The 72089-nt window shown below is 41.7% G+C and overlaps 2 protein-coding genes across 2 annotated transcripts; both read right to left on the minus strand.

The window, feature by feature from the left end:
• Window positions 1–12236: 12236 nt before the first annotated feature.
• Window positions 12237–56441, minus strand: adgrg7.1 (adhesion G protein-coupled receptor G7, tandem duplicate 1). Its single transcript, XM_051693579.1, has 16 exons — window positions 56343–56441; window positions 54947–55048; window positions 54740–54843; window positions 54470–54619; window positions 40668–40759; window positions 40234–40364; window positions 35494–35607; window positions 33243–33397; window positions 24783–24944; window positions 23925–24037; window positions 22981–23312; window positions 13713–13794; window positions 13375–13533; window positions 13110–13269; window positions 12763–12958; window positions 12237–12460 (listed from the first exon to the last, which is right to left on the minus strand). The coding sequence occupies exons 3-16, from the start codon at window positions 54809–54811 to the stop codon at window positions 12450–12452; spliced, it is 1929 nt and encodes a 642-aa protein (XP_051549539.1). The 5' UTR covers window positions 54812–54843; window positions 54947–55048; window positions 56343–56441; the 3' UTR covers window positions 12237–12449.
• A 9495-nt stretch (window positions 56442–65936) lies between these two features.
• Window positions 65937–67585, minus strand: LOC127438208 (adhesion G-protein coupled receptor G7-like). The gene is made up of 4 exons (XM_051693618.1): window positions 67459–67585; window positions 67076–67234; window positions 66792–66951; window positions 65937–66071 (listed from the first exon to the last, which is right to left on the minus strand). The coding sequence occupies exons 1-4, from the start codon at window positions 67536–67538 to the stop codon at window positions 65973–65975; spliced, it is 498 nt and encodes a 165-aa protein (XP_051549578.1). The 5' UTR covers window positions 67539–67585; the 3' UTR covers window positions 65937–65972.
• Window positions 67586–72089: the final 4504 nt, after the last annotated feature.

The raw sequence follows: 72089 nt of genomic DNA on the forward strand, positions 1-72089 counted from the left end.
GTCTTTTTGGTAACACTAGTTGACCAAGGGAGTCTTACTGGTTAATCTAGTTAAGAAGCCTGATGGGAACACCAGCATACCAGGATCTACATTATATCCAAAACACAACATATGCTGGAGATCATCAGTGTTAGTCTTTTCGTCGGACGCATCTGGACGGGCTCACACTCAAAAGTGTATAGCTAAATCCCAAATGACGCACTTTAAACTGTGCACTTGCACTCGGCCATCTAGTGTATGAGCCTGAAAGTGTAACATTGTCTCAAATGGAACACTAAAAGTTTTTTACTACACGGAAGCATGCTCCATTTTTCAGCTGACAGAAGTGACGTTTTAAACTAGTTTTAGCACATTAGCCAACCTCAGTCCAAAATGTATATCTTAAATAATGTACATATTCAAACAGTGTGGGGTGATGGTAAAGCATTCAACTTAAATTTGCAAGGTTCCATCTTAACATGCATTTCGGTAGTTGCCACATTCACCATTAATTAGGCTACAATTGTTTTGACAAGCTAGCATTGCGGCCAGGTAACCCCACCCTTTCCGATACGTATGGAAAACCACAGAAGCTGAATCGAAGAAGAAACATTTTATACTCGAGTACACATCATCCGGGTACTCATAGTACTCTTCGTTTAATCTTTCAGTGTGAACTCACTACTCACACTACCAAATGCCGTAGAATAGAGCAGAAGCATGCAACTGTAAATGCAGCAAATATTTTGAAAGGCTAGAGCACTCAACCATAATAGCACATGCGCTAGAATTTAGTCTCAGAGTTTCGAAGATGAGGAACATTCAGTATGAGTGTTCTGCTTCATCTAATTATCTGCTTAAAGGACTAACAATGTCAATACTAATGTCAAACAGTGTTTGGCCTTTGTGTTAAGAATTTTGGCTTGGGAAAAAGTACACTGCATTACGGATTGTCAAACTAAAGGTTTACATGAATTGCATATTCTATAATTTACAGATGGGATGACAGAGGTAAGATGGGAAGAATGGAGAGATTCAGCAAGGAAAGAGAGAAACAAAAAAGCAGAGAACCTGTATAAATTCCAGCATGGAGCACAGCAGGAGACTGCCTTCCCATACCTTTCCATAGATTCACAAGCTCAGTGACCTACAAATCTCAGCATTTAGGTTTTTAACAGAACTGGAACACTATGTTGATCTACAGCCAAATACACACACGCATATTCACAGTCAGGTACATACACACAAACATATGGATCAGGAATTCCTATAAACCCTAAGTGTTAGGATATGATCTTGTTCTGAGCCAAGACATTGGACCCCCTGCTGAGCAAAGCAACCAAAACAAACTCAGGGATCTTTGGCTAAGATGACTGAATGACTCAGATCTGCTGTGGCTTTGCATTCTCCAACCTTGTTTATGCTTTTCACATTCACACATGCATGACCGCAGACAAACTTTGCTTTACTCTATACCCAGGAAAAGGTAGTTGGATCATACACAATGTGGATAAAACAAGACAAACACCACACAACCAGTATCTAGACTTTCTGTGTGTCTCTGGCTCTAAACTGCACTCTATCATTTGATTACAGTTGATAACAGTTAATCAGATTTAATAACTTTATTAAATTAAATTGCATTTAAGAGGTAAGAGGTGAAGAGTGTTTTGGTTGTGCAGCGAGACTGACACAGGGAGATAGAAAGAGAGAGATGCTAAAGAATGTCACAGCATCGCTGGACTAGGGTTAGCATGAAAATGTTGCTGGAAATTCAACGAAACAAATATTAAAGCTGCACTACGTAAGATTTTTTTGGTTACAATTTAAAAAATCCATTATTGTATAAGTACATAAAAAATCAGTGTTCAAAACCTTGTCCTTGTCTTACCCCAATTCACTATGTTAAGCCTACAATAATGATTTTTATTTTGAGCTGTTGGGATTGGTGCAAAATCACAGGCTTACTTCATTCATCCTTGTGTGTTTACGTCAAGTTTGTAAAAACAGAAAAGAAGGACCAGCTACTATGTCGTGTGTGTAACAGCTGGGGAATCTATGGCTGTTCTGTCAGTCGCAGTTCAGGACAGCAGTGGCAGGACATCAGTCTCCGGCTTGATATTTTCTGTTACCTGTTTGGCGAAGCTATTTACTTGCTATAATGCTTGGATTTGTTTTCTGGTAATGTTGTTTAAGCTTATATTGGTTGTCATGCTTTAAGGAATCAAACATTACGAGGGGGATATTACACCGATCGCGATGTGTTTAGTTGGATATGTTTTCTCTGTAAAGTTACTCTTACATGTTTACAAATGTTCATGATTTATGAGTATTTTATAACACTGCAATTTCAAGATTCCCTAAGTGTGTGTGTGTCTCCAAGTGTGTGTGTGTGCCGCTGTCTTATTTCTTTTACCCCAGTCGCAGAAATGCACAAGTTGTTGTCACTTTCCAGTTGACAATCTAAAAGCCACTATTAGTACAAAGTAGTTACCTATGAATGTATGCTCATCTCAAGATGTTTATAATGTACCGATTTCATAGCCCAGTAATGCATGTATAAATTTTTTTCAGCATTTAACCATCTCTCTATTATAACTTTAAAATAAATTAAGGAAGGTTTTTATTATTGCATTCGTTGTATTGCATATTTCTGCATATTATTTTCATGTTTAATAAAGTATATTTCATCACCATTATTATTGAATCCTCGTTCATTGTTTTTAAATTGCGGTCATTGTAACGATGCGCTGGCAATGAAGAAGACAATGGAGTGAAGAACCCAAGTGCAATTTTATTTACAAAAGTGAAATCCAAAAAAACCTAACTATAAACATGAACAAAATACAAAACATGAAATTGACTATAACATGACTTGACATAAACTTGACTTGACTTGGCATGACTTGGCATGACTTGGCATGACTTGGCATGACAACGTTACACCAAACATAACCAAAGTTACATTCAACAATACCTGACAATGGACAAAGGAAAACCTGAGGCTTAAATACATGAACATGGGAGAACACATGACAAAGATAACCAATAAAACCTGAGAACTCTAAATAAGATAACGAGACAATAAACCAATGAAAACAAGACACATGAACATGGAGGGAAAACATGAAATCACATGACAAGGTAACACATGACATGAAACAGGAACTAAACTTTTCAAAATAAAAGACATGAAATACATGAACACACACATTAAACATTACAGTCATAGACCTATATACCTTTTTCACACTCCGGGTTTTGGAATGCAGAAGTAAACGTTTGCAGGGTAAACTTCGACAGCGGTGAATGGGAGATCACAGCAAATATTATTTTCACTTATCCATTTGCTTCAAGAGCAAAGGAAAAAATCCACTATTACATTTGAATGACTTTCCAGAAGAGGAAAAAAATAGAGAGCAGTGGATTAAGACAATCAGATGGGAGAAGATGCCAAATTTACTGTAACTCTCTCAGCAGCTAAAATAGAATCTCCCTCGCAGCTGTGGTAATTAATTTTTTAAAACTAATTCCAGGTTAATAAAACACAAAGCATAATGTTATAAATGTACACTCAATCTTTAAAAAATTGATCATATAAAAAAGTTTGCAAGATTTACTCTGCTAAATAAGGCGTAAACGCGTCATCATAGTGTGTGGAAAAAGATCTATTGTAGTATTACGATTCACGGGTATTGTCCACTGAGGCTGTAGATGGTAAAATAAAAAGAAAGTCTTCAATTGAACTCATTTCAGCCATATCACGAGTTTCACCTCTTAAATTCATATGTGTAGTACAATACACACATTAAAGGAATGTTCCGGGTTCAATAAAAGTTAAGCTAAATCGACAGTATTTGTGGCATAATAATGATTACCACAAAGATTAATTACGACTCGTTCCTCCTTTTCTTTAAAAAAAAGCAAAAATCGAGGTTATAGTGAGGCCCTTGTCACGGTCCTGTCACTTTGTCAGGTTGGGTTTTTGTCTGACGGGACCGTGACATCATCGCCCCATATTCCGTCTTCTGTTTCGTGTCCTGTCTTTGTGTTGAGAGCACGGGTCCGGGTGTGAGTTACCGCCGTGCGCTCTTTGTGATGTCACGTTCCTGTCACTCTATCAAGTTGGGGTTTTGTCTGACGGGACCGTGACATCATCATCCCATGTCTTGTATTTCGTGTATGTTCTTTGTGTGAGTGCACAGGTCCGGTTGTAAGTTACCGCCATGCGCTCTTCGGTCTATCTTGTTTCGTGTTCGGAGCATGGTGTCTGGATCCTGACTTCCTGTATGGATCGGTTTCAGTCTGTGTCTGTTCAGTTGTGTTTGTTTTGGTCTAATTCTGTTGATGTTTCTCCCTCATGTGTTTCAGGTGCCACTTGCATGCGGAATCAGTTTTTCCATGGGAACCCTGATTGTTTCCATGGGAACGCTGATCATGCCAGCTTTAAGCTGGCGAGCGGCACCTGTCCCTTGTTTGTTCCTGCCTATTTTGATCCCCTTCATGTGTCATGTTCTTTGCTGGATTGTTGAATGTAATTTAATGTTGAATGAATGTAGTCTGTAGCGATTGTTGTTTGATGTGAAGTACTTGCCTCACTCTCTCTGAGTGTATCTGTTTGGTCGTCCGTCACTGCCCGCTTGTCGAGATTGTGGTAGCCTTCCAGTTTGCTGTATGCTTGTTATCTGCACTCACGAATCTTCAGTGGAGGATTCCACGTCTCTGCCCACGTGTCGTATACATAGTTTGCATGAGTGGCGCGCTGCAAATGTGAGCACTTGTGAATGTGTGAAGACAGTGTTGTGCGACGCCAGCTGCGCGTACCTTTTAATCCTCCTTGGCTCATACAGGGAAAACAGTCATGAGCATCAAGTGCTCTGTTTAAAGCAGATGACAGCAAACAGAGCACAAATTCACTTTGTAGTGTGAGGCACAAACAGAGTACATATTTAATTAAATAGCAGCCTTTGCGGTTTAATAATCACTATGAGTCACGTAACGACCGGCTTCTACTTCGGTGGCTTCTTCTTCTTCTTTGGTGGTACGACTGGTGTTTTCCAGAGTGGGAAGCTCATCATAACATCAGAGCTACTTGGTCATAACACAGAAACACTTCAAAATAAAAGCTCCACCAAAATAAAAGCTCAATTTAAATTAAAAAAGTATGACAGAAATGTAACATTCACTGATACACTACTACTACAACTAATAATAATAATAATAATATTAAATCAGTAGTAATGGTATTATATTTAAGCAATATCTTACATCTGTGATACTCTATACTGCAGCACTTTATTTGATCAAATATAACTCCAATGAATTTTAGATTGTGCTGTGAGGTTCTGAATAATATTATGTTTCATTTGATTAAAGTTTTAATGAATTTATTTATTTAAACACCATTTTCATGATAAAATTGAAGTAAAAAAAATACAGGTATTGGACTCTGTATCGGCAAGTACCCAAAAAAAAAAAAGAATCTGTACTCATACTTGGTCTAAGAAAAAAATGTTATCTGGACATCCCTAGTCTTATGGTTATACTTTTGAAAAAGTGAGTATTTTAATGTTAAAAAATTGGTCCCCATTCACTTCCATTGTAAATGCCTCGCGGGAAACCTTGATTTTTGCTTTTTTTAAAGAAAAGGAGGAACGAGTAAAAATAAATGTTTGTGCCACAACATTATGCCCCTAATTATAAGACCAGTAAAAAGTCTTTTGACCCCCTAAAAAAATCCTATGATGCAAAATAATTCAAAAGGGCAAGAACAGAGCTGCCATACACACAGGATATCCACTGCCTTCTCATAAATAGTCACAATGTGTGTCATAATAAATCCTTCACCACTCCCAAGGGGCCAGTGTTTTTGTATGCGTGCCCTTTGACTGTAAAGTGTGATGCTAACGGGTCACTTACCATCATGGATTGAGATCACAGTGACACATGATAGCTACAAATTCCCAGAAAACGCCACTGTTTTTAAGAGACACACAAGTTCAGGAAAGTTCTGAAGAGGAGGTGGTTAAAGAAGGAAACCTAATTACCTCTGCAGTAAATCCTAAGTGTGAACTAACAGTCAGAAGTGTGTTGTCAGCTGTTTTCTGAAACCTTCTGGCCAGTAAGTACCCCAAGAATTCCATGCAAAGCAGCAGGCCAGGAAGGAGAACCTAAAGCTTTGAACTCACGTCCAGACATCCTGGGAAGCTTTTAACACTAAATAACCAGTTCAAAACATTAGGGTTCTTAGAAAGTTCGTTCTTCAAAACAATCCTGAAAACGTTCAGGTTGTCCTCTGTACAAATCTAGGGAGGCAGAAAACACACGATTTGAAACACACTCAAGAGATCTCTTCTCGGTGGGTACAATTCTTTATGAATCAACTTGTCTTTGTGTTTACCTGTTAGTCCAAACAGCACATCAGCGGGACACAAATGAGTTCTTTTTCATTTGCAATAAATAGGCTATGTCTTGAGCTGTTGCCTCTAACAGAATGTTCCTTACAAAAAATCTAGAGTTCTGGCAAACTTCACAAATGTTAAAAAAATTATATTCACATGCAAATGAGCTTGCTATTCGCCACAAATGTTTGCCAGAAGTTTGCAGCTCTTCACCAGTAGTGGGGAACCTGCAGCAAAACCTTTGGTGACAATGAAAAGTTTGCCGCAAAGCTCATTTACATATGAAAATTAAAGAGTGGCAAATTTGCGGTAAGTGTGCAGCAACTCAAGATTTTTATGTGCCTTCTTGTTGTAGCTGAGGTAATTACATCTAAGCAACTTGGTCACAGCTCAATGTAATGGTGACATTTTGACTAGTTGTAGACCAATATATTGGCCAGGATGATTCATCGGCCAATATTTGACCATTTTGCAATCATCGGCATTGGCCGATAACTGCGTTTGCTTGGCCGATTAACAGAAGAGTTAACATTCCCTTGTCAGTTCCAAAATCTACCTATAGATTTTTCAATTTCTGTTTTCAAGGTTTTCTCTTTTCAAGTTTATGCAAATGTGAGTAAATATTGCATAAAATAAGTGTTTGTTTCAGTTTAGACATTTTGTGTACATCTGATTTGCTGTTGTTGAATTGTATTACGTTTATCGCCATTTATATCGGCCATCCTGCTCTCTAGATATTGGTATTGGCATCGACCATTGAAAAACCCATATCGGTTGACCACTAATTGTACTCAAGGTGCTTTTACTATTCACCTTTTAGCATTCACACATGCACATACAGATCAGAACTGTTCACAAGACGGCCATGAGGTCATCGTCTCCAGAGGAAGAGAAAACGCCTTAGTCTGTGTGGATTACAAACTATAAATAGTGAATTATGAGTTACACAGTTTTATTCAATGCCTAAACTGGAGGGCAAACAGTAATATTGGACATGTGTCTCCTGTGAGGACAAAAAGCAACAACCAGAGTGGTCTGGCACCTGCTCTGAATCCTCAGCAGCTCTTGCTAATAACTCAATAACCTCATCATGTTTGTTTTTTCCCCCAGTATAGGACAGCTTTGCATTTGGTAATGTAATTATTAAATGCTGTAGGCCAGGGATAACTTCATTTCATCATTTGTTTTGAATTACTATGGTGAAATTTCATGTTAAATTATCTAACTAGTTTGATAGTTAGATAATTAAATGCAGGTAAAAGTATAAAATGCCAATTCTAATGAAGTTCATGACAACTGTTTAGAAGAGTAACAACTGTGTAGGCCAGCCAACCTGCAAATGATTAATCAAACTGTGCACATTGTTTATTAGTTTAAAAATAAAATCTAGCCCTCAAGAGGTAAGATATAGATATTGAATGTTTTCTATGTTATTTCCTCATCAATTAGATGACCACACTCATGACTTGAGAATTTCCACTATTTCATGTTACCAGGTTTTTTAATGCACAATGGGCTTCACATAGCAAACACAGGAAATAAATAACCACTATATGTTACTTGTGCAGAAACAAGTCTATCTTCATGTAAATGGCTCTCTCTGGTGGATCTAAAGAGCTGCTGATCTGGTTTTAGAGTTCAGATTCTAGAAGCAGTAGCAGACTGACATTGAGCATAGTTTTACAATTAAAATAGATGGTGGTTGAATAAATGGTTATTTAATAAATTATTTACACGTACTTTTAGATAATTGTTTTCAATATAAAAAAAAAAATATATAAGACTATTCTGGGAAACTGGCTGTATGAACGTATCATTTACACAGTCATTCCAATAATAAGTATGTATCCCGGTCTCCCAAAACATAAAATAGTACATCACTTCATCCTCACGAAAAATTAACAAAGCAAATAGATTTAATATTAAACAAAAAAGTGAGCATCTGCGAATTGAGAGCCTCCTGTTTCTCTCACGCCTTCCCTCGCCCTTAATTGTTCCCAAATTGCGTAAGGCAGTAACGACTACTTTTCAACAGTAGACGAAAATCTCAATCATCCAGATGAGTTATGAAAGCACTAGAAAATATTCGCAATTGCATACTTAACATACTACTCTTACTACTTTTGCTATTTCAGTCTATGGCAGAAATAAGAGTAGTATGGTAGTATTCCATTACCAGAGTGTTAATTCTGACACCTCCAGTTCGAGAAAACAGTACATCATGTTTATTCCTAAGAAATATGGCAAATTATTAAAAATACTGACTGCTTTAGTAGTATTAAAATAATATAGGCTTTTATTGGACTTTATCCTTGTACACCAGCAGGCACTGTATTAAGCAGAACATAACCTTTTCAAATGAACAATGTTTTTGGTTGTTATGTCTAAAATTCAAGCATCTGAATTCCACTTCGTCTGCAATAAAGAAAGCAAACATCGCGTGATCTTCCGTGACTGATGTAGGTTCAGCACACGACAGGAATCACAAAAGTGGCCGGATTGACGGCTCTCTTTTCAACTCCTCCCCTGACTGCAACCGGCAAATCTCGCCGATTGGCAAATTGAGATGCAGTCGAACACACCTACAGTCGGAAGTGGTGGCAAAAAGACTAGGGCGAACAGTAAACCAAACCTATATTATGCTGCGTTCCATTCAAAGTCAGATGTGGGGTATTCCTTCTTGATATCTCAGATCTTTGACCATAAAGGAATTCCACTGCCAGATGCCCGTAAGATGACATGTAAGGAAACAAAACTGCAACGCTCCCGTTAGCTTAGCAGGTGTTCGACTGTTACCAGAGATGTCTCATAGCAACCCAATTTATAAACAATGGTGCAACGCTAGCACTTGTGCTAAAGGTGTACAATTATCAAAAGAGAGTATAATTTAACATGCTTTGTACACCTGTCTCTGCAAACATTTGTTAAATCAGCTTTAATATCATGTCATTTAGGAAATACTCATTGATCGATATTATTTAATAAAGTTGCAGATTTCTGCAGGAGTTTCTAAGTTAGAAGTCCCACTTCAAGTGGCGTTCTATTGCACTTTTCAGGTAGGAAGTTGGAAATTCACACTTTTCCAACAGTCCTCCAAAAGTTAGCTGTTACCTTTAAATTGTCTGGTTGAGCTAAATGAAAGGCCCTGCTGTGCTGTTGGCTGTCAAAATCGCAATGGCAGAAACCGAGGGCTTCACTTTTATTGGATTCCCTCAACAGAGCTGACTGGACTGAGGAGATCATTTCCAACCCAACATTTGCAGCGAACATTTTATTACAGGTATGTTATCAACTCATATCATTATAATAATTGTATAGCTGAGAATATTTCTGTATTATTTATGGCTTTGTGTAGTACTTTCTTTTAATCAATGATTACAATTAGCCATGTTACTACCAATAGTGTACCCAAACCTAGCTAGCTTTGAACTTGAAACAAAATTTAGTCTATATTACCTTTTAGGGATTTTAGTTTTACTATAGTAGTATTGTAATTTTTTTGCTGAAACCATGGTTTTGATACAATTAACCATGTTTTTCTATAGTAACACTATAGTATCCATGAAGAAACCATGGTTTTACTACAGTAATACTGCAGTAAGCATTATTGTGGTTACTATGGTTTTACTACATACCATGGTTAAACTATGGTTACTGTAGTAAAACCATGGTTAATTTTTGTAATCGCTGCAATTTAGCTTCTCTCTTAGCATTCATGAATGGACAGGGGATATCAAGATTTTCAATGACTTAAATTTGACTTAAAATATATCTTTAGAATACTTGGAATATGACACAAAAGTTGCATAGACTACTTTTATAATGGTTGCTTTTGGGTCCTTTTCTACACTTTAAAGTGAAGCACTATCCACTGCCGTTTTTATTTAAAGACGGACCACGATATTCAGTAACTGTCAAGGTTCAGCCACTTCTGTTGTTTTTTTTTTTTTATATATTTTTGTAGCTGAATTCTGACACTCATTGTTGTAGCTAATATGTAAAGCAATTATAATTTATTATTTTGGTTTAATTTGATTGTGTTATGTTGTGTTACATTGTCGTAAAATATATACGTCATAAGAGGCGGGTAATTCAGTGTGGATGGCAAAATGTCGGAAGACTTGGAGTGGAGCAAATACGATTTTTGACCACTTCATTTAACTTTATTTCGTTTGGAAAACCTTTCTTTAAAGTGGATTTAGTTTTGAATTAATCGGACCTTTATTTACTTCAATGTATCTGTCATAACATTTCGCTGGATTCAATAAAAGAAGCACATGTAAAACAACATCAAGAGTGGAATTGAAGTGCATAAAACAACCCACAGCCAAGTTTCCACGGCCGGATTGGAAGGTCGATACACTCATGTTTTGTGTTATGTTGCCATGGAGGCCATCCCCTGCCGCTGCCAGCGCTCCCGGCCACGGAGGCTGTTCCCCTGCCACTGCCAGTGCTCCTGGCCATGGAGGCTGTTCCCCTGCCACTGCCAGCGCTCCCGGCCACAGAGGCTGTTCCCCTGCTGCTGCCAGTGCTCCCGGCCATGGAGGCTGTTCCCCTGCCGCTGCCAATGCTCCCGGCCACAGAGGTCATTCCCCTGTCTGCACTACACTCACCTACACTCCTGGTTAAGGAGGTTATTGACCCCTTGCCAGCAGCCGCCGCCCAGTCTTAACAGTCTGTCCATCCCTCTGCGGCCGCGACCTGTCTGTCCAGTCCCTTTTGGCTGCTGTCCATCTTGTCCAGTATCCATTGGTCATCACTTACCTCACCCTATGTCCCACGGATACTTGCCTGTCTGCCCGGAAGCCGCCTCACTGCCTGACCTCATCCCTGTCCTCAAGCCTATTCCCTGGCCGCCCGACCCCATCCCCTTTCTGTAGCCTTTTCCCCTGGTTTCAATGGTTACTGACCTGGTCTGTGCCTCTGGCCCCACCTTTGTGTCTGTGTTATTTGGTCCTGTCTTGTGTTAGATGTTCCCCTTTTGGGATGTCAGGTGGTGTCGCTTTGAGGCTGGGTAGTGTCAGGGTTCAGCCACTTCTGTTGGTTTTGTTTATATAATTTTGTGGCTGAATTCTGACAATCCTGTTTTGTGTTATATTGTGTGAACAAATGGCTTTGTTTGGTTTTCATTGCCATTTGTTCTTGTGTCTTGTCATATGTTGTTAGAGTGCACTTGGCTTTATGTTTTCTCATTGTCATGTGCACTTGTTTCAGTTCAGTCATGAGTGATATCCCCCACCCCCGTTACCTTGTTATCAATTTATTTGCCTCACCTGCCTTCCCTCGTTACCCTCCTCATTTCCTTCCCTATTTAACCTCATTGTGTTTTCTGTCCCATGCTAGTTCGTTGTGGATGTGTCCCTGTCGTGGTGTTCGGTCTTGTCTGTTTGTATTCCTGTACTTCCCTGGAGATTCCTGTGTTGAGCGTGGACCTCAAGGCTCTCCTTCTCCAGCCCAGCCAGTTGGTTAGTTTATTCTGCCCTGGACTGTGATGTTTTCACCTACGGGGTTGTTTTGTTTGTTTTTGTTTATTTGTTGTTTAATGAAAGCCCATCACGGCAATTCTGCTCTGAGTCCTCACCTCTCTACTCCCCGCACCTGACAGTAACATCTTTTGTGTTCCACATAATAAACAAAGTCATACAGATTTTTGAAAATACATTGGGGCAAGTAAATTATAAAAGAATGATTTATTTGGGTAAACTATTACTTTAATTGCCTTATCAAGAAAACTGGCTTACAGGTCAACTATTTTGTAATGACAGTATAGTAGAACACTTAACTTCTCCACTGAGTATAAAAGTATAAATATGGAAAATGATAAATAAATATGCAAACAGCACCATAAATAAGTCAACAAAATTATTTAATTCAAGACATTGTATTTGTTTTACATGCAAATACTCTGAATTACCATTACAGCACAAATAAACCAATGACACAAGTTGATATCCATCCTTCTCACCATCTACAGTATGTAATGAGCCTGACTCATCTCATAGTATCAATGCATGTTGTTACTTAATGCTGAATGCTGAGGTGATGATCACAGTCTGAATATCCAATGATCTACTCCAGCTCTAAAGAAACATGGCATGGACATGGAAAGTGTTTAGTTTGCAGCTGTCACAAAGGAGCAGTGTTATATGATAGTATCAATGCTGTATCTGTAATATCTAATTAAAATAATAATAAATAGTCAATGATAATAATAATAGGCCTTTAAGCTAGGCTTGAAAAGTATTTGAAATGACTAGCTTGAAAGTAATAGTTGTCTTACAATTTTAAACTTTTATTGAATTTGGGGTACAGACACAAAAGTAAGGGTTTACATACATAACGTATGTACCCACAGTTTTAAAATGACTCTTTTGGTTATTACCATTGAGGACCTGTGGTAGACTGAAAGAGTCCAGATCTGTGGATGTGTAGGTTTCTTTGATTTCTGGTATGTTAACTTTCCTTAAAGAGAACTTTCTCCTGTGAAGGCCTATATCTGCTATCTGCATTGAGTCCAGAATAGCTGGTTTCTTGTATTGTAAAGATTTCAGAGTGAATAAAATGAATATCTGAATGCCCTTTGGAAATGGAAAGAAAATCCGTAATCAGTATAGATGCATTGCAGATTTAATTTGAAATCCATAAATGTTTAAACTTATTTTACAGTCAAATATTTAAATAATGCTGATGAATGAAGCCATGATGAAGAGTGTATATGCATTAACACACCTGTGTTGTGTTGCAGAGACAGAAAACCACACTAAGGATGAGGTTGAGAGTTTTTTCATGAGTGATGAGCATAATGTAGCCTATGACCCATGACAGACCAAGCATCACGGCCAGAGAGAAACTACTCAAAATCTTCTTCTTTAGAGGAGTTTGTCGTGTCCTAAATGACAGCAGTGTTGATGGTGGAACATTAAACTCTTTTAGTTGAGAACTGCCATGTTAATGTATTCATTGTAAGTGTATACTACACCAAAAGTAAATGTACATGTTTAAATTAGGGTTGGTCTTGCAGATGTTGCGAGAGAAGAACAGCAGCATTGCTGTGTTGGAGATCAGCATGATCATTAGAGGGAGCAAAAATCCCCAGAACATGGGTTTCCTCATATCAAAATCGTGTTTCTGGTCCAGGGAAGCCAGCCAACAACTGCAGCAGAGAAGAGTGACAACTAAACTACCAAAATCCCTGACAACGATGTACTGTAGCAATCATTAGTAAGAATTAAACATAAAAGAATACTGGGGTGTCGCTAATTTGACTTATTAATGTCATTGCAGAACCAAAAGGAAATTAATATGTGAAAACTGAAATATTTTGGTACTTACAACTCTTCTTGTCGATAACCTAAAGGTTTCTCCACTCTGTAGGTGGAGCCCAGTGAGATACCAACAATGACAGCAGGAAACCCTGAGACAGGAGAAGGGCACTTTATGGGCACTCAGTAATGATATGGTATATTGGAATTTGCTCATTGGACATTTGATCACCAGGAAGAAATAGGTATGGGTACTGTAAGGGATTTAACAATTCTGATTCCAGTTCCATAATGGTTTCTTAATTATCCTTTTAGTACTTTTGAGGAAGATGTGGAAATAAAAAATGCAAAGCCTGTTGTCACCCTCATGCCATCCCAGATGTTTATGACTTTCTTTCTTCTTCTGAACACAAATGAAGATTTTTAGAAGAATATCTCAGCTCTGTAGGTCCATACAATGCAAGTCAACAGGTTCCAAAACTTTGACGCTCCTAAAAGTATATAAAGGCAGCATAAAAGTAATCCATACGACTCCAGTGGTTAAATCCATGTCTTCAGAAACTATATGATTGGATTTAAGTCCTTATTTTTACTATAAATCTCCACTTTTACTTTCACATTCTTCTTTTGTTTTTGGTGATTCACATTATTCACGCATATCACCACCTACTGGGAAGGGAGGAGAAATTATAGTAAATAACTATGCTGCCTTTATGTCCTTTTTGGAGCTTAAAAGTTCTGGCCACCATTCACTTGCATTTAATGGACCAAAAGAGCTGAGATATTCTTCTAAAAATCTTAGTTTGTGTTCAGCAAAAGAAAAAAGTACACATCTGGGTAGCCATGAGTGAGTAAATGATGAGGAATTTTCATTTTTGGGCAAACTATCCCTTTAAACACACATGACACAGTAACAATTCTTGTTTCGTTTTGAGTCGGAAATGACTAAATATATGATTTGCAATTCAGTAAGTTTTTGATTCACAAAAATGAACTTGTTGAAAAGAGTTATTCATTCTGGAAGAAGCACTGTATGTTTTGCGACTTCCGCCAGAATAAGGTTAAAAAAGACTCATAAGGGTAACATGTTACTGAATTATGCTACACAGGTTGCACTGTGTGTCACTCGACGTTGTGTCGATGTAGTGACACTAGGGGTCACTCTTGGGAGCCCGAGACACCTCTGGTCTTTGATAAAAGGCCAATGAAAATTGGTGAGTGGTATTTGCATGCCTCTCCCCCGGACATACGGGTATAAAAGGAGCTGGTATGCAACCACTCATTCAAATTTTCTCTTCGGAGCCGAACGGTCATGCTCACTGAGCTGAATTCCCACGACTGTTCATTCACCTCTGCTGGATGGCGCATTTCAGTGGCTTCTCCCCCCTCTGCACTGGTGCAATGCAGAGAATGCCCCTGGGCACTTCAGCAGAAATAAAAGAGTATATTTCTCTAAAAGAGTATATTTCTCTAAAAGAGCAGCACACACGGAACGTCTTTTTAAAGACGCGTCTTTCTAAAGATGCTTTTCCAATTGTGTGTTATTCCTGGTTGCGCTCATTATCTCTCGTCTTCTGACGGTCACGATCACTGTCTTTCGTGTCTAGGCACTGCTCACACGGAGACAGCGTTCGTGGATGGTCATGTTCTCATTGCGAGGACATGTCCATGGCAACGTTGCGGTCGCGGCTCCCCTTCGTAAGAAAGCAAGCCACCCCAGAGGCTCCCCGCCTCGGTCCTCTTACCCACGGGTATAAGGCCAGCGCGGCTAGCACTGTGGGAGATTTGGGGACCCCAATGGGACCGCCGGGTATCCCCCTGCGGACCTCCCATTCCCCAGCATGCTCGTCTGCCCCAATCGGGCTTCCGGATGAGTCCGCCGGCTCGTCTCACGGTGAGTTCGACCTCTTATTCGGAGCCCGCGAAAGTGATGAGCTCTCGAGCGCAGCATCGGAGAGCGGGCTCGTCCAGTTGGAAGCCTCAGCTGGGCTCCTCCCTTCGGGGATGATTGCCCAGTCACAGGCTGACGCAGAGATGATGACATGCTTTCCCGGGCAGCTGCTCAAATCCATGCCCCGCCCCGTTCCTATCTTCACGGGAGGCACTTTTTACTGCCCGGTCCCGATCTTTTCAGCTTCCCCATCCTCACTACCCTAGATGGTGGGGCGGACCTCACTATCCTTGCTGCCCCTATCTCCCAGGCTGGCCTATTCGGCAACACTCTCAAGTACTTTGCCCAGCAATTCTCGACGGTGGAGCAGTAGACCTGGGGAAAAGAGGCCACGACTGGGTTAAGCCTGTTTCTATCTCTTGAGTAGTCGACTTGTCCCCAAAGGGCCGTTAGACACATAACTATGTTGGGGGAGGTTACGTGTCGACCTGGTGTGCTGGCTATGAGGCACACAGTAGTCTGCCCACCACACACCACCAGTTCACGTAACACAGTTCAGCCAATTGTGGCGTTTCGTATAGGGACCCCTAGTGTCACTACATCGACTGTAGACACCTTTCAAGCTCCTGCAGCGGCCCGCTGGTTGGATGCAGGTGCCCCTCCTTACAGTTGCCCTCCTCAGTCAGTTTTCAGTCACGCCACCTTGCGTTTCAAACCGACTGATTCCACACCACGGAGGGGGGACAATTATTTCCAAGCCCAGAGTGGTGTAAGCGGCTCGAAGATCCCATTAGCCAGGGAGCTGTACACAACCCGGGGTCCACCCCCACGCATCGACTGGACTCCCTCCCCGTCGTGGTGGGGAAGAAGTCAACCTCATCGCTATAGCGATCCGAGTGACTATGATGTTTCAGATGACTTGGACGACCCGTGGTCATACCGCCACCAACACTTGCGTATCCGACAACTCAGGTCCCTCGCAGGGGACATAGAATGCTTTGACTCAAGTAATCGAGATTCAAACATGGACAATTATCTTAGGGAAATTGAGCACTGCCTGATTGACTTGCCTTACACTTCGTCGTGTGAAAAACTCAAGCTCATATGGAAGACCACGGTAAGGAGTGTCCATGCGTTCATGGAAACGCTACCGACTGGTACACGAAACCGCTACTCAGCTCTGTGTAAAGCCCTACGCAAGGAGTATTCGCTGTATAGCAACAAAGCCTCTGCTACCATAGCTGCTTTCGCCATCACCCAGAAGTCGCACGAGCCTTCGTGTGAGTATTACAGATGCCTGAGAACCACGTACTTCCAAGGAAGTAACTCACCAGGTCTGGAGGACGAATGAGCTTTCAAGTCTCTCTTCCTTCACAACCTCCACGAGTGCGTGCGATATGACGTCACAATGCACTGCAGAACGGGTAACTCCCCCATTCAGGAAATCAGAAGATACGCGCAACTGGCATGGGAGACACGCATGCGCCCTGCCTGAGGGCACGAAGGCGACGCCAGAGCCCTGGGGATCCAAGCCTCAGAATATGCAGACCTAGCATTTGAAGGCAATGAAATGCCTCGCGTTAAGGTGAATGCTAGAACCGGACACCAGAGGCGCCGATCACCCCGCCAGCAGGGTAGGCAACAGAACCAGGGGGGTGGTAACAAGACACCCCCCCAGGGTCACGGCAGGCCTAAACAACAAAATGTTTGCCAGCAGAAAGGAAAGGCGCGGTTCGAATGAAAACCCAAACAAGAAGGTGGGTGGGTAGAAAAGGTTTCAAATCCCCTCAGAGAACAAGATTTGAGAAAAGAAATGGATGATATAAGGAGATGCTTGACTGAGTTAGTAACTAAGCTTGACGTGCTCTGTTTTTCACCAGGTCCGCCGACCTCCTCAAAGGAACACGGCACTGAAACCCCGTCAGCATGACTAGACGATGTACCCCCTCCCGTTAACACCAAAGTTTACTTTGTAGGTCGGAAAAAGGGGAACAGGGTCCAAGTTGCTCCCCAAAACAGTCACTCCTAACATGCCACACCCTCCTTTTCTGACCTTCTTTGGCATTCTGTACCATAAGGGCAACACCTGACACATGGGTCATTCAGCTCCCACGCACTACTCAACACTGGTTCCGAAATAAGTTTAATGGGTTCCAAACCTTCACAGAGGTGGCTAGAGCAAAGCTCTCCCTTGGCAAACCATTATAGACAGAGACCTGCAACATAAGCATCACAAGCTACACGCAAGAGAGGTCGTCTATCACAAAACAGGTGTGGATTGACATTACCTTTCAAGGGATGATGCTAATAGACCCTGTTTACATATGTCTCATTAATACGGAACCACTGTTAGTTGGCCAGGACCTACTGAACCGATTGGCTCTGCTCATTGACTGCCGTCGTGGACACATGTGGGCTCAGGTTGACATACCGAAACCACTTGGTCCAGAAAACAGTTTGCTAGCTTCAGATGCACAAGTCGACATCGTCCAAAAATCCAGCAGAGACGACGACTCCAATAAGAACAATTACAGGGCCTGGGTAAAACCCTTCAGGGTACTATAGTCACTGTAAATTTGCACTCTGTTCTTATCAATAACACTTTGCACACTTTAGGGACTTTGTCAGAGAAGACAACTTGCATGTATCGTTAGAGATCTAATGCAGGACCTCCTCAGGGAAATTAGCTCCTCAAACAACAGTCTGAGTGGTGGAAGGATTCCAGCTTACCTGGTATCCCTAGACCTTGTCGTACAAATCCTTAGATTTGCTACTATCTCCATTGTGCACCCTTCACAGATACACCTGGCATATAGTTTTGGCATTGCAATTTCAATCCATGTAAATCCTCAGAACCTCGAAATAGGATTTATCCTCAATCTACCATCATAGGCAGAATATATATAGACTAAAGTCCATATTTAATGTTGGTTTTCAGAGAGGTAATGCACACATTCATCTCAAAACACCACCAACACTCACCTACCATGATGAGGACCCCTCGCTCTACCTTATCCCTAACATTAACGTGTATCAAGACAAAAGACATTCATTGGGTTTGTCCAAATGCAACCCCTTTGTTAGAGAGGTGACTAACTACCTCTGCGGCCTAAGAGCCGAATTACCTGAACAAGTGTCAAGGTAGCATGTCCATCAAAGATGAAGGAGCAGAGACAAGGGTAGAGTGAGCAGGCAATCGCTGGCTTGTTAACACACCAGCCACCGAAGTCCCAATGACAAACAACCGCCATGATACAGCCATTAAACTAACATTACCAAACCAAACGGTGTTCTTAACGGTTCCCCAAGGAGCCACCGTGCACATTGACGATATTGTCCTCCATCATCTCAACGTCGACAAACATGACGCAGAAATTGAGATCATGGACGCATTTAGAGGTCACAGCCTCACCATTTGATGACACCCTTCAACAGCAGCTTCAGGCTGAAGGGACGAAATTAGTGAAGTTCAGTCTCAAACCGACTGGCTTGACCACTATATTTCCTAGTCACATAAGCAGATCATCATCTTACCAAGAACACCCTATCAGTTTGATTGCCTCTGGCTCCTCCTTAGTAGTTGGATCATCGCAATTATTGCACACGCCATGTACAGGTACATTCAACACCCACAGGCCAGACTGGACTCACTCCTCGTACAGCTGCATTTTACACACCAGTCTGAGCCTATCCCACAGGTTAACCTTTTAACCTTTAACCCTCCTTTCCTCTAACTTTTTGTTCCTAGTAACCAATGTCAGGTTCTAATTTGATTTTGTGTTATGAACAAAGAACAACAAAGGATTGTGTTACGGTTAATTCTGTGCCTTCCAATAACTTGAAATGTTTATGTGTGATGAATGTAGTTTTAGTTTTAGCTAGAAGTTCTATGCCCAGATGTGCCTCGATCTCTGTCCAGACGATAAAGCCTCTGTGAATTCTAATGAACTGTATGGACTGTGCAACCATTTTCTTTCCTATCAGGAATACATGGATGGCGTAACCCACAGGTTACTGTGAACCGACAAGAACTGTTCGGCCCTTCAGTTGCTCTAAAGATGCTGGACAACAACCAACTCTTCAGACCAAAGGGGGGAAAGTGGCCTCATGTATTCAGATAGAAGACAAAGGCAGGCCTAACACAGTCATAAAACCTAACTCAGGCCCCCACATAAGTCATAAATCTTACTGATAAAAACCGTGCCAAAATCAAACAAAGTGAGTCCAAAACAGACTACAAATCCCATGAAGCCTTGCTCACTAAAGGTTCGAACTCTCAACTCCTATTGGATGAGGCGCACAACAGAATGTCCCTCAACCATGACATCATCAGGAGTAGAAATACCTCTGAAATGCTTCCGGGATTTGCTTCCAGCAACTTTGCTCGCCGTGTGTAGACGCAGCTCATCACTGCTCTCAGGTGCAGCCTCGTGGCACAAGGAAGTAATGTCCGACATGAAACTGTGGCCATACAATCTCCATCTCGCTGGACGAGTTGAGATTACTCTGTGTTCTACCGAACACTCTAATGGATCCGAAGGAGACCGCCGAGCAATCCGCATCTTCATCCGTTTGCCTACAGAAGTGAAAAGAAAAGATTTCACTTCTCTCTTCAATCAAGTCAATGTCGCTGATTTCTCTGCCAGCCCGCCGAGAATCAGCAGCCGTACCGCCTGCTGACAGAGCGAGGAAACAGCCTCCCATCATAACCCGAGCCTTGAGAAACCGAGTCTGAGTTAAAGGACGGATGAACACACATTCTGCATCCTCATGCGATTCAAGTAAGAGGTTTACGTCTGGGCAGAGATAGAATATTATAGTGTGTTATTCTTGTGTACCAAGGTTATTGCTTGTACAGTTTACAGACCGCCATGTCCACTCATTATTAATACTCAGGGTATTAATTATCACAAATTTGATATACTGTATTGTGGTCCAACCACATTGGACTGTTGTGCATTTCCGCCATCGCGGGTGAGACCGGCAAACTGAGTTTATCCATTAAAGAATCAAAGACCGCGGGACGGTTTACGAGCTGTCCACCGCGTCTCTGAGTGATAAACTAACAGCTGCTTCCTCTCCCACGATCGTGAAACCGGCTTTGGGGCCGTCACTTTATTCTCTCTCTCTCTTGTACTAACCACACACACACGCGTGCGCGCGCGATCCCTCACAAACATTCTCGGACACATTTTTGGCTAGTAGATAGCTTCGTGATAAAGCTCAGCTTTGTCCCTAAGCTATCGTACAAGCGGATACACGCGGTAACTGGTAGACGCCATTGACTGGTTTCTCTCCGCCCACATACGCGGTCATATTCTCTGGCCGGAAGTCTCACGTGACATACTCTCCATGAGAGTCACGTCCGCCATTTTGTGCGCGTTTATTGACTGCATTGTATTAATCATTAATTTATATTACTGCATAAATAAACGTTGTTATATTACAAAGAGAAGTGTTTTGGTTTGTTTTGCATACACCTGTGTCATGCTGACGGGATGTCAGTGCATGGATTCAAGCCTTCATTCATTGTTTTGTTTTCCCGAAAATCGATATTCTTCGGATGTCGATATTCCTAAGAAAACAATCTAATATTGAGACTGTTATACTATCTGGTTATTAGTCCCTGATTCCAGGGTGGTGCCCCATCAATGTTAATCCTTATTAATATTCTATTGATTTTTGATAATTGATAATTATCTTTGATGATTGTTGAATTTGAATGATCAATAAGCTAGTGTTAATTTTAATTAATGTTTCATCGATGTTAACAATTAACGATTATCTTTGATAATTGTTGATTTAAAGGATTAGAAAAGCTAACATTGATTCTCATCAATGTTCTATTGATTTTAATAATTAATAATTATCTTTGATAATTATTAATTATTGCTAATAACCAAATCCGCTCCTAAATGTAGCGCACTACATTTACTGGAGCCCCATATGAGGTTTTAATGAGTTAGATTCAATTAATTAATTGAAATATTAATTAATAACTAAAGAAATAATTATTAATTATTTCTGATAGTAACACTGATCTAAACAACCAGTAAAGCCCTACAGAACCGACTCATAACAGTCATCGTTGGGGAATCGGGCTACACTGGTCGTGCTGTGCTTTGTGATGTAGATTTTGGTATGGGAATCGGATTATTGCGCTGTATGTTTCGCATTGTAGATTAAAAAAATCCGGCACGTAAGAGTAATTTGTTTGGGAATCGAACTACACTGGTTGAAATGTATGTTTCACACTGCTACAGCCGTGTTGCAGTGCTGCTAAACGGTAGCACAGGAAACACAGTCAACAGTATTTTAGGACGTTGTTCCATCCACATCAGCAGAAGAATCTATGTTCAAGAATCTTTAACTTAAAAGGAATATTATTACGGGTAAAATACAAAGTAAGCTCAGTCGACAGCATTTGTGGCATAATGTTGATTACCACAAAAAAATTATTTGGACTTGTCCCTTCTTTTCTTTAAAAAGAGCACAAATCGAGGTTACAGTGAGGCACTTACAATGGAAGTGAATGGGGACAATTTTTTGGAGGGTTTAAAAAGCAGAAATGTGAAGCTTATAATTTTATTAAAGCACTTACATACATTTTTCTGTTTAAACTTGTGTATTATTTGATCTGTAAAGTTGTTTACATCATTGTTTTTGCAGTCGTCTACTGTTCCATGTTACGTCATAATGGCAACAAAGTTGTAAAATTTTATATAACTTTATACAGAAAAGGTTAGTAAGTGATTTTATCACACTAAAATCATGTTAACACACATATTGGTTATGTCTTGTGGCTATACTTTTGAAACAGTGAGTATTTTAACGTTTACGAATTGGAAGTGAATGGGGGGACAATGTAAGTGCCTCACTGTAACCCAGATATTTGCTTTTTTTAAAGAAAAGGAGGGACAAGTCTAAATTAATTTTGTGGTAATCAACATAATGCCAAGAATGCTGTCGATTAAGCTTAACTTGTACTGAACCTGGAATATTCTTTCAAGCGAAAGTCATGAAAATTGTGGTGGCGCGGTTACTCACCTCAATCCGGGTGGCGGAGGACAAGTCTCAGTTGCCTCCAATTCTGAGACCGTCAATCCGCTCATCTTATCACATGACTCATTGTGCATGACACCGCGGAGACTCAAAGCATGTGGAGGCTAATGCTACTCTCCACGATCCACGCACAACTTAGCACGTGCCCCATTGAGAGCGAGAACCACTAATCATGACTACGAGGAGGTTACCCCATGTGACTCTACTCTCCCTAGCAACCGGGCCAATTTGGTTGCTTAGGAGACCTGGCTGGAGTCACTCAGCATGCCCTGGATTTGAACTCGTGACTCCAGGGGTGGTAGTCAGCATCAGTACTCGCTGAGCTACCCAGGCCTCGGCAGTTTTCCAATGTACTGACGTTTTAAAAACTTTGAATGTCTCCTACCCCAGCCAACTGCAAAGGCGACCTTTGGAAACCATGTAGGCGTTCCAGATACTTTGTTTTTGAAGAGGAGGAACACGTTTGTGCCATATAGAGTATTCCAAGTGAATGTGGCCAACATGAAGTACTGAAGAAGGGCTGTAACCGCTGTGCAGGGACCTTTATCTGGATCCTGATAGTGATCTGACTCAGGAACAATATTCCGCTCAGAAAACTGTATCTCCTTTGTATGTTGTTCAGGGTTGTTAATGCCGAAGATGAAGAGAAGGTAGAAAATCGTCATACTCAAGCAGACATTCACCACAAGCAGAGTAGGGCTCCCTCCTCTTGACTTCCTGTAGCAAAGAGTGTGTACAAATATGTGGATACTGTCCCAAAACTGTAAGCCCATTACATAACCCTACCCTTATTAAGCTGATCAGGTTCAAAGCATACAGTATATTGGCTCACAGTGATTAGGGTTGAGAAGTATTTCATCATGCTGAGTGACTACAGCCAGGTCTCCTAAGCAACCAAATTGGCCCAGTTGCTAGGGAGGGTAGAGTCACATGGGATAACCTCCTCGTGGTCGCGATTAGTGGTTCTCGCTCTCAATGGGGCATGTGGTAAGTTGTGCGTGGATCGCGGAGAGTAGCATGAGCCTCCACATGCTGTGAGTCTCCGCGGTGTCAAGCACAACGAGCCACGTGATGAGATGCGTGGATTGACAGTCTCAGAAGCGGAGGCAACTGAGACTTGTCCTCCGCCACCCGGATTGAGGTGAGTAACCGCGCCACCACGAGGACCTACTAAGTAGTGGGAATTGGGCATTCCAAATTGGGAGAAAAGGGGATAAAAAAATAAATAAAAAAAGAGAAGTATTGCATAGATCTTCATGCCCATTTACTGTGATAGTATATTATTAATTTTTCTGTGTTTCTACAAGTAAAACGTTATTGTGCTTTTACCTGGTCATGACTTGGTACACTGCAGTGACAGCCAGACCCACTACAGAAAGAGAACAGCCAGTGATGCTGATCCAGTGTAGGGCTTCAGAATATTGATAGTTTGCACTGAAAGTCTGCAGAAAATGACAGCTGTATAAATTTCTTGTGGCAATATTATTTTTAAATAATATTTATTTGCCTGTACCTTTAAACTGAACACAATGTTGGGAAAGCTACTTTGAAACTTTAGCTTCCCAAGCTAAAAGCTACTTAAAACCTATAGTAGTTAATCTACAGTCAAGCTACTCTTTTTAAAAAGTAGTTAGCTACAATACAACTAACAAAAAGTAACTAACTACATTGAAACTATTTAAAGAAAAAGATATATATATGTATATATATATAATTTTTTTTTTTCTTTTTTTCTTTAAATAGCTTCAATGTAGTTAGCTACTTTTTTAGTAGCCAATTTTTGTTAGGGGACAATTTTTGGAGGGTTTAAAGGCAGAAAATTAAATGTTATAAAGGCACTTATATTATTTTTTTCTGTTAACACTTGTGTATTATTTAAGCTGTAAAGTTGTTTACTGGGATTACAGGGTTTGTGGTGTTATGTCGTCATGGCAACGAAATTGTAAATTGGATAGTAAGTGATTTTATCACTCGTTCACAATACAATGTGACAAAGGTCTACTCTTTGGAAAATGTAGCTTGTTTCTTGAAAAGCTACAATATTGTGAAAATAGTCGCGCTACTGAAAAATGTGCTTAAGTTAGCAGTGTCACTACTTTTAGTTAACTATTCCCCAACACTGAGTATCTTTGTTTATAACACTGTTTTTCATCAGTATTTATATCATGTTATGTAAATGTGTCTTACCATTAGGATGGCAAAGTTTACATATTTTTCGTTAGGTTTACAGTTGCATGATGGGTGACCTGAGGTGATCTCTGCTTTGTCACAGCCTTCTGCGCTCCAATCTTTTTTGGAGTAACTCCAAAACACGCATGCAAAGTTGTGGAGGGACTTCGTTGGATCGATCTGTAAGTTCAATGATGAATTAGTTCATGAACACCCTTCACTTGCCTACCTAAAAGCCAATGTGTTTGACACCACAGAGCGCATGAATGTACATGAATAACAGAAATCTCATAAAAAGTGAGAGGACTTTGATGAAACAGAGACAGCCTGTTTTTCTGTGCTTAATTTTTCATTTCATTGTGAATATTATGAAGTGTTTTCTTTGCTTTCCTTAGCTTTTATTGTTAATTTTACAAAGATAAAATCAAGTATATAATTTCCTTTCAAATGTTTCCTTTAAAAGCAAGCCATTTTTTTCATGAAAAAAATACTATACACAACAATGAGCCTACTACTGTCTCACTGTAGCATATTACCCAGATACCTCACGTACGTATCTAAGATGTCTGTTTTAGATCTTTTTCATCTGGAAAGCATCACATTATAAATAAAGGAATAGTTCACCCAAAAATGAAAACTCTCTCATTTTCTCACCCTAACTGCCATCCCAGATGTGTATGACTTTCTTTCTTCTGCTGAACACAAACAAAGATGTTTAGAAGAATATTTCAGCTTAGAAGGTCCATACAATGCAAGTGAATGGGTACCATTATTTTTAAGCTCCAAGTTGCACATAAAGGCAGCATACAATGAATCAATAAGACTCCAGTGGTTAAATCTATGTCTTCAGAAGCTATATGATAGGTGTGGGTGAGAAACAGATCAATATATAAATCTTATTTTTGTTTCCCTATCTGTCACTCACTCAACGTTGTGTCGATGTAGTGACACTAGGGGTCACTCTTGGGAGCCCGAGACACCTCTGGTCTTTGATAAAAGGCCAATGAAAATTGGCAAGTGGTATTTGCATGCCACTCCCCCAGACATACGGGTATAAAAGGAGCTGGTATGCAACCACTCATTCAGATTTTCTCTTCGGAGCCGAACGGTCATGCTCATTGAGCTGAATATCACTGTTCGTTCACCTCTGCTGGATCTGACGGCGCATTTCAGTGGCTTCTCCCTCCTCTGCACTGGTGCACTGCAGAGAACGCCCCTGGGCGCTTCGGCAGAAAAATTAGAGAGTATATTTTCTGAAAGAGCATTTTTCCCCTCTAAAAGAGTATATATTTCTCTAAAAGAGCGCACACACGGAACGTCTTTTTAAAGACGTGTCTTTTCAAAGATGCCTTTCCGATTGTGTGTTATTCCTGGTTGCGGTCGTTATCTCTCAACTTCGGATGGTCATGATCGCTGTCTTTCGTGTCTGGGCACGACCCACACGGAAGCAGCGTTTGTGAATGGTTCATGTTCTCACTGCGAGAACATGACCATGGCAACGTTGCGGTCCCCAGCAGCTCCACGCCTCGGTCCTTCTTCCTACGGGTATGAGGCCAGCGCGGCTAGCACTGGGGGCGATTTGGGGACCCCAATGGGATCGTCTCCGCCGGGTATCCCCCCGCGGATCTCCCATTCCCCGGCACGCTTGTCTGCCCCAATCGGGCTTCTGGATGAGTTCGCCAGCTCGTCTCATGGTGAGTCTGGCTTCTTGTTCGGAGCTGGCGAAGATGATGAGCTTTCGAGCGTAGCATCGGAGAGCGGGCTTATCCAGTCGGACGCAGAAGCCTCAGCTGGGCTTCCCCCTTCGGAGACGATCGCCCAGTCACAGGCCGATGCCAAAATGACGGACATGCTTTCCCGGGCGGCCGCGAGCGTCGGGTTAGAGTGGAACCCTCCGCTCTCCCCTAAACCCTCGTGGCTTGATGATTGGTATCTGGGCTCGCGGCGCTGCTCAAAGCAGCCAGCGCCCCGCTCCAATGCCATTCTTCCCGAAAGTGCATGAGGAGCTGACGAAGTCGTGGGAGGCACTTTTCACCTCCCAGCCCTGACTCCGCAGTTCCCCCGCTCTCACTACCCTCGATGGCGGGGCGGCCAAGGGCTATACGGCGATTCCCCCGGTGGATAAGGCGCTCGTGGTGCACCTATGCCTGCAGAGCACCGCCACCTGGTGTGGACGCCCTAAGCTCCTGTCCAAGCCCTGTAGGCTCACGTCGTCCCTGACGGCTAAATGAGGCACCTGTATGCCTTTAAGTGGTGTCTATTCGCTAAGTGGTGTTCTTCCCAATGCGAAGACCCCCAGAGATGCGCAGTCGGATCAGTGCTTTCCTTCCTGCAGGAGAGGTTGGAAGGGAGGCTGTCCCCTTCCACCTTGAAGGTGTACGTTGCTGCCATAGCAACACACCATGACGCAGTCGACGGTAAGTCCTTAGGGAAGCACGACCTTATCATCATGTTCCTAAGAGGTGCCAGGAGGCTGAATCCCTCCAGACCGCGCCTCATTCCCTCATGGGATCTCTCCGTAGTCCTTCAGGGTCTACAGAGAGCCCCCTTTGAGCCTTTGCAATCAGCCGAGCTTAAGGCACTCTCCTTGAAGACTTCCCTCCTGACTGCGCTCACTTCCATCAAGAGGGTAGGTGACCTGCAAGCGTTCTCTGTCAGCGAAACGTGCCTGGAGTTCGGTCCGGGTTACTCTCACGTGATCCTGAGACCCTGACCGGGCTATGTGCCCAAGGTTCCCACCACTCCTTTTAGGGACCAGGTAGTGAACCTGCAAGTGCTGCCCCAGGAGGAGGCAGACCCAGCCCTGTCGTTGCTGTGTCCGGTGCGCGTTTTAGGCATCTATTTGGATCGCACGCAGATCTTTAGAATCTCTGAGCAGCTCTTTGTCTGCTTTGGTGCACAGCAGAAAGGAAGAGCTGTCTCCAAGCAGAGGATCGCCCACTGGCTCGTTGACGCCATAACTACGGCATATCTTGCCCAGAACATGCCACCCCCGGTAGGGCTATGAGCCCATTCTACCCAAGGTGTAGTGGCTTCCTGGGCCCTGGCCAGAGGTGCCTCTCTAACAGACATTTGCAGAGCAGCGGGCTGGGCAACACCCAACACCTTTGCAAGGTTCTACAACCTCCGGGTGGAACCGGTTTCATCCCAGGTAGTGGCACGCAACACAAGTGGATAAGCCCGGGATAGCCGGCCGGGTGTATCGCTTGCACATAGCACCTTCCACCTCCCTTGGAGCTGAAGATGTGCACCATTAATTCCCAGTAGTGTTCACAAACTTTGTTCCCTGGTTGACTTCCTCCGAGCCCTGTGACAGTCAAGTTTTCAGAGAGACTTGCTGCCGGCCCAGTACACGTGCTAACTAAGAGCCCTGTTCTGGGGTAGGTGCTCCGCATGTGGCGGTTCCCTGTAAGGCTAACCCCATGCGATATATGTCTTCCGCTAGTTCGTTTCCCTGCTGGCAAACTGCGTCTTCCTTGGGCAGAGCCCCTCCGCCCCAGTCTCCATGTTTGTAGTAACTCCTCCCCCATTGGGCAGGATCTACCTTGAAGGCTCTCCACATGGTTGGAAAGACCATGTGATGTATTCTTCCACTTAAATATCCCCCCATCTCTATGGGTGGGATGTGTTCTCCGCGGTGTCTTCCCCTTGGGAGGGACACCCCCCGACTAGACCTGGCGGCCCAGTCGGATAACCCCCCTTCTTTTTTAGGGAGTGGAAAAAGAGAAGGGGAAAAGAGGCCACAACTAGGTTAAGCCTGTCTCTATCTTTGGGTAGTCGACTTGTCCCCAAAAAGGGCCGTTCGACACTCATAACTATGTTGGGGGAGGTTACATGTCGACCTGGTGCGCTGGCTATGAGGCACACAGCAGTCTGCCCACCACACACCGCCAGTTCACGTAACACAGTTCAGCCAGTTGTGGCGTTTCGTCTAGGGACGCCTAGTGTCACTACATCGACACAACGTCGAGTGAGTGACAGATAGGGAACGTCGTGACTGGTGTAACCTCCATTCCCTGATGGAGGGAACGAGACGTTGTGTCCCTCCTGCCACAACACTGAACTACCCGCTGAAATGGCCAGAACTTATATCGGCTCCTCAGCATAAAACCTGAATGAGTGGTTGCATACCAGCTCCTAATATACCCGTATGTCCAGGGGAGTGGCATGCAAATACCACTCGCCGATTTTCATTGGCCTTTTATCAAAGACCAGAGGTGTTTTGGGCTCCCAAGAGTGACCCCTAGTGTCACTACATCGACACAACGTCTCGTTCCCTCCATCAGGGAACGGAGGTTACACCAGTAACCAAGACATTTTTTTCCCATAAATTCTCCTCCCTGCAGTTTTTCACCCGCACCTATCGTATCGCTTCACAAAATATGGATTTAACAACTGGAGTCTTATGGATAACTTTTATGCTCCCTTTATGTCCTTTTGGAGCTTAAAAAATTTGGTATCCATTCACTTGCATTTTGAGGACCTACAGAGCTGAGATACTCTTCTAAAAATCATTGTTTGTATTCAGCAGAATAAAGAAAGTCATACACAACTGGGATGGCATTAGGAGTGAGTAAATTATAATTTTCATTTTTGGGTGAACAATCCTTTTAACATCTGCTAAACATCTTAAAAGATCAGATTTACAAACATTCTAAATCATAAGACATCTGCCTAATGTCATATTGACATGCGAGAGGAAACGTCTTATAGACGTAATTTAGATGAGCAAAAAACCTAAAAAAAAATAAATAAAACGTCTTCCAGATGTAAACCGACACATCAAATATAAAACTCTCAATTACAAGAAATAAAGTTGCAATTGCAAGATATAAACTTGAAATTATGAGAGATTAAAAGTGCACTTATAGACTATTTTTTTTCTCTCATTAAAAAAGTTTTACTTCTTAAGATATGAATAATAATAACATATGTCTAAAATCATGAACACTCACATGAGATGAGGACTCCAATCATATCTCAAATCAAAATCGAAATCAAATCACTTTATTGTCACACAGCCATATACACAAGTGCAATGGTGTGTGAAATTCTTGGGTGCAGTTCCGATCAACATAGCAGTCGTGACAGTGATGAGACATATACCAATTTACAATAACATCAAATTAACACAGCACAATTTAAACATTTGATATACACATAATTACACTCAACAATATACAAATAATAACATACACTGTACAGTATACAATACTCACAATATAGATACACATTATTCAATAAAAATAAAAATATATAAAAAAGTATATATAGTATATATAGAATGTACAGTATTGTACTGCATTGACATTCAGGCTGTCGGTTGATAGTCAGTTGTTAAGAGAGAATATAATATAATAATAATATAATTTATGACAGTCCGGTGTGAGATATAAGAGTAAGGGTAATGAAGTGCAGTGCTGATGTATTTTGATCGTGGGAGATCAAGAGATCAGAAGTCTGACTGTTTGGGGGAAGAAGCTATCATGGAGTCGGCTGGTGCGGGTCCTGATGCTGCGATACCGCCTACCTGATGGTAGCAGTGAGAACAGCCCATGGCTCGGGTGGCTGGAGTCTCTGATGATCCTCCGAGCTTTTTTCACACACCGCCTTGTATATATTTCCTGGAGGGAGGGAAGCTCACCTCCGATGATGTGTCTGGCAGTTCGCACCACCCTTTGCAGTGCTTTGCGGTTGTGGGCAGTGCTATTGCCGTACAAGGCGGAGATGCAGCCAGTCAGGATGCTCTCTACAGTGCAGGTGTAGAACCGTGTGTGGATGTGGCGGCTCAGTCCAAACTTCCTCAGCCGTCTCAGGAAGAAGAGGCGCTGATGAGCCTTCTTCACAATGACTTCGGTGTGGATGGACCATGTGAGTTCCTCAGTGATGTGGACACCCAGGAACTTGATGCTGCAGACTCTCTCCACCGGTGCTCCATTGATGGTGATGGGACTGTGTTCTCTGTCTTTTCTTCTGAAGTCCACCACAAGCTCCTTTGTCTTACTGACGTTGAGGGAGAGGTTGTGCTCCTGACAACAGTGTGTCAGAGTGTGCACCTCCTCTCTGTAGGCTGTTTCATTATTGTCAGTGATCAGACCTACCACCGTCGTGTCATCAGCAAACTTAATGATGGCATTGGAGCTATGTGTTGCCACACAGTCATGTGTGTACAAGGAATACAGTAGTGGGCTGAGAACACAGCCCTGCGGGGCTCCAGTGTTGAGGGTCAGTGATGAGGAGGTGTTGCTGCCTATTCTAACCACCTGACGTCTGCTTGACAGGAAGTCCAGGATCCAGCTGCACAGCGAGCTGTTTAAGCCCAGAGCCCGGAGTTTCTCATCTAGCTTGGAGGGCACTATGGTGTTGAATGCTGAGCTGTAGTCTACAAACAGCATTCTCACATAAGTGTTCTTTTCTTCCAGGTGGGAGAGAGCAGTGTGTATTGTAGATGCAATGGCATCATCAGTGGAGCGGTTGTTGCGGTTGTCAAGAGAGAGAGGCAGCACAGAGCAGATGTAATCTCTGATTAGTCTCTCAAAGTATTTGCTAATGATGGGGGTCAGAGCAACAGGACGCCAGTCATTTAAGCAAGTTATTTTTGATTGTTTTGGAACAGGCACAATGGTGGATGTTTTAAAGCATGTGGGGACTACAGACAAAGAGAGGGAAAGGTTGAAAATGTCCGTAAAATCACCAGCCAGCTGGTTCGCGCACGCTCTGATGACGCGGTCCGGAATGCCGTCTGGGCCCACGGCTTTGCGGATATTCACCCGTCGGAAGGATTGGGTTACATCCACTACAGAGACGGAGAGTGAACTAACCTCTGTAGCTTCAGCCGCGAGAGCTCCCTCCGCGAGGGCGGTGTTATTTCCCTCAAAACGAGTATAAAAAGTATTTAGCTCATCCGGGAGAGAGGCAGCGGTGTTCATGGTGGAGTTTTTATTCCCTTTAAAGTCCGTGATGATGTTAATTCCCTGCCACATGCTTCTAGAGTTGGTGGTGTTAAACTGTCCTTCAATTTTGTTCCTGTACTGACGTTTTGCGGTTCTGATAGTTTTTCAGAGGGCATAACTAGCTTGTTTATGCTCCTCCGCATTCCCAGAATTAAAAGCGGAGGTCCGCACATTAAGTGCCGCGCGAACATCGTTATTATCCATGGTTTCTGATTCGGATAGATCCGTATTGTTCTGGTTGGAACCACGTCCTCTATGCACATTCTGATGAAACACATTACGCTATCAGCGTAAAGCTCGATGTCATCATCAGAGGTGGACCGGAACATCTCCCAGTCTGTGTGATCAAAACAGTCTTGTAGCGTAGAATCTGATTGGTCCGACCAGCACTGGATCGTTCTGAGGGTGGGTGCTTCCTATTTCAGTTTCTGCCTGTAAGCAGGCAGAAGCAGAATGGAAGAGTGGTCCGATTTGCCAAATGGTGGGCGGGGAGGGATTTGTAGCCATCCCGGAAGGGAGAGTAGCAATGGTCCAAAACCCGGTCCCCTCGTGTGTTGAAACTAATGTGCTGGTGGTATCTGTAACTTTATAAAAGCTGTTTATTCTGCATGGTAGGATCACATGACCAGCCAAATACTCATTAATCTCATTAACCACCCTGTTATTGGACACTGTCACTCGTGGATTAAATTAATCATGACTAATGCTGTAAATAGTGAATTTCTACAATGGCATCGAAAGTTAAAAATATTCCGATTAAATGATGCTACATCCACACCAATAAGTGTCAGTGTAAGTCCAAAACAACATATTCAAAAAAATTACTGAGTGCACCTTTAAAGTCGCAATTTTGAGAAATAAAGTTACAATTGTGAGATATAAAGTCACAATTGCCTCTTTATATTATTTTTTATTCCATGGTGGGATCAAGGCACCATAGTTTTGGTTTTATCATTATTTCCAAAACAATTCTATTCCAGCAATTATGATTTGGCAGACTAGTGCACCCTGGCCCTTATTTGGCCTCACTCCTGCTTCCTGGCTACAGTGACAGTTGTAGCGCATAGCCAGACCTATAATTATTACGGCAAAGGTCTCGGCTCTACAGCAGCTTCAATTGGCCAACAATTGCCCATTTAGACCGGAAAAGCCATCTAAATGACAATCGTTAGTATTTCTGTAACTGATGATCTCCTGGGATTTTCACGCACATCAGTCTCTAGAGTTTACTCCGAATGGTCCCGAAAACAAAAAATATCCAGTGAACGGCAGTTCTGCCGACGGAAATGCCTTATTAATGAGATAGGACAACAGAAATGGCCAGACTGGTTCAAACTGACAGAAAGGCTACGGTAACTCAGATAACCACTCTGTACAGTTGTAATGAGCAGAATAGCATCTCAGAAAGCACAACACGTCAAACCTTAAGGTGGATGGGCTACAACAGCAGAAGACCACTTTATTAGAACCATAGTGTTCCTAATAAAGTGTTAATTGAGTGTATATACTGTATAATATTGCTTACCGATTGTGAGATTGTAAACTCAACCTCCAATTCATGTTGTTCTTGAAGGTTAGCAGAGATCACCCTTCTCTTGGTATCTGGGGATGATTTAAAGCTTTGTGACTGGAAGAACTGATCATTATCATAGAGGACAAATCCAACATCTTCATTTAAATCTACACAGAGAGTGAAAAACAGAAAAAGAGAGAAAGATTACTGACAAGTTACTAATTACCTGTTGCCTTGCATATTTAACTTACCTTAAAGGTGAAGTGTAATTTTTCTGATAAAAATTTTTTTGTTTTTTTTTTTAAATAAAAACTTTAAAAAAATTCCATTGATTCCTCCAACAAGTGCTTTTGTTGTTTGTTATCCTGACCAGCATGACACAGCAACATTTGGCCGAAACAATGGTGTGATTTTTGGGCAGGACTATCTGTTTGTTTGACCAATGACAGATAAGGGAAGTGCTTGAAAGCTACAAGAGAACAGTAATTATTTGCGTAATTTCATTTGGTAACATTAGAGGTGCAGAAATTACACACTTCTCTTGTCTTCTAACACACAGGGGGAAAAAATACAGAATGTGAATAAATCGTGCCTTCTTGGTCATTTTCTTTTGATTTCTTTTGAACCTTTGTTGATTCACTGTAATTCTATACTTTGTAATGTATAAAGCTGAGGTGGATAATTTCTGCACCACTAGGGGCGGCAAACGACATTGCAAATATAACACTTTCAAATGGCTTTCCTGAATATTATTCCAATCTGACATTGACCAAAGAAAACGATAGTCCAAGAGAATGTTGCTGAAACAAACCTATGGTTGTTTTTTTTATTTTTTTTTTTTATTTTTCTGTATTTTGAAGGGTTAGTTCACACAAAAATGAAAAGGTAGCTTTTCTATATTAATCAGAGTTTTGGTCCTAAAGAGCTGCGATTAGCGTTGGGACATTCTGTCAATCGCTTGGTTTCTATTTGCGGCGTCGCACCGTGCAGTCCAGTCCACTGTGAACTGGCACTGATCCAAAATCTTTCTCAAAACAGCATATTGAAGCCAGCATCTTACTATTCGGCTAAAACCAACTTCATTTGGACCTATGGTGTCACACCTACTGAATGTTTCCTAAGATCTCGCTCTTTTCTGGCGGAAATCTGTCACACACACACCAGTTCAGAATGGAGAAGAAGGGACATATACTGTCGGCCTTTGCCTTTCTCTTCAATTCTTTCAGTTCACTTTTGGTAAGGGACACATCTAAAACCTCCTAAACACTGCAATCTCTTGTACTCTATCTGACTGTATTCTCAGCCTCCTCCAACTCTCTGTTTGATTTCTGAGTATTCCATTTTTAAACAAATAAGACTTGGCATAGAAATGCATCTCTTCATCGAATTTTCAGACATGTTTTGTAAGTTCTGTTCTCTGGTTTGTGTGCAGCTGTATTGTGTTCTGTTGTTAATATCGCTGGTTGTCCATTTGAGGCTAAACAAATCAGTTTCTCGCTTGAACAGCCATCTTGTGATGGGGGGTTGTGTTTTCTGTTGCTTTCATGCATTAATAAATGCACACAGGAGAGCAACTGTCGGTAAGCATTTTCACTAAATAATACATTCAATTTTGGTTTGTTTTTCACCAAACCTTATCATATGCCTTCACAATAGGGTTGCCACCCATCCCGTAAAATGTGGGATCGTCCTATATTTATAGATGAAATGAGACGTCCTGTATCGAATCAATACGGGATGCAATTTGTCCCATATTTAAAGCTGGTCCGATGACATCATGGCGAAATCGTTCAAGATCGTTAAGTTAACCTTGATATATGTTGGAAATTTTGCCTATGGTGGGTAAGGGACCATCTGAAAAGTCCGCACATTTTGCTTAAACGTGCTAAAACTGTGGAGGATGTGGTCAGAACAAGGCATGAGCCGCATACAATAATTTATTAGATTTCTGAATTATACTTTTGCATCCTTTATGAAGCTTGAAGAGGTGGTCACCATAAACTGCCATTGTATGACATCACTGAGCACAATTTATTTTCACAATTTCTCCCTTTATGTTAAGAAAAAGAAAGAAAGTCATATAGAGTTATAACAACACAGGGGTGAGTAAACAATGACTGAATTTTCATTTTTGAGTGAACTATCTCTTTAAGTCATAATAAGAGAAAGTTTAACATCAAAACAACTTTCAATGGATCAATTCACTGAATTATGAAATATAAGAAGACAAAAAGCAAAGCGTCAATTCTAAATTCATCTCTACCTTCATTAAATTTGAGTTTCATCTGAAGGTCAAAGTCTTTTATGTGTTGAGGCAGATTCTCAGTCTCTGTCACATCCAGTTTTATTCTGTCAGGTATAAAGGTATCTCTCTCCCCTGCAGATATAAAGATAATTTTAACTGTTAAGAGGACACTAACTGTAGAGACAACATTTAAATATTTATAAAGATGTACCTGTGCTTATGGCATACAGACATAATTATATAATGAAAATCAGCATGTTAGTTTTGAATGTTTTGCCACCCATATTCGGACCCAAAGTGCAGAATTTAGACAAGCATCACCATGCCCAGGAAATCTCAGTACTGTTAGGTTAAATTTAGGAGTACATTAATGTAAATTCTACTCAGATGTTTTAGAAAAATAGACAGTCTGAATGATTTATTTAATATCCATTCAAAGAAGTAAGCGCATGTGCAGTGTGTTGCAACTGCAGTTCCATCTTCGGCCACTGGGAGGGGCAGTTATGCCATCTGGAAAGCATACCAGCTTTAGCAAACAAAACTTTCGACCTTCTGTTGCCTATTGTTTTTTTTTTTGTTTGTTTTTTTTTTTTTTGTGAGATCAGTCTGCATTTTCACCTTTTTTTGGAAGCTGGGCAGACTTGGACTAATTTGAGTCACAACTGCATCTTTTTTAACACATTTTTTGTAAGTGTACCAAATATATTTCTGAATAAAGCAGTTGTTTGAATCATTGAATCTTTCATGTCAATATTTACTGTTCCCTGCATTGGAAAATATGCATAGACACTCCTCGTACATACTGGTGATATTCTGAAGAATCAAAGTGGTTTACATAATTTGACTGTCTCATTTTATAATTTTTTAAATCCGAATGGGTCCAGTGCCACCACCCGGCATTGCTAGACGAGGCAGTCCAGCTGGCAGAGGACCATTTTGCGGCATATCCGGGGGACGGCGAGACCTCATCTCTCTCTATCTCTCCCTCTTCATCTCGCCCTTCCCCTTTTCCATCCCCCCTTTTCCCGTCCCTACTCCCTGGGAAATGGGGGTTCCTTCCCCCAAAACCAGCTCCCTGGTCACAGGGTTTACCTAACCCTCCTACCCCGCCGTATCTGTCTCCTCTCCCCTGCAGGTTGGTGACTCCGAAGCCACAGGTGTGGGGGTACAGCCTGGGCTGGTCAGCTGGTGCTGCGGGGAACCAGGGCACTTCCAGGACCAATGCCAAGTGATGCAGGTAAGGGCATTGTTTTGGGTCCCCGACACTCTCCAGGCCACTCCTGATCGAACTGGGATGTACCGTAAACCGGTGAGTATCCAAGGGGGTACATACCAGGTCTTGGTGTATTCAGGCTGTAATCAAACCTCAATTCACCCATGCTTGGTTCAAGGCAAGGCTTTGGATACAGCATGCCGGGTAAAGGTGAGGTGTGTGCATGGGGATGTGTACGAATATCCCCTAGTGACCATCACTAGTCAATTTTGGGGACAAAAGCATAAAATAGAGGCGGCGGTTAGTTCCTGCCTCACCCATCCACTAATTTTGGGTATGAATTGGCTGGCCTTTCAAATATTGTTGAGGGGAATGTGTGTGGATGGGTCCTGCCACTGAATCGTCTGGTGTGGGGTGTGTGCTGCATTGGCTGGAGAGGCATTGCCTGAGCCATTGACATCAGCGCCGTGTCAGGAGGTCCTGGGGAACTTCCCTTGGGGATTTCCCTCTGGAGCAGCCATGAGACTAAATCCTAAGGCATGCCTTTGACCAAGTGAAAGTAATTGATGGTCAGCAGCTTCAGCCCAATGTTGCACTCTCTTACCCCTACTTTATGATTATAAAATATTGGTTGTATCGAGTGATGCAGGACACTCAGACAAACAAAGATACGACCCAGTTGTTGATTCCAAAGAGCCTTTGAAAATGTTGTTCCAGGCAGCTCATCATAATCTGATGGCAGGACATTTAGGGCAGGACAAAACACTCAACTGACTCTTGGCCTGTTTCTATTGGCCGGGCATTTGCGGGGATGTTCGCAGGTGGTGTGTGGCATGTCGCAAAGTCAGTTGGTGAATCCACCGGCCACCAGCCACTGCGCCCTCTTCCGTTAATCGAGGTTCCCTTCAAAAGAATTGGTATTGACCTCTTCGGGCCATTAGAATAGACTGCACGTGTGTATCACTTTGTGTTAGTCTTAGTGGATTATGCAACGCAATACCCCAAAGCTGTGTCACTCCGCAATATTTCAGCACAAAGTGTTGCGTAGGGATTCTTCAAAATTATCTCCCGAGTTGGGATTCTGAAAGAGATCCTAACTGATCAAGATACAACGTTTATGTCACGTACACTTCGCAACCTTTACAAATTATTGGGGATTAAATCGATTCATACCAGCATGTACCATCCTCAGACGGATGGCTTGGTTGAATGGTTTAATCAAACCATTAAAAATATGATTCGAAAGTTCATACACAAGGATGCTCGGAATTGGGATTAATGGCTCAAACCCCTATTATTTGCAATACGAGAGGTCCCACAAGCCTCCTAAGGGTTCTCCCATTTTGAATTATTATATGGGCACAGTCCTCGGGCGTTCTAGACATCCTGAGGGAAAATTGGGAGGAGGGACCTTTAGAAAGTAAAAATGAAATCCAGTACGTTCTTGACCTGAGAGCAAAACTCCACACATTGGGGCAATTAACACAGGGGAATTTGCTACAGGCACAAGAATGTCAGTGTCGGCTGTATAATAGGTGCACTCAACTTCGGGAGTTTGCACAGGGAGATAAAGTCCTCGTATTATTACCCACCTCGAGCTCCAAATTACTTGCCAAGTGGCAAGGACCCTTTGAGGTCACAGAGCGAATCAGGGACGTTGACTATGAGGTAAAGCGAACGGATAGAGGTGGAGTGCAGCAGTTATACCACCTCAATCTCCTAAAACCATGGAGACAGCTGGTCACTGTGGCTTTGGCAACAGTCATTCCAGAGAGGGAGGAGCTCGGGCCAGAGGTGAATTTTAAAACCGCAAATCAAATCACCTCAGTCCTTTGTGGAAACCACCTCTCACCTTCCCAAATCACAGAGGTTGCCAAGTTGCAAGCAGAGTTCTTCTACGTGTTTTCACCTCTCCCTGGTCACACAAATCTCATAGAACACCACCCCAGGGGTAGTGGTACGTAGCCGCCCCTATAGATTACCCGAACACAAGAAACAAGTGGTGCGGGAAGAACTCATGGCCATGCTCAATATGGGGGTAATCGAGGAGTCCCACAGTGACTGGTCCAGCCCTGTGGTCCTGGTTCCTAAGGCCAAAAGTTCGGTCCAGTTCTGTGAGGATTTAAAAAAAGTCACAAATCCGATGCCTTGTATTGATGAACTGCTCAATCGGTTAGGCTCACTTTTATTCGACACTGGATTTAACAAAGGGATATAAGCAGATTCCCTTGACTCCCATGTCCCGCGAAAAAATGGCATTTTCCACTCTGTTTGGGTTACACCAATTTGTGACCCTTCCTTTCGGTTTGTGTGGGGCCCCAGCCACGTTCCAGCATCTCATGGACAGAATCCTCCGTCTGCACGCTGTCTACGCGGCACATCCAACATCTGAGGGCTGTCCTGAGATCGTTGAGATGGGCGGGACTCACAGCAAACCCTTAGAAGTGTGAAATTGGACGGGTGGAAGTATGGTATCTGGACTTCCACTTGAGGCATGGGCAGGTGCGTCCCCAAATTGATAAGACAGCAGTGATTGCGACCGGCCCGAGACCCAAGACCAAAAAGGAGGTGAGACAGTTCCTGGGGCTGGCTGTCTAATAATCACAGGTTTGTGCCTAAGCGTTCAACTGTCACCAGCCCGCTGACTGATCTCACTAAAATGGGGCACCAGACCCAGTCCAGTGGATGGAACCATGCCAACAGGCTTTTATGCAAGTAAAAGTTGTACTTTGTGGTGGACCACTCTTACATTCTTTTGTCTTCCCTCTCCCTTTTGTTTTAAAGATTGACGCATCGGATAGGGGGTTGGGGGCCGTGTTGTCCCAGGTGGTGGAGGGGGGAAAAGCGCCCCATACTGTAAATTAGCTGGAAGCTCTCGGTAAGGGAGACTAGGTACAGCACGATTGAAAAAGAGTGCTTGGCCATCAAGTGGGTGGTCCTCACCCTCTGATACTACCTGCTGGGCCTGGCCTTCACCTTCTGTTCAGATCACACCCCACTCCAATGGCTCCACCGCATGAAGGATGCCAATGCGCGGATCACCCATTGGTATCTGGCACTTCAGCCGAGTGCCAGATACTGTCGAGGTGGTCCACAAGCCAGTGTATAGATGGCTGTGGCGGACTTCCTCTCTTGGCATAGGGTGGGGGGGGGAGTTGGTAGCAGGCCAGATGGCTCCCTGGCCTGAGATGGGTATGTGGAGGCGGGGGCGTGGTCAAGCAACGTTTTGTGAATGGAGAGCGAGGCCAGGAGAGGGGAATGGTAACAAGCTGTTCTGTGTTGCAGTGAGTGGCTCGAAAGAGATAAAGGGGAGATGAGCGCTTCAAAAGGGAGAGAGAGTTACCCAGACCTGTGTGTGTGTGTTTTTTGTGTTGGAAATAATCGCTGAAAAGCAAGACAATAAAGATCATCAATGAACTGTTCTACGCTGTCTCCCGCTGCCTCATTCCGGGCATTACTAGGGAAGTGTTACAGTTTGATTTATCTTCTTTTGCATGAGAGCTCCTGTTAAAGCAGATGTTCAAAGCTAATTGTTACACACTTGCCTTTAAAAGAGGTTAACTGTGCTTGTCGGATCTTTGCTTTCCCATTGATGGACTGCACTGCCAAATTTGGCTGCACCAACACATTATTTAGGTCCTTTCGCAGAGAGAGTTGCTGCAGAGACTTTGTTAGACTGCACACAATTGAAAGACAGAAAGGCAGATGAAGTAAACAAAAATAATCAGGGAATCAAAAGCTGGATAAAAAAAAGAAAGTTTTAGCATTTTAAAAAATGTAAAGGAAATGTTATGATGTCAAAATGTATAAGAAACAAAACAAGACCAAAAGACAAACTCCTTGAGATTACAGGCTACATCCACCAATCTCAGCATGTAACAGTGTGCTATGTGTTTTTTTCTAACTAAACAGACTTACATTTTTTTTTCTATCTATCTATCTATTTATCTAAGAAAATTGCAAAATGTATAAGTGTTACTATTCCATGGTCTTAGGGTTGACATCAGAGTACTTTGTGGGACTTGCACTCAGGAGTTGACTGACAGTTGCAACTGCTGACATAGTGATGTCCTGCAAAACAAACAAAAACAGCTTTGCATTATGTACGTATACTTGTATCATCAAAGCTTTTGGGTACAGTTGTAACCCTGTCTTTATGAGGAAGATGAGTAAAAGCAGGTGCACATTATATGATTTTGATGGTGCTTTACAATTGTTGGTTATCGGACTGTATGATATGAATCCAGTGAGATCTTGGGTATAAGCCATTGTAGTATATTAGGTGCAGAAGAATGAACAGTTGCAATGCAATATGTCTTGAATCCAGAAAACCCAACCTTTTAATCCTTTACACAAAGAATTGTAAATCAACTTTGAAAAGGACAGACAAGTTGACCATGTGACTCTGAAAAGCCGCCTCTGATTGGCTTAGAGCCACTTTGGGGTGTGAACAAACCGAATAGGTTAAAAGGCCAGCTTGGACAAACCCAATTAGGTTTTGAGTTCTGAGTTCTCTTCTTCGGATTCTCCGTGCTTCACTTCCTCTTCAGCTCCTCCACACTCTAGCTCTCGTGGCTTGTAGCCTCTTGCCCCTCAAGTTCCGTGCAATGTAGAAGTCCAGGAAGGCTCAGAGTAAAACACAGAGGAAACCCTTCCCTTCACTGTGCTATGACACACACGTGATGCCGCTTCATCATCTATCGACGCAACAGACAACAAACTATCCACGATCTTATCAGAGTCCAAACATCGACGTAACCACCCAAACTTTCTACAAAGATCCAAAGAACTAAGCAACACAAGGAAACGCAATGACACGCAAGTACATCTCCAGACTTTTTTGAAAGTGCTGGTATATTATCTAAATACTTTGGGTAATAATTGCAAATCAATTTAGACTCAAAGAAGCATCAGTGGTTCTTAAGGCATTGTCTACAGACTCTATAAAGTTCCTTTTCTCTGCATAGATCATTTCCATCAAGTCACTCTGTTCACTTTACTCAACAACCTGTTTCATGTTTGTATGTGTTAGATTCGTTTTTTTCATGTTTAGATTAGCAATAAAGTCTTGTTTGTATTCAAAGATAATTTGACTGTGGTATATTTTGATAAATAATCTTGTCTCTTGATTTTTCAAACATCCGGCCCTCAAGCTATACCTAAAATATATGCGATATTATTTTCAATAAGCGATGAGAATAATATTACTCCAATAAGTGAATTCATCATAATTCCCTTAGTAAAGCTAATTCTTTACAATAGAAATGCTGTATTGTGATTTTAATGGTGAATTGTATTCAGACAAATAATCAAATTATTTGTCATTTCTTTCTTATAATCTTTCTTATAATTGTTGTCAAACACAGCTAATTCCATTATAAATAGACATATGGACAGTTTAATTTAATTCTTAACACACATACTGTTCCTTACATTAATGATGGAGGTATGCGGTCTTTAATCCGTACCATGTACATTTACATTAACCAAATTTCCCTACACCATGAAACATTGTGCGACATTATGTCAGACTGTACAATACACATGTTAGCCAAGAATTCACAGTTCCCAACTGCTGCAATTGACAGCGTTGACAGGGTTTTTAATCTCACTGGCCATTGTAGGAGCAGTCACATTGCAAAACGTCATGGTTACTGGTGTAACCTCCGTTCCCTGATGGAGGGAACAAGACGTTGGTGTCGATGTAGTGACACTAGGGGTCACTCCTGGGAGCCCGAGACACCTCTGGTCTTTGATAAAAGGCCAATGAAAATTGGCGAGTGGTATTTGCATGCCACTCCCCCGAACATACGGGTATAAAAGGAGCTGGTATGCAACCACTCATTCAGGTTTTATGCTGAGGAGCCGATATAAGGTCCGGCCATTTCAGCGGGTAGTTCAGCGTTGTGGCAGGAGGGACCAACGTCTTGTTCCCTCCATCAGGGAACGGAGGTTACACCAGTAACCATGATGTTCCCTATCTGTCACTCACTCGACGTTGGTGTCGATGTAGTGACACTAGGGGTCCCTATACAAAACGCCACAAGGCTGAACTGTGTTACGTGAACTGGCGGTGTGTGGTGGGCAGACTTGCTGTGTGCCTCATAGCCAGCGCACCAGGTCAACACGTAACCTCCCCCAACACAGTTATGAGTGTCGAACGGCCCTTTTTGGGGACAAGTCGACTACCCAGAGATAGAGACAGGCTTAACGCAGTCGTGGCCTCTTTCCCCTTCTCTTTTTCCACTCCCTAAAAAAGAAGGGGGATTATCTGACTGGGCCGCCAGGTCTAGTCGGGGGGTGTCCCTCCCAAGGGGAGGACACCGCAGAGACCACACCTCGCCCCAAGAGATGGGGGGATATTTAAGTGGAAGAATACATCACATGGTCTTTCCAACCATGTGGAGAGCCTTCAAGGTAGATCCTGCCCAATGGGGGAGGAGTTACTACAACATGGAGACTGAGGGGCTCTGCCCAAGGAAGACGCAGTTTGCCAGTAGGGAAACAAACTAGTGGAAGATATAGATCGCATGGGGTTAGCCTTACAGGGAACCGCCACATGCGGAGCACCTACCCCAGAACCGGGCTCTTAGTTAGCGCGTGTACTGGGCCGGCAGCGAGTCTCTCCAAAAACTCGACTGCCACAGGGCTCGGAGGAAGTCAACCAGGGAACAACTTTTGTGAACACTACTGGGAATTAACAGTGCACGTCTTCAGCTCAAAAGGAGGTGGAAGGCGCTATGTGCAAGCTATACACCCGGCCGGCTATCCCGGGCTTATCCGCTTGTGTTGCATGCCACTACCTGGGTCGATACCGGTTCCACCCGGAGGTTGAAGAACCTTGCAAAGGTGTTGGGTGTTGCCCAGCCCGCTGCTCTACAAATGTCTGTTAGAGAGGCACCTCTGGCCAGGGCCCAAGAAGCCGCTACACCACGGGTAGAATGGGCTCGTAGCCCTACCGGGGGCGGCATGTTTTGGGCGAGACATGCCATAGTTATGGCGTCAATGAGCCAGTGGGCGATCCTCTGCTTGGAGACAGCGCTTCCTTTCCGCTGTGCATCAAAGCAGACAAAGAGCTGCTCAGAGATTCTAAAGCTCTGCGTGCGATCCAAATAGATGCGTAAAGCGCGCACCGGACACAGCAACGACAGGGCTGGGTCTGCCTCCTCCTGGGGCAGCGCTTGCAGGTTCACCACCTGGTCCCTAAAAGGAGTGGTGGGAACCTTGGGCACATAGCCCGGTTGGGGGTCTCAGGATCACGTGAGAATAGCCCGGACCGAACTCCAGGCACGTTTCGCTGACAGAGAATGCTTGCAGGTCATCTACCCTCTTGATGGATCTGGAGCGCAGACAGGAGGGCAGTCTTCAAGGAGAGTGCCTTAAGCCCGGCTGACTGCAAAACTCAAAGGGGGCTCTCTGTAGACCCTGAAAAACTACAGAGGTCCGATGAGGGAACAAGGCGCGGCCTGGAGGGATTCAGCCTCCTGGCGCCTCTTAGGAACCTGATGATCAGATCATGCTTCCCTAAGGACTTACCATCGACAGCGTCATGGTGTGCTGCTATGGCAGCAATGTACACCTTCAAGGTGGAAGGAACAGCCTCCCTTCCAACCTCTAATGCAGGAAGGAAAGCACTGATCTGACTGCGCACCTCTGGGGGTCTTCCTGACAGGAAGAACACCACTTAGCGAACAGACGCCACTTAAAGGCATACAGGCGCCTCGTAGAGGGAGCCCTAGCCTGAGTGAACGTGTCTACCACCGCAGGTGGGAGACAGCTTAGGTCTTCCGCGTCCCGTCCAGGGGCCAGACATGGAGATTCCAGAGGTCTGGGCGCGGGTGCCGGATGGTGCCCCTTCCCTGAGAAAGAAGGGCCTTCCTCAGGGGAATTTGCCCGGGGGGAGCTGTCACGAGGAGCGTGAGGTCCGAGCACCACGTCTGGGCGGGCCAGTAGGGTGCTTACCAGGACGACCTTCTCCTCGTCCTCCCTGACCTTGCACAGGGTCTGTGCGAGCAGGCTCACTGGGGGAAAACGCATATTTGCGAATGCCAGGGGACCAGCTGTGTGCCAGCGCGTCTATGCTGAGGAAGGCCTCGGTGAGGGCGTACCAGAGCGGGCAGTGGGAGGATTCTTGAGAGGCGAACAGGTGCACCTGTGCCTGACAGAATCGACTCCAAATCAGCTGGACCACCTGAAGGTGGAGTGTCCACTCTCCCTTGAGGGTAACCTGTTGTTACGGCATGTCCGCCGAAGTGTTGAGGTTGCCCGGGATATGAGTGGCTTGCAGCGACTTGGTGCTGCTAACTCCATTGGAGGAGACGGCGGGCAAGTTATGACATACAGCGGGAGCGCAGACCGCCTTGGCGGTTGACATATGCTACTGCTGCCGTGCTGTCTGTCCGAACTAGCACGTGCTTGCCTTGGATCAACGGCTGGAACCTCCACAGGGCGAGCAGAATTGCCAGTAACTCGAGGCAGTTGATGTGCCAACGCAGCCGCGGACCCGTCTAGAGGCCTGCGGCTGCGTGCCCATTGCCAACAGTGCCCCAGCCCATTTTGGAGGCGTCTGTCGTGACCACGACGCGCCTGGAGACCAGTTCTAGCGGAACACCTGCTCGTGGAAACGAGAGGTCGGTCCAAGGGCTGAAAAGACGGTGACAGACCGAAGTAATGGCCCGCGGTGTGTCCCGTGGCACCATGCCCATCTCAGGACTCGAGTCTGGAGCCAGTGCTGAAGCGGCCTCATATGCATCAACCCGAGCGGGGTGGCCACCGCCAAGGATGCCATATGCCCCAGGAGCCTCTGAAAAAGTTTCAGTGGAACCGCTGTTTTCTGTTTGAACGCCTTCAAACAGGCCAGCACCGACTGGGCGCGCTCATTCGTAAGGTGCACCATCAAGGAGCGGGGCGTGGCTTTGAGCGGCACCACGAGCCCAGGAACCAATCACAGAGCCGCAAGAGTTCAGGGAAAAGCGGTGAAATCCACTCTAACCGAAGCTCGCGGCTGTCCGGGAAAGAATGTCATCATCTCCGCGTCAGCCTGTGACTGGGCGATCGACCCCGAAGGGAGGAGCCCAGCTGAGGCTTCCGACTGGACGAGCCCGCTCTCCGATGCTGCGCTCGAGAGCTCATCACTTTCGCGGGCTCCGAATAAGAGGTCGAACTCGCCGTGAGACGAGCCGGCAGACTCACCCAGAAGCCCGATCGGGGCAGACGAGCGTGCTGGGGAATGGGAGGTCCGCGGGGGGGATACCCGGCGGAGGCGGTCCCATTGGGGTCCCCAAATCGCCTCCAGTGCTAGCCGCGCTGGCCTCAAACCCGTGGGTAAAAGGACTGAGGCGGGAGCCTCTGGGGTGGCTCGCTTTCTTACGAAGGCGAACCGCGACTGCAACGTTGCCATGGACATATTCTCGCAATGAGAACGTGACCATCCACGAACGCTGTCTCCGCGTGAGCAGTGCCCAGACACGAAAGACAGTGATCGTGACCGTTAGAAGGCGAGAGATAACGAGCACAACCAGGAATAACACACAATCGGAAAAGCATCTTTAAAAAGACGCGTCTTTAAAAAGACGTTCCGTGTGTGCGCTCTTTTAGAGAAATATATACTCTTTTAGAGGGGAAAAATGCTCTTTCAGAAAATATACTCTCTAGTTTTTCTGCCGAAGCGCCCAGGGGCGTTCTCTGCAGTGCACCAGTGCAGAGGAGGGAGAAGCCGCTGAAATGCGCCGTCAGATCCAGCAGGTGAATGAACAGTAGTATTCAGCTCAGCGAGCATGACCGTTCGGCTCCGAAGAGAAAATCTGAATGAGTGGTTGCATACCAGCTCCTTTTATACCCGTATGTCTGGGGGAGTGGCATGCAAATACCACTTGCCAATTTTCATTGGCCTTTTATCAAAGACCAGAGGTGTCTCGGGCTCCCAAGAGTGACCCCTAGTGTCACTACATCGACACCAACGTCGAGTGAGTGACAGATAGGGAACTGTAGCTATGTTTCCAACCAAGTTATGAATTTAATGTATGTGAAAAATCTGAATATCGCAATAACAATTCACGATTAAAGCTGTGTTTCCATCCCATGTGTTCAAGAGAACAAAATCATCACTTTTTGGGAAATGTAAACAAAATATTAATGGAAATGGAAGTTGAAGCCACTGTGGCTCTTTTGTTCAATGTCATAAAATAATGATAGCGCTTTAGAGCATGCAGATAAAACTCTCTTACGAATTTCATGTTTGCTTAGGGATGACAACTTTTCATCACATGAATACTTGATGCTTGAGCATTTTTAGCGCTTAAATATGGGACCCCCTCAATCGTTTTGCCATCCAACTAGAGGGGCTATGCAATGATATTGATGATATTCTCTGAATTAATTATGAAAATTATGTATTCAAATGGCTTGTTGAGGCAAAGTCACATGGCTTTTTGATGCGCATTTATATTTCTGGATAATTCTATAATCATTTATTTGGTAAATGTGTTTTCATCATAGTTTATTCGCATGTCTTTTTATCGACCTTAAGCGAGTGTTTACCTTTTTTATGTGCAGTTTGGAGATTTTATTTGCATCTTGGGGTTTCCGTCCAACATTTTTTTATGCTATACCCAAAAATGTGAATTAAAATACATGGATGTATGGAAACCCAGCTTGTGACATAAATTTCTGACACTGCCAAAACTACGTTGGAGGCTCCGCTTCATCACAAAGTTCAAACAAGTACACCCCCCCCCCACCACCATTATTTATACCATGATCAATGGAAACATGGGTAAATGTGTGAATGGTGAAACAGAACGCAGGTGTCTTGAGATACATTCATAAGAAGTGAAGTTCTTTTAAACTTAACACAGAGTCTAAAAAAATGTGGGGGTCCTGCATGGGAAGGAAAAAAGTGAGATGTGGAGCAACGATCAAAGATGTCCTTCCAGTGCATGTTTACATAGGAAAACAATTGAAAAACAGCACAGAGGCACATGTGTACAACCCCTAATTTTCCTACTAGGAAAAACTGACCCAAAACCTGGCCCAAAACATGAAGGTTGTGTACCAGACTCAGATGGGGTTGAATACCTTTTTACTGTAATAACTTCTACAACGTTTTCCAAACTTTTTCTATCTATTTGAAAAATCTTAAATCTTAAGTCCTGTAGAGCACATAAAGGTGAACATAGTCAGGTTACTAGTATCATGCAGTATTATTAGGGGACAAGCCCCGAAAGGGCTAGCCCCTATTGTATTTGTTAGTATTATTATTATTATTATTATTCCTCCCCAATGGGAGTCTATGGCAGCCCATAGAACCATACCAATAAAATTTGAAATTTGGCACACTGATAGGTGTGGGCATGAATAGCTCTTATACTGCCATATTGGATTATGATGTTTACAGTTTAAAAGTTTCGTATCCTTCAAACTTTGTCCGATTTGCCCAAACAATGGCTCAAAATAATCTCCAGACCTAGCAACACAGAACTGACCAGAAATAATTTATATTTGTGCTACCATTCAGAAATTATTCCAACGCAAAGTTAACAAGGTTGACGTGAAACAGGAAGTGAGACTATATCTCGGCAATGCTTTGTCCTATTGAAACCAAATTTGGTATGCTTCATCAGGACCATAATCTTAGGTAACATACAAAGTTTGGTGACAGTGCCGCCTATGGGTCGAGAAGTGTCAAAATTGGCTATTTTTTCCTGTAAATTTTGAACCGTTTGTCCTAAAATTATGAGTTTGGTTTCTTTGGATTCCTTGGGTCATGTGATGTTTCCACCATCAGCCATATAACCTCTCCACCATTTTGAATTTTATGAAAAATTTATGTATATTTTAAATGCTTTGTCCGATTTGAATGAAAATTGGAAGGGGTCTTTGACATCATGTCCTGAGGGTACCTAAGCAGTTTGGAGACAGCCCCATACAGTGGTCAAAATGCTTAGTCAATTTAAACAAAACTTTTAATGTATTATTGCTTCCATATTCTAAGTCTTCTGAAATTAAAAGAGATACATTTCTAAATGTATTTATTATATTATTATTTTTTTATTTTAAAACCTGCTGGTCTCAGCTTGGAATGTCTCTTTGGAACTTTTGAGCTGTGTCAACTGAATGGCCCAGTGGTTAACCCATTAGAATATAGGTCAAAAGGTTGTGAGTTTGAATCCAGAAAAGAGCCGTTTTAAAATTTGTACTTCTTTTGATCTCTGAATCTTCATATTGTGCTTACTATAATGCAGACTTTTTTTGCATAATTCCTGCTTCAGTTTAAAAATAATAAGCTGTAACAATTTTCTCAGAAATAGTTGTATACTCTCAACCTAGAATGTCTCTTTGACATCAGTCAGACTTGTCGATTGTGTAGCGCAGTGAAGCTCTGGGCTTCAGTTCAAAGGATTGGGTGAACCCCGGTTCGATACCCACCTCAGCTGGTATAAACGTTGTGACTGTTGTGCCAGAGCTCTTTGCATTGTGCTTAGGGAATGGCTTTAGGGCTTGGCCTCGATCATTTCTGTTTGCAGTTATGTTTATTATTATTTTCATTGGGCATGGTGGGCTTCCATGGTGTATGTGAACCCAGCATGAGACATTTCACTATGGGACATGTATTTGCATGGCCATCCATGAATATCCCTATATAATCAAGCCTTCAGGTCAGTACTTTTGCACATTCCCAATTCCTCTTTCAAGTCCATCTCTTCCAAACTGACAAACAATGGGCCCATTAATGAGATGTCTCACTCATTTCCATCGAAGGACCAGGGCTACAAGTTCTCCTTTGGTTGACTTAAGCCCAAAGTATGACTGATAACAAGTTAACAAGACAATAAACCAATGAGAACAAGACACATGAACATGATGGAAACTGGATATCACGACTAGACAAGGAAAACACAGAACTTCGAACTATGAGTCTTAAATTCACCTAGCGACCTCTAGTGGCCGCTAGGGCAAATGTCCCAAGTGTTACAGACCCCGCCCCCCTTATCTAGGGAGCGGCTCCTGGAGCTCCTAAACACATAAATAAACAAAAAATAGTCCATGGTGGAGCCGGTGGAGGGCCCAGAGACAGGTGTAGACCAGATAACCAGAGGAGTGGCTTCAGGAAGGGAGCGGGGTTCGGAGGCCAGGGCGGTGGCACTAGGAAGGGAGCAGGATCTAGCGGTTTGAGTGGTGGCTCCAGAGAGGGGCAGGGTCTGGTGGAGTCTAAGGAGGTGGAGCCACAGGGGATGGAGCAGTATGTGGTTCAGGAGGTGGAGACTCAGGGGGCGAAGCTGCAGGAGGCGGAGGCTCAAGGGGTATAGCTGTAGGAGGTGGAGCCCCAGGAGGCTCAGGAGATGGAGCTACTGGAGGCAAGGGTTCAGAGGTTATGGCATCATGGGTCTCAAAGGGTTCAGGGTGGCTGTGGATTCGGAGAGTAAGACTCTAGGGGACTCGGAGAGCTCAGAGGCCAGGGAAGCTGAGGATTCAAGGAGAAGAGCTGTGGAAGACTCGAGGGGGAGAGCCATTGAAGACTTGAGGGGCATAGCCGTGGAAGACTCGTGGGGCAGAGCCATGGAAGACTCGAGGGGCAGAGCCATGGAAGACTCGTCGATAGCCTCGGGGAACTGAACAGACTTAAGGAACTGGACAGACTAAATATTACTTTAACCCTTATAAAATAACAATGATAATAGTAAGAATGTTCTATTGTTTTAGTTTATAATTAAAATATAATTTATAAGAAATAATATCATAACCCTTATAAAGTATTATTATTATTAGATTGGCTTGAAAAAGCCAACCTACTGTTCTACTATTTAAGATAATTATTAGGGGTTCAAGCCCGAAGGGGCTGAAACACTATTAAATTGTAAGGATTATTATTATTTTTATTATTATTTGCCCCTTAAACTGATCGTACAGACCAAACCATAAGGCCTAGAGGCTTGAAACCTTGGGTAATTTTAGTACTTCGGCTGGCTAGCCATATGCATGGACTCGCTCTGATCGGCCAAAGGGGTGTTCTACAGTGAACAAAACAAAAAAAGATAACATTTTGGGTCATAACTCTTGTACTGTAAGGCCTAGAAACTAGTCCTAGGCCGTTCGCCTGATCAGAACCAAACCAGTGCAGAAAGATTTATTAGAGTCCCAATATGAAAAGTTATCAAAAAAGGTTTGAACTTTCGATTCATCATGGCAAAGGTACGCCAAAACATATGTATTGGGAGTGGACACTTTTATTAAAACGGTTATAACTCATGGATGGAATGAGATATTATCACCAAATTTGGTACACTTATGTATGGGGTTATACTGAGGACACACACAAAAAATTGCATGACTCCACCTCTTGCTGGCGTAATAATAATTAAAAATGGCTCTAACTATGGAACCGTTGGTCCAATCGACCTGTAATTTTGCATGTAATGTTTTTGTCTAAGGTGCCATTGAGATCTATGAGGACAGTTGCATATCTTGAAAAGCATGGCCGCCATCGACCAATCAAGTTTCAGCAGCTATTTGATAGGGTTAAAAAAGGCTGACGAGAACTAAACATAATAGGCCTATTTGTCTCTTGGACCAACAGGACTGTGCAAAATTTGAAAAAAATTGGCCACAGGGCGGCGCTATCGTGTTTTTCACGCCTGTAAATGGTGGTATATACCGCTGTGTTTCAAACAGACACACGTTATTAATACCATATGATAGGTCTCCTCATTCTGAACAACTTTGCCTCTAGAACCGTTGGTGTGAATCAAATCGTTCATTAAATATTTGAGATTATTTAAAAAAACTACTTTTTCGAACTAGTCCTAGGCTGTCTGCCCGATTTGAATCAAACATGTGCAGAAAGATTCTCTGTAGTCCCAATATCAATAATTATCATAAAAAGTTGTAACTTTCGATTCATCGTCGCAATGGTATACAACAACGTACAAAGTGGTCGTGGCCACATTTACTTAAATGGTTATAACTCTTAAACGCAATGAGATATTATCACCAAATTTTGGATACTTATGTAGGAGGTCAGTCTGAGGACACACGAAAAAATGCGCACCTCTGCCTCTTGGTGGCGCTAAAACAATTAGGAATGTAAAAAATGCCATACCTTTGTGCTACACAACCCGATGGTTCTGAAAATAAAGGCACTTATTTAGAAACACTCATATCTCGTCAGCAGAATATCGTAGAGATGTGGAAGTGGGTTCTTTTGACTCGGGACAGCAGTCATCCTTTCTGTAAGACCCTATGAACTACCTAGCCACGCCCAAGCAACCAGATGGAACACGCTAGAAACCACATAGCAACACTCATATCCCATCAGCAGAATATCATTAAGACATGGAAGTGGGTTTTTTGACTCAGGATGGCTGTCAGCCTACGATCTACCTAGCCACACCCTAGTAACCAGATGTAACACCCTAGCAACAAGATAGCTACAGTCATATCTCAGCAGCAGAATATCATAGAGTTTTGGAAGAGGGTTCTTTTGACTCGGGCTGGCAGCCTTTCCGTAAAACCATATGGACTACCTAGCCATGCCCTAGCAACCAGATGGAACACCCTAGCAACCAGATAGCTACACACAAATCTCAGCAGCAGAATATCATAGAGATGTGAAAGTGGGTTCTATTGACTCAGGCCAGCAGCCTTTCTGTAGCATGCTACCAAGTGCCTAGCCATGCCCTAGCAACTAGATGGAATACCTTAGCAACCGTGCAGCAACAGTCATATATCAGCAGCGGAATATCATAGAGATGTGGAAGTGGGTTATTTTGACTTGGTGTGGCAGCCTTTCCAGAACACACTACCAATTACCTAGCCATGTCCTAGCAACCAGATGGAACACCCTAGCAACCATATAGCATCATTCATATCTCAGCAGCAGAATGCCATAGAGACATGAAAGCAGGTTCCTTTGACTCGGGCTGGCAGCCTTTCCGTAACATGCTACCAAGTGTCTAGCCATACCCTAGCAACCAGATGAAACACACTAGCAACCATATAGCAACACTCATATCTCAGCAGCAGAATGCCGCAGAGATGTGGAAGCAGGTTCTTTTGACTCGGGCTGGCAGCCTTTCCATAACATGCTACCAAGTGTCTAGTCACGCTCTAGTAACTAGATAGATTACCATAGTAGCCTAATAGCAACACTCATATCTCAGAAGTAGAATGTCATAGAGGCATGAACGTTGGTTCTTTTGACTCAAGCTGGAAGCCCTTCCATAACACCTTACCAACTGCCTAGCCATACCCTAGTAACCAGATGGAATACCCTAGCAACCATATCGCTTCACTTATATCTTGGCAGCAGAATATCACAGAGACATGGAAGTGGGTTATTTTGACTCAGACCAACAGCGAGGTATTCTGTAACACCCTAGCAACTGCCTAGTCACACCCTAGCAACCAGTGGGAACACCCTAGCAACCAAAAACCAACATTCATTTCTCAGTAGCAGAATATCGTTGAGACATGGTGGTGGGTTCATTTCACATGGACCGGCAGGCAGCCATTCTGTTACACACTAGCAACTGGACCCACCCTAGCAACCAAATAGAACACCCTAGCAACCAAATAGCAACACACATATCTCAGCTGCAGAATATTGTAGACACATGGGGTGGGTTTTTAACTCACAACAACAGCATGACATTCTGTAACACCCTAGCAACTGCCTAGCCACACCCTAGCAACCAGAGGGTACACCCTAGCAATCAAAAACCAACACTCATTTCTCAGTAGCAGAATATCGTAGAGACATTGCAGTGGGTTCATTTGACTCGGGATGGCAGGAAGCCATTCTGTTACACACTAGCAACTGGACCCGTCCTAGCAATCAAATGTAACACCCTAGCAACCAAATAGCAAAAACTCACATCTCAGTTGCAGAATATTGTAGACACATGGGTGTGGGTTTTTTAACTCAGGACAACAGCGTGACATTCCGTAACACCCTAGCAACTGCCTAGCTATACCCTAGCAATCAGAGGGAACACCCTAGCAACCAAATACCAACTTTCATTTCTCAGTAGCAGAATATCTTAGAGACATGGCGGTGGGTTTATTTCACACTGGGCGGCAGGCAGCCATTCCATTACACACTAGCAACTGGACCCACCCTAGCAACCAATTAATGACAATAATATCTCAGCAGCAGAATATCTTAGAGACCAGGGGATGGATTCTTTTGACTTGAGCCAACAGCGAGCCATTCCGTAACTCCCTAGCAACTGTCTAGCCACACCCTAGCAACAAAAGGGTAACACCCTAGCAACCAAATAACAGCTCTTGTTTCTCTGTAGCAGAATATGGTAGAGACATGGTGGGTTCATTTGACTTGGGCCTGCAGCCTTTCCGTTACACCCTCCCAACTTACTAGCTATGCCCTAGCAACCAGATGGAAGACCCTAGCAACTGTAGAGCAACAGTCATATATCAGTAGCAGAAAGTCATAGAGACTTGGAAGTGGGTTCTTTTCACTTGAGCCAGCAGACTTTCCATAACACCATCTGTCTATCTATCTATCTATCTATCTATCTATCTATCTATCTATCTATCTATCTATCTATCTATATATCTATCTATCTATCTATCTATCTGTCTGTCTGTCTGTCTGTCTCTTTTACCTACTATTCCCAAGCTTTTAAACTTTTTTCAAGCCAACCTCAAAGTTTGTCTACAAACTTTACTTTTCTAGTTATTATCTTAATGTGTTTAAATATGTGATATTTTATTTTATTTTATAAAATAGCAGATATCTTAATATGTTTAAGGCTTAATAAGTACCTTGGTTTGTGGGGTTTTAGTGGAGAGCAGGTTGTTGGCTATCTCAGCTGCTTGTGTGATGTAGTGGGGTGTCAGTCGTTCTGGTATGGATGTGAGCATCTGGGTACTGGAGGCTAACATGTTTATGTCTTGCATAGAAGCTCCAGAAACCTTCAATTAAAAAATTTAGCAAACGATTGAAATGTCCTTATCTTTATCTTAGGAAAAACTATATACGTTTTACATGACTGTACTGTATATTAAAATCAGAAGACATTGCTCTGTACTTACATCTGTAATAATGGTGTCCAAGGTCAAATCACACTTTAGAATGTTTGGAAAATTAAATGAGTTATTAGTCATGTTACAGAGGGCTGATGCCTGGGGGATCCCAGCTGAAAAATATGAATGTGAAATGAAGAGATATTTAAAGTACATTCATACATAACTATGAGTATGTATTGTTTTTACAGAAAGGTAGTAAAGAAGGTAAATTACCGTTTATTTCGTTTAATTGACATAGGTTTTTGGAGGAAGCAAACTGGCCTAAGAGAGTTTTTGGAAAGGTGTATTTGTCTTTTTGCTCAGGGCAGAAATTTGCTGTAAACACATACATGACTGTCAGTAACCTTAAGAACTTTGCATAATAAAAATGTTTAGGTATATCAACAAAAATTCAAAGCTGCAATGTTGGGGAGTATCTAATTCAAAACAACATGATCGCATGGAAAGTCATCATGTTGCCACTGAATGTTCTGGTATCCTGACATCAACCTCATTCTGCCGAATACTGAAAAGAAGCATCTCCTATCAGACATTTTTACATTAGTTCAAATATGTTTACCTTTTCCTGGACCGAGACCTGGGTTCTTGTCTGGCATTGAAACCAGGAAGTAATTGTGTTTGTATAATTAATGATGAGCATAATTTGGGGGTTCAAGTTCCCTTTAAGATTGCATGTTTTCTCCACTAATGGTTTGGTTTAGGGTAATACTGTATTATATGGTTTCAAACAAAAAACAGCTTGTTGCATAATTAGCTTTTGGCACCTCTTTGTGGACATGTCACCCAGAAACTGGAGCTCACCCATTATCATTAAAAAACACTTGCAGCTTCAGCCACTTGGGGCAGTGGTTTGAATTATTTGAAGGAATGGTTCACCCAAAAATTCTCTCATTTTTTATTCACCCTCATGCCATCCCAGATGTGTATGACTTCCATTCTTCTGCTGAACACAAACAAAGATTTTTAGAAGAATATCTCAGCTCTTTAGGACCATACAATGCAAGTCAATGCAGTCCAAAACTTTGGAGCCCTAAAAAGCGTATAAACGCAGCATAAAATTAATACATATGATGCCAGTGGTTAAATCCATGTCTTCAAAAGCGATATGATAGGTGAGGATGAGAAACAGATCAATATTTAAGTCAATTTTTCCTATAAATTCTCCTCCCTGCCCAGTAGGTGGCATTATGCACAAAGAATGTGAATTCCAAAAATGAAAGAAGAACTACTCTTAGGAGAGAAGAGCGCTTGAGAGGTCTGTTTGAAAGTGGAGACCTATAGTAAAAAATGACTTCAATATTGATCTGTTTTGGATGCACACCTGCATATCATATCACTTCTGAAGACATGGATTTAACCACTGGTTACTTTTATTCTGCCATTATGTGCTTTTTGGAGCTACAAAGTTTTGGACCCTGGTGACTTGCATTGTATGGACCTACAGAGCTGAGATTTTCTTCTAAAAATCTTCATTTGTGTTCTGCAGAAGAAAGAAAGTCATACACATCTGGGATAGCATGAGGGTGAGTAAATGATGAGAACATTTTCCTTCTTGGGTGAACTATTGCTTTAAATATATATATATATATACGTGTGTGTGTGTGTTTACATTTAGTGCAGGTAGTTCCACTCCAATCGTCTGAACAGAGGCAGACACCCGCAGTTAAGCGACCCCCGTTTTGGCACTGTTTAGCAACTGTAGTGTTGAGGTGTGCTGAGGTGATGGATCGCTGGGCTATAGTTTGGTTGTTGAAGATGTTGCTTTTTGTTGTAGGGCTGTCTGTAGTTATGGCTGTGATGTTGTTTATTAGGGTCTGACTAGTACAAACCAAAACAACTGTTTACAGAGACAAAAGATCAGACATTTTACAATTAGTCGTTATGACCACTTGCCCTTTGACGAGTGTACCATTTTCAGCTTATTTCTGGTCAGTATCAACCTAATTAGACAGGTAAGGTCTGTCTGTCTCTTCATGAAAAGTTGATAACACAATAATAAACCGGTGTGGAAAACAGTTGTATAATATGAATCCAATATGCAGTTTACTTGCTACTGATATCCTGAAACAAAACTCTATGTTACAATTATGTGATTCCAGTAACCTGGAAAATGCTGCCATATTTAGTTGCAGATCACCAGCCAAATTGAGGCAATCAGACTGGAACTGGTGATTTCAGACAGCTCTTTTAATTTTTTAATTTATTTATTGCAATATGCCAACTGTTAATGAACGGACTGTGCATGTCCTCTGAGGCTGACATGAACTTGCCGCTGTAGTCTAACCTTTTTGTATTTGTTATTTGACAGTGACCTTGGCAACATTCAGTAAATATTGAATATGCCGATCCGAAAAATAGAAACTTCAGAACTAATGAGCGTCTTTTGCACACTTTCCTCTGGAATGTTGTAAAGTTGTGCTTGAAACAAACAATGAGATCCTTGTCAGCTCAATAAGTGGAATTTACTTCTGTTTGCTGAGGAAAATAAAGCACATTTTAGAGTACATAGTAGAGTAAATGAAATAATGACCAAACAATGAAAATAATTTTTATGTTGGATGAATTTTGTATTTAAAAGCTACACATCATGTAGGTTTGAATATTATTAAATGACATTTAAAGACTCAAAACCTAAAAAAAGAAAAAATCAAGGTTACAGGGAAGTGAATGGGGCAAATTTTTGGAGGGTTTAAAGCCAGAAATGTGAAGCTTATAGTTTTATAATAGCACTTAAATTAATATTTCTGTTTTAACTTGTGTACTATTTGAGCTGTAAAGTTGTTTAAATTGTTGTTTTTGTGGGGATTCGAGCGTTACGTCATCATGGCAACAAAGTTGTTAAATTTGATATAACTTTACACAGAAAAGGTTAGTGAGTGATTTTAGCATCTAGACAGAGGCAGATGTTAACATGCAGAATGTTTACATCTTGTGGCTATGCTTTTGAAACAGTGAGTATTTTAACATTTATGGATTGACCGCATTCACTTCCATTGTAAGTGCCTCACTGTAACCCAGAATTTTTCTTTTCTTTTTTGTGGTAATCAACATTATGCCACAAATGCTGTCGATTGAGCTTAACATGTATTGAACCCGGAACATTCCTTTAATGATAAAGTAAAAAACAAAAAAGCACCAGTAATGTACTGTAACATAATAACAAAATACATGTGCATATATGCTATATACACTACCAGTCAAAAGTTTGTATACATTGGTTTGCTTTTCACAGTGCTTTTTTTACATGTACACCTGTAGTTTATATATGCAAACATATTAGTCACCTTTAAACATTTAAATGTTGTTTATTTACATGGTTATGGAGTGTACGCAGAGTAGTCAAATTAGTATAATTATCTGATTCATGTGAGCTTTGGAAGATTATGCAGTCACATGCAATGGTTACATGCCATTCTTATGGAAATACCAATATGCAAATCAACTCCATGAAAACAAGATATTTGAACAAGTAACAAATAAGTGTCTTACCATACTGTAATATACTAAAATACACAAATATGGACAGATAAACAAACAAAACAAATAATAAAATGTGAAAGGCAAATAATACCTTAACCCTTTAAACCCTAAAATAACAATACTATTGTTAAACTAACTGTTAAACTGTTGCTTATATTGCTTAAACTTTTATAACTATATAACTATTCAACTAATTACTAGATATCATTAACTAATATAATAACTGTAACTATTTCAAAGGTCAACTAAATTGAGGGTTAATCAATCTATTAAAAGTTTAAAAAAAAAAGAGTAATAAAAAATAAAATCTATTGGGCTGGCTTTATTGTCAAACAATAAGTTGGCAATATCCTACCCACTCACATCTATAACCCACGGCCCCGAAAAATTCCTGGTGGATCTCTTACCTGAGGTAAAGTATAAGAGCAGATGGCAATCCATTGCACATACTATATACTGGATACAACTATAATGAGACTAATATGAGACTAATGACTAACAGGAAAGGTTCTTGGCACTGTCTGGTTTATAAATCAGAATCAGGGCTGGATCATTACTGGAATGGGATGTCCATCAGTCAAGGAAATAGGCTTGCATTTCAAAACACACAAAGATCACAGGAATTTAATTGCCACACTATAAGGATCATATCTGTAATGTTATTTTGATATATTATTCACTCAGCAAATTTACCATAGTTAAATTATTTGTAGACAGTCAATGTAAGTCAGACAAGTTATATTATTAAGTTATATTAACAGACACATTCCTACCATAGTGACTTAGATAAGACCACAAACAAAATGTTGTTGCTAAGGACATACCTAGTCAGGATGATACTGTATGAACACCTAGATAAATAGATCTCAGGATAATACAAATAATAAATATAGCTGCAAGAAGCAATTACATGGCCAAGCACACCAATGGGAAACATTTAGTTTGAATATAGAATTCCAGTGATGATTTTAAACAGAGTGGTGAAAAAATACTTTGAGAAAAAACTTTGAGTACCTTCAGGACATATACCAAATTTTGTAATGATGCACCAATGCGTTTGTAATATAAAGCATTTTAAGACAAAATTAAAAATGGCCGACATAGCAAAATTGGGTATCATTCAACTCGGTATGCCCCACGGAATCTAAAGAGACCAGTCTCATGGTGTTAGGACATTCAAAGGTTATAAGCTAAAGTAGACATTTTTCATATTTCTTGACCACTAGGTGGTGCTGTACCGAAACTGTACAGGTAGCCTCAGGTCATGCTTGTGATGATATACACCAAGATTCATGTCAACACGCTAAAGCGTTGCAAAAATCCATTTTGGCATGCTCGTTGTCAAATTCGTTGATGTGGTATATGAAAATGGTTTGGTCTATCATCATGAATTCCATGAATTCCACAAATGTTTGTCATGAGTGTCTGTAGATGATACATGTAACATTTTGTGCAAATCGAACATACGGCCAAGGAGGAATTTGAAAAAGTATTAGTTTATTTTTTCAGAAAATTTGAAATGGTGGAAAATCTAATGGGCAGAACTGAACAACCATGCAATATTTTCTTGTGTGGCATGACTGTAACGAACTGGCCATGGAGATGGTGTTAGGATCCATGTGCAGGAAGTTTATTTAAAGAGACACAAGCAAACAATCCAGAACAGCAGGCAGAGAGTAGTAGTCGTAAAGCAGGGAGATAAATCCAATAAACCAAATAGACAGTCCAACCAGGCAAACAAAACAAAGGGTAATCCAAAAAGCAGTAAATCCAGAAAAACAGGCAATGGTCATAACATGAATCAAGAAACAATGGCAATGGAAAAACACTTGGTAAGACAGGGTAAACTGGCAATACTTCGCAACGTGTTCAGTGAAGCACATGGCTTATAAAGCTACAAAAAGGAAGTGCCACTAAAACTCAGGTGACGGCTCCCTCTGGTGGAGGGATGAACTGTTCATGGGCTGAGGTATTACCGATTCCCCCCTCTAGGAACACCTCCAGGTGTTCTCCTCCTGGGCCATCCCCTTGGTCTGGGTGCCAGTCGGTCTGGATGATCACGGTGGAAGTCCCTGATGAGTGAGGGATCCAAAATGTCTGAGGCTGCTACCCAGGATCTCTCTTCAGGAACGTATCCCTCCCAGTCCACAAGGTAATGTAGCCGATTAGCCCTCCTTCGGGACTCTGAGATTTCCTGAACGAGATAGGCAGGGGATACATCAATCTCCAATGGTGGATGTGGCATTGATTCAGTGGTTACAGGTTCCAGTGCAGGGTGTGCAGGTTTCAGGAGGGATACATGGAAGGAGAGATATACGATAATCAGCAGGAAGCTCTAGTCTATAGGTCACCGGGTTGATTTGTCTTAGTATCTTAAAGGGACCTAGGTACCTTGGACTGAGATTACTGCCTCAGACGTAGATCCCTCATAGAAAGCCATACCATCTGGCCAGGCTGGTAATTAGGGTGGGGACGCCTCCGGCGGTCAGCCTGAATCTTCTGTCTCCTGATGGCTTGCTGAAGCCGGACATGGGCGCTGTCCCACACCCTCTCACTCCTCCTAATCCAGTCGTCCACCACCGGCACCTCTGATGGTTCTCCAGACCAAGGGAACAGTGGTGGTTGATAACCCAGAACACACTCTAAAGGGGTTAGTCCTGTGGATGAATGTGCGAGGGAGTTCAGAGCATACTCAGCCCATGGCAGGAAAGTGCTCCAATGGTGCTGTTCACGACTACAGTAGGAGTGTAAGTAGCATCCAATTTCTTGGTTTACTCTCTCTCCACTTGACCATTAGCCTGAGAGTGATAGCCAGAGGTTAAACTAACATTTATATTTAAATGATGACAAAAGGCCTTCCATACCCGTGATGTGAACTGTGGTCCCCGGTCTGTGACAATGTCGTCTGGGAGTCCATACACCCTGAAAACCTGGTTGAACAGGGCCTCTGCAGTCTCCATAGCTGTGGGTAGACCTTTCATGGGGATCAGACGACATGATTTAGAAAAATGATCAACAATGACACAGATGGCAGTGAAACCATTGGAATTACGGAGATCGGTTTTAAAGTCTACTGCTAGGTTTGACCATGGTTGTTGAGGCATGGGCAGAGGTTCCAGCAGCCCTGCAGGGAGTTGACGGGGGGTTCTAACTTGTGCACAGACATGGCAGGCATTAACATAAGTAGTCACATCATGGAGAAGAGTGGGCCACCAAAACGAGTTACATACCAACGTTGCCGTTCTTTGAATTCCTGGGTGACCAGAGCCTAGGGAAGTGTGCACCCACTGTAAGACCCTCTGTCTGAGATTTTGGGGTATGTACTGACTATTGGAAGGACATTCCAATGGTGGTGGTTCATCTTGTTGTCCATGATGGATCTCCTCCATAATATCCCAACGGACGGGTGCAATGATGACAGACTGTAGCAGAATGGGTTCTGGGAGAGGTGATGAATGAACTGGATCATGTCTTCATGACAGGGCATCTGCTTTGCCATTCTTGCTGCCTGGGTGATAAGTAACAGTGAAATTGAATCGGGTGAAGAAGAGCGCCCACCTGGCCTGCTGTGGATTCATTCTCTTGGCGTTCTTAATATTACAAATTCTTGTGGTCAATGATGACTTGAAATGGGTGCTTGGATCCCTCCAACCAGTGCCTCCACTCCTCTTGGGCAGATTTGATGACAGCAGTTCCTTGTTGTCTACATCGTAATTAGTCTCTGCAGAGGTGAGTTATTTGGAGAAAAAGGCACATGGGTGGAGTTTACCCGGATAACCATGACGCTGGGAGAGTACAGCTCTGATGCCAAAGTCTGAAGCATCCACTTCCACTATGAAGGGGAGGTCTGGATCTGGGTGTTTCAAGATGGAAGCAGTGATGAAACTAGACTTGAGTCTTTTAAAAGCATCTTGTGCACTCTCGGGCCATGTCAACCTCCTAGGTTTTCCTCTGAGTAATGCAGTGAGAGGGGCTGCAACGATGCTGTAGTTCCTTAAGAATCACCTGTAAATGTTTGCAAACCCAAGAAATCATTGTAGTTCCTTGATGGTTGTGGGGGCTGGCCACTCAGTGACTGCCTTGATTTTGGACTCATCCATCTCTACTCCTTTGGGGCTGATGTTATATCCTAAGAAGGTTGTGGTGGTGGTGTGAAACTCACATTTTTCTGCTTTCACATATAGCTGATGGTAGAGTAGACGGTTGAGCACTGTCTTGACTTGTTGAATTTGTTCATCCCTGGTCTTCGAGTAAACAAGGATATCAATGTAAACTATTACACAGCTGTTGAGAAGGTCTCTGAAAATTTCATTGACAAATGACTGGAAAACTGAAGGTGCATTGGCAAGGCCATAGGGCATGACCAAGTACTCATAGTGCCCCCTAGTGGTAATAAATGCAGTCTTCCACTCATCCCCTTCTTTGATACGGCCAAGTTGTAGGCACTTCTGAGATCCAGCTTAGTAAAAATCTTGGCTTCTCTTAGTTGTTCTAAGGCAGATGGGACTAATGGCAGGGGATAGTGGCATTTAACTGTGATGGCATTCAGACCTCTGTAGTCTATACATGGCCGGAGTCCACCATCCTTCTTTTCCACAAAGAAAAATCCAGCTGCGGCTGGTGATGTAGAGGGACGGATGAAGCCCAATGCTAGTGCCTCCTTGATGTAATCCTCCATAGCCTGCATTTCGGGGAGGGATAGAGGGTAAGCTTTGCTTCTAGGAGGAGATGAATTGGGTAGCAAGTCTATGGCACAGTCCCAAGGTCTGTGGGCTGGTAATTGGGTGGCTTTGTCTTTGCTAAATACCTCTATGAGTTCAGAATATTCCTTGGGGATGTGAGCATGGATGTTAGTCTGGGGGCTCTCCACACTCGTGGTCAGGCATGGTACTATTAACTCGGTGGTTAGACAATGCTCTTGACAGAATGGAGACCAATGCAGCAATTCCCCTTTTCTCCAGGAGATCAATGGGTCATGGAGTGATAGCCATGGGTACCCTAGTATAATGGGGTGGCGAGGAGATGTGATGACATAGAGTGTTAAGGTTTCGACATGGAAAATTCCTAATTTAATCTGGATAGGGATGGTTTTATGGGTTATCTGCCCCGTTCCTATGGGTGCATTATCTACTGCAGTGATTCAGATGGGAGGATTACATGGTATTGTAGGGATATTGAATTTGGTAACTATCTTATGATGAATGAGGTTCAATGCAGCTCCTGAATCCACTAGCGCTGTAACACATGATTGGTTATCTTCAATAAAATGGTCACAGGAAGAGTAAAATTCTGACTGGAAACTGAATCAAATGTGATGCTCACCCTTAGAGAAGATACAGCTGAGGCTCTGGCTCTATGTGGGCATGTGTTACAACGATGGCCTGGTTGGCCACAGTAGAAACATAACCCCTCATCTCGTCTGTGCTGGCGTACCTCCTCAGGCACCCTCGCACGCCCAATTTGTATAGGTTCATTCGATTCAGCTGACAAAGTAACAGAAGATGAGGCAGTGGCAGAGAAATGCTTGAGTGCACTGGATTGTGGCTGATTGCGCATGAGATTGTCGATTTTAATGATCAAGGTAATGTACTCAGACAAAGTTAATGATTCATCCTTGCATGCCAGCTCAGCTTGCAGTGTGGGATTTAAACCTTCTCGGAATACTGATTTGAGAACAATATTGTTCCAACCGCTCTGCGCTGCTAAAGTACGAAATTGTACTGCATAATCGGCTGCACATAATTTCCCCTGGCATAGACGCAATAACTGCACAGAAATGTCTCTTCCCCCTGCAGGGTATTCAAAAACTTCCTTAATCTGTTGTGAGAAATACGTGAAGGACTCGCAAATTTGTTCATCATTATCCCAAACTGCCGAAGCCCACTCTAATGCTTTTCCGGTAAGCAAACTCATCATTAAAGCACATTTAGCTGTCTCTTGATTAAAGAAGTCGGGTTGGTGAGTGAAATATATTGAACATTGCCTCAGAAATCCCTTGCATTTGTCTGCAGATCCATCAAACTTTTCAGGCAATGCCAGTCTTACCATGTCGGGGTGTGGGGAAGGCATCGACTGGATATAGCGTGTCAAATGTTCATTAGCAGCTCGAAGATTCACAAGTTGTTCTTGAAATCCCTGTAGTACATCACTTAGATAAGCGATCATGGCTCTGAGCTGTGTAACTTCCACTGGATTCTGGTCAGGCGAAGTAATCTGTAACGAACTGGCCATGGAGACGGTGTTAGGATCCACTGGCAGGAAGTTTATTAAAAGAGACACAAGCAAACAATCCAAAACAGCAGGCAGAGAGACGTAGTCGTAAAGCAGGCAGATAAATCCAATAAACCAAATAGACAGTCCAACCAGGCAAACAAAACAAAGGGTAATCCAAAAAGCAGTAAATCCAGAAAACAGGCAATGGTCATAACATGAATCAAGAAACCCAGTAAGACAGGGTAAACTGGCAATACTTTGCAATGTGTTCAGTGAAGCACATTGCTTATAAAGCTACAAACAGGAAGTGAGAATACAAACAGGAAGTGCCACTAAAACTCAGGTGATGGCTCCCTCTGGTGGAGGGATGAACTCTTCATGGGCTGAGGTATTACAATGACCCAAGGAATCAGGAAAAAAAAACTGTTTCTAGGACTTACAGTATGGTTTAAAAGTTATAGGCCAAAATGTAAGTGAAAATTTGAACTGTTGGTGGTGCTAGAGGGTTTGAGTGAGAGACCCCAAATTTGGGTCAGTTACATTTGAGAGTGTCCTCTATCAGTGTTTCTATCAAATTTTATAACTTTCCTATGTACGATTCTATGGGCTACCATAGAATTTCGGTGCTTGGCCTCTAAAGATAATAACAAGATTTGTGGACATAGAGGTTTCTTTGCTTTTTGTTATCTTAGCTTTCCATTAAGATTTTAATGAAGTTTAATAAAGATTTCCAAGTTAACAACATAAATAATCAAATGCTCTGTGGAAATGTAAATCTGTATGGACCCTTTTCACATTTTCATGTTGCGAATTTCACATTTTCGTGGCAGTAAACAATAGCGGGGTAAACTTCTATAGAGGTACATAGGAAATATTATCATAGGAAATTCCAACATATGTTGCGAGAGATGCATTTCAAATTAAGTTATGTCTCAGAAGGCAATTACTTCTAATGGTGTCATTCTCGCATGACATATTTTGTGAACTAGCAAGAAACTTCAAAGTGCTTTGTGCTTCTCACTAGATGAATGCTGTTCTGAAATGTACTGTACTGTCGATTATTCTGCTCTTTGTTCATATTTGACAAATGTTACTGTATTGCCACGTGTTATTTCATATTGGTTGAACCTTGACATCAATGAAGAGTAAAAAAAACTAAGAACATGCATGCAATTGGACAAAAACGTGTTTTTATTTTTTAAAGAAAAAAATCAATTAAGTCAAATTTAAATCAAAGACTTGTCACAAAAACTAAAGTGGATTATTGAAACGACTGAATATACAAAAGTTTGTTTTGTATGTAATATGAAAAACTAAATGTCCCCATATTTGATATTAAATACCTGTCTAAATAAAAGATATTACATCAATTAGTGTTAACAAGGCAAAAAATACAAATCAGTTACTGTCACTAAAATAAAGGGGACATGCCAAAAGTGTTTTAACATTTTTTTTTTTTTTAATTTGGGCTTGATAGAACGCTATAGGCCTGAGTCTTTGATCTTCTCTGTTGTCCTTGGCTTTTTGTGTCTGTAAATAGTACATTTTAAGAATCCACCTTTGATTCAGTCGGAGAATCAAGATTATCTCGAGCTCTCTTCTTTAGAAAAGGCCTCAGTGTGAATAAAATGAAAATCTGAACACCCTTTGGAGGACAGAAAAAGTACAGTTAGCTAACAACCACTGCAAACCTGTAAACATGCCTAATAGTATCTTTGATTTGAAAACAATATTTTAATTATTCATGATTTTCAAAGATTCAAAACCTCAATGATTAAGACTGAGTACTACAAAACAGTAACATGTGAATGTGTGCACATATACTGTACTACCAGTCAAAAGTTTGGATACCCCTACTGGTTGGCTTTTTTCATAATTAATATACACACGGACGTACATTATTACAGTCATCTTCATACAGTTTATTTGTGTTTATTTTTTGTGTTCTATTGTGTACGTAGGTAGTTAAAGTAGTGTCTAAAGATGTTGCATTCTTATGGAAATACCAATATGCAAATTAAATGTAATATACTAAAATACACATAGCTATACTAAATTTCAGTCTGTTTCTCAAACAAAACTATTGTGTATCTTCAGAAGACTTCAAATATAGCGGACAAGTCATATGGACTACGTTTGTGATGCTTTTAGGATTTTTTTTTTATCAGAAATTTCAACTTTTGTGTTCCACTGACAAAGTAACAGCATACAGATTTGGAACGTCACGAGGGTGAGTAAATAATGACAGAATATAAATTTTTCTGTGATCTAATCCTTTAAAATATTACCCTCAACATTGTGGGTTGTATATTTGTCAATAATTTCAATAAAAATGGATGAATATAAGCAAAGTGCAATAACACACCTGTGTTGTGTTGAAGAGACAGAAGACCACGCTGAGAATGGTGTAAAGTGTTTTATCATGGGTAATGAGCACAAAGTAGCCAATGACCCAGGACAAACCGAGCATTACAGCCAGAGAGAAACTACTCAGAATCTTCTTCTTCAGAGGTGTTCTTCGTGAGCTAAACAACAAGAATTAATGTTTAAATATCTTTGTAACCTGGCAAAAAACATTTGCACTCTGAGAATTACATTTCAAATATTGGTGATAAAAAAGAACAATGGCTTCTATATTCAAACATGTACCTCTTCAGGTTAGGATTTGCACAGCAGATGGTTTTGGAGAAGTAGACGAGAAGAGCTATGTTAAAACTGAGCATAGCCGCTAGTGGGAGCAAAAAACCCCAAAGCATTGGCCGCTTTGGTTCAAATCTCCCTTCGTTGTCCAGAGAAGCCAGCCAGCAACTGCAACAATACAATAAAGACTAGATTTTTACATTTTTGAGTGGTGCCCATGCAAAATGTGTTACCAAAATGTATAGCTGGTTGCCAGGGTGTTACTGGGATATATTAAAAGACAAAGAATTTTTCACAATCTTTAAATTCAAACAAAAGATTTAAAACCAGCCAACTTATGCCCAAGACCAGGATGGGGACAAGCTAAGACCAGCAAATGCTTTATAACTTACAACTCTTCTTGTCGATATCCTAGCGGGTCCCTTAAGCTGTAGGTGGTGGCCAGTGAGATGCCAACAATTAGAGCAGGCATGCCTAAAACATTAAATAAAGAGATCTAAAATGATTTATCAAAATTATGGTAACACTTTCTATTAATGCTCCCTTTGTTAGAGGTTTATAAAGGGGTTATTCATGTTTAATAAGTCATTTACAAATGTGTTATAAATCATTTGTAATAGCAACATGGATAAAAAGGGCAACTATCATCCAGTACTTTCCCAATAGTTAGCATTTTAACTTACATGTTATAAATGCTTAATTACTACAGTTATTTATACTTGTATTAATCAAAACATAAAATGTCCTAATTCAAAATGTATGTCACAATGTAGCAAAATAGACTATTATTGTGAGATTATATCATTTTGCTACAGTCCTTTTTTGTGTTTTTATTAATTTCTGTACTGTCTTGGTGCACTTGTGTTGTTTGTCATGTTGCTGGCAAAAGAATGATCCTAGTTACTTAAAGTTCTCAGGATTTATTGCTCATTCACACTATATACAGTATCATATAATAAAGCCTTATGACCATTAAACCATATTCCAGTTTTATGTACAGTTTTCTAATGTTAGCAACTGCATAATAAATGCTTCACAGGTGTCCACTTTTATACATGGGTACTAATGTTGAATATGTGGTATTAAGCAGTTATAGCATGTGAGGTAAAATGGCTCCTTATTTGGCAGGTCTTGCATGAAGGTCGTCCTTTTAACGGATGTTGTTATTACTGCATATAAATGATTAATAAAGCATTTGTAAATGAATTATAACTCATTAATGAACACTTTAATAATCCATTACCAAAGGGAAAATTTATGTAAAGTGTTCCAAAATATTTGGCAGGTCTTGCATGAAAGTCGCCCTTTTAACGGATGTTGTTATAACTGCATATAAATGATTCATAAAGCACTTGTAAATGAATTATTACTTATTAATGAACCCTTTTATAATCAGTTAGCAAAGGGAATATTAGTGTAAAGTGTTACCAAAATAATTAATACATAATTACAAAAACAGACATAAGGATGCACAGTTGGGATTCCACAGTACACTGCGTAAGCAGTATTTCTCTGTAAACCTACTACAGTCCACATACACATATTATATTATACTTCAATACCATACATACATACTTTTTTATGTATTCCCAAAGTGTTGTGACATTACATGTCAGTAAGTTTAAATGTACCTACCCCAGCCGGCTGTCATGGCGACAATGCAGAAACCTTTGGGCAAACCTTTGGGGCCATTACTAATGAGAAAAAACACTTGAGCGGCATACATGGTGTTCCAGACAAATGTGGCCAGAAGGAAATACTGCAGCAGGACTGTGATTGGTGTACAGGGGCCCTGATCAACTGCCTGATGCCAGTCTGAAGCAAGGATAACATTCTTCTTTAAATCAGTGTCACCTGTGTGCTGGATGGGGTTGTTGATTCCAAAAATGAAGAGCAGGTAGAAGATTGTCATGCAAATGCAGATATTCACTAAGAGCATAGTGGAGTTGGTTCCCCTCAATTTCCTGTAAAGGTTATATTATATATATATATATATATATATATATATATATATATATATATATATATATATATATATATATATATATAAACAAAAACAAAAGATTGATACTATGATAAAGCATCATAGTATTACTAAGTTTGTTTTTTTAGATATGATATCTATATCCAGTATCAAGATTTTAGCTTAAAATGTATGTGAATGTATAATGAAATGTATTAAATAACATCTTTAATATTTAAAAAAATTTTAATAATAAAATGTTTATAAATGATTCTGATTTGTGACATGAATTTTTGGTAACACTTTACAATAAGGTTAAATTTGTTAACATTAGTTAACATGAACTAACAATTCACAATACTTTTACAGGATTTATTAATCTTAGTTAATGTTAATTTCAACATATACTAATACATCTTTTAATTCAAAAGTTGTATGTTAACATTAGATAATGCACTATGAACTAACATGAACTAACAATATACAATTGTGTTTTTATTAACTAATATTAACAAAGATTGATACACGCTGTAAACAATATTTTGTAAATTGTTTTTTTCATGATACCTAATACATTAACTAATGTTAATGAATGGAACCTTATTGGAATCACATTTTTTAAGTGATCTTTAACAAATATATATATATATATATATATATATATATATATATATATATATATATATATATATATATCAAGTATTTTTTTACATTTTATTAATTTATGTAAAAAATGACAAAATTCAATTTGATGGAATTTTGTTTTGAAATTAAAATGTGTAAATCTTAAAAACAGGCCAAAATGTTTTTTGAGTAAGTGCTTTTAGACGTACCTGGTCTTAATTTGATAAAGTGCGGTGAGGACCAAACCCACAATAGACAGACTGCATCCCACAATGCTGATCCAGTTTAAGGCCTCAGAATAAACGTAATCTGCTCTGTAGCTCTGCAGGGAACATTCAATGCTAAATATATTGTTTTCAGAGTTTTGCATTAATTATTTTAATTTTTCTCTTATCTGATATGCTTTGAATTTCAGTGTGCTTTGTCTAAGTAGCTCTATATGAGTTACTGCCTATGTAGAGAATTTCAGATTGGTTCTATTTCAGTAAGAATGCTGCCTTATGGGCTGCTCTCAGTGGTATACCCAGTGCAACAAATGGAACAATGTGCAATGTTTATTTTCTTTCCGATCCAATAGCAAGTATTGTCAAAACGAATATTGCAGATTTCGATACCAATTTTATGAATTCTGATGATAAAATGGGTTATTTTAAATATTATAGGGCCTATTTAAATGCTATATTTTGTAACATTTATAAACATTATTTGACTTATGTTTATCAATCATTAACAACAATTCCAGAACATTATTAATGTTTTAACAACTTTAAATTTAAATAGAAATTCAGTTTCGAGCATAAGTGGCAAAAATAGCAGCTTGGGGCCCAGCGATCTTTACATAAGATGGCTTTAATTTAAATTATAAATAAATAAATAATATCACTAGTAACCTAACCCTAACCTAACACTAACTCTAACCTTAAAACAAAAACTTTAGAATCAAAATATTTATGTGAGTATTGATCCTTTTGATAAAACATCAGTATCAAAAGTGTCAAAACTTTAGAATCGATTCGCCCATCCCTACAACGCTGGTCTCTCTAAACATGTTTTTATAGTTGCAAATTCATGTAACTTGACATGGCATCTTGAAATGTTTAGTGCTCTTACGTGAAACAGCAAAGATGTCCATCAAGTAGTGCATGTTTTTTATAGAAAAAAAAAAGATTAAAAATCGGTGCAAACTATCACGAAAACATGTTCTTTGTGAACAGCACCTAATGTTGGCAGTAAACAGAAAGGAAGCTCAGTAGGTTTTGGATCAAAGCCACAAAGTTGCACAAAGGTGTTATTTAAAAGTCATTTGACTAACCATCAGAACTGCAAAGTTGGTGGTGTGGTTACATTTACACTGCATGCTGCCAGAAGCATCAAGCATTTTGAAGCACCCCTTTGTGCTCCAGTCACTTTCAGTGTAGTCCCAAAACACGCATGCAAAGTCATGAGGTCTTGAGCCAGATATGTTCTGAAAACAAATTAACACAATATTCAATAGCCAGTGCTGATATTAGTCTACATGTAATTATTTGTCATAGTGCTGTGTCCAGTATTGAAGAAAACCTTGGGTCATATTGGGTTGAATGGAAATATTTCCATTATTTATCAAGACATGGATATTTTTTAGGCTTGTTTATTACACAGTTTACTGGCATACTTGGTTTTGATTAATCAGTCGTGGCATTCTACAGACAAATATTTTTGTATAATGACCTCTAAAATGTATAACTGACTGTTGTCCCAGACAATCAATTTCCTTCATAGCTACCACCAACAGTCAAAGTTTCACTCATGTTTCAGCCTAAAACTTTTGAACCTTTTGTTCAAGAATTTTTTTTTTTTACTCTGATTCCTTGGGTCATCATTACACATGGTTGTGTCCACCCACTAGATATTCCGCCATTTTGAATTTTCTGAAAAACCTACTTTTTCAAATTCCTTCTAGACCGTATATTTGATTCGTTCGAAATATTGCATGTATCATCTAGAAACACTCATGACAAAAAGTTATGAGATTTATTATGATAGACCAAACCATTCTTGTATAACACTTCAACGAATTCGACCGTGAGCATGCCAAAATGGATGTAAGGCTGTATTGCAACACTTTAGCATACTGACACAAAACTTGGTATATGTACCTGTTTTGGCACAGCCCCACCTAGTGGTCAAGAAATATGATAAATGGCTATTTTTGCTTATAACTTCTGAATAGTTTGGCCTTAAATTATGAGACTGGTCTCTTAAGATTCCTTGGGGCATACCGAGACAAACGATACCCAATTTTCCTATGTCGGCCATATTGGCTTCGGCCATTTTGTGTTAAATTGCTGTATATTACTAACTCATTGGTGTATCATTACGAAATTTGGTATGTGTCATTGGGACCATGTCTTGTAGGTATTTTGAAAGTTTGGAGATAGCGCCACCTAGTGGTCA

The sequence above is a fragment of the Myxocyprinus asiaticus genome, chromosome 49 (genome assembly GCF_019703515.2).
Source record: "Myxocyprinus asiaticus isolate MX2 ecotype Aquarium Trade chromosome 49, UBuf_Myxa_2, whole genome shotgun sequence".
Taxonomy (NCBI): Eukaryota; Metazoa; Chordata; class Actinopteri; order Cypriniformes; family Catostomidae; genus Myxocyprinus; species Myxocyprinus asiaticus.

What these genes read in the sequence shown, in the direction of transcription:
- adgrg7.1 (XM_051693579.1), bottom strand. Translation starts at nt 54,811, where the DNA reads ATGACTAATAACTCATTTAATTTTCCAAACATTCTAAAGTGTGATTTG. An exon ending in AACCCTAAGACCATGGAATA is followed by an intron (nt 40,365 to 40,667) that starts GTAACACTTATA and finishes AATTGTGTGCAG; the next exon opens with TCTAACAAAGTCTCTGCAGC. An exon ending in GTCTCTGCAACACAACACAG is followed by an intron (nt 12,959 to 13,109) that starts GTGTGTTAATGC and finishes CCATTTCCAAAG; the next exon opens with GGCATTCAGATATTCATTTT.
- LOC127438208 (XM_051693618.1), bottom strand. Translation starts at nt 67,538, where the DNA reads ATGCCTGCTCTAATTGTTGGCATCTCACTGGCCACCACCTACAGCTTA. An exon ending in GCAAATCCTAACCTGAAGAG is followed by an intron (nt 66,952 to 67,075) that starts GTACATGTTTGA and finishes CTTGTTGTTTAG; the next exon opens with CTCACGAAGAACACCTCTGA. An exon ending in GTCTCTTCAACACAACACAG is followed by an intron (nt 66,072 to 66,791) that starts GTGTGTTATTGC and finishes TGTCCTCCAAAG; the next exon opens with GGTGTTCAGATTTTCATTTT.